Consider the following 72,089-nt stretch of genomic DNA (forward strand, 5'->3'; position numbering starts at 1 on the left):
TGTGCAGGTGCTAGACGTACCCCATTACAGTAGATGAAGCTAATCGTGGATGGATGGATGGAGACCTTTATTTGGTCCTGCAAGACTATGGGGGGGACCCATAGAAGGACTAATCCCACGTCGGGACCGGAAGACTGAGCTTCGAGGCCGCGTCGTGAGCTTGCTGGACTGCCCAAAGTTGTTCAACCAGATCCGGACTGCGAATGGCAGCCTCGAACCTGGCCAGGTCCTGAGTGTAATCGGCATTGGTAGTTCGGTCGCATGGCCAGAGCATATATTTGAGGTGAAGTGTTTTATTACAGTTCGCGCACTGTATACAGGGGAATCGTTCCGCCATGTAGTAGTGTAGGCGTTTGGGTGGAACCAGTCGAGAATTTTGTAGTTCTGTCTACGATATATATATATATATATATATATATTGCATAACTGAGTGCGCATCATTACAACGCTTATGTCTTTCGAATTCATCTTTTCCTTCAGTTTGAAGCCAGCTATCAACACCATGAGTTCTTCAGGTCATGAATTTCCCCATGCTGCCTCTTCTAATATGGCCGTGGGCTGTGTACGACCATGGCTGTGCTCTTTCGACATTGCTACGAGGCCCCAACAGACTTCTACTGACCTTTGTCATCACCACACGCTTATGCGCTAACGTCATTTTCAATGATTTTAATGACGCACGCCAAGGCGGGTTGGTTCGTTGAATGTTACTCTTTAACTTATTGCCCTTTACATTTTTTTTCTTTCCCTTTATTGTATGCTTGTTTCTTAAGGGCTGGCAGGTCGCGAGTTTGTAGCCAAGGAAATGAAACCCGTGAGCTAAATTTTATGCTTCTGCGTTCATTCTATTGTTTTTCGGGGGACATGTACGCACGCGCGTGCATGTGAGCCATATTTCTATCATTAGTCACTGCCGCGCGACAGCCGCGTCATCAAGACCGCAAATGCGACGAGCTGTGCAGGGCGGTGGGTGCGGTAGAGGTACATCGAACAATTTCTCGATGACCTCGTTTGAAAAGCACCACCAGCGCAGCACGCAGACGCAGAGAGTCGTTCTGCTTATTTTTATGCGCTAAACGTTTGGCTTTTGAATACGTTTTTTTTGCGAATTTAGCAAAATAGTTATGTTTAACACCAGTGTTCTTGCAGGAACCTAAGTGTAACGCCTAAATTATAAAACCGTTTACTATAAACCTGCCTTAAATTAACATGTCTGTGTGTTAAGGTGCTTAAGGGCAGACTGTGTTTACATAGGTAATAAGTTGTGGTTTATTTTTTTATTACAAGAAAAAAACATACGCTGATTTCCATTCACCTTGTGTTTCATCTAGCCGGTTTACTTGAGCGGCCCTCACGATGCACTGTCGGCCTCACGTAAAGAATTGAGCCCTGAAAAATGCTTTGCGCGTGCGTGACCGGGTCGAAAAAAAATTGAAGGGGTTGCAATTGGCAGATAGACTATCGCATTGTTTTCTGTCGTACACTCGCACTACCGCTTTTTTTTTTTTTTTTGTCAGCTGGCAAAGTTGATTGCACCTCACTGGAATACATTTGTCGGGGAGGGTGGCAAAGATATCCGATTTTACAGTACCATTTAGCTGTGTTCAAGCAACAGAAGTGTTTTCCACCAAAACGGACGACTTGGTAGTGCTTAGCCTAGCCCAAATACGTGACCAATACCTTGCGATAGTCGATCGATAGCCAATCAATAGCTAATCGATAGTCGATAAAAATCAATAACTTCTGGAAAATGCTGCGGATGACTTGGTAGTGCTTAGCCTAGCCCAAATACATGACCAATACCTTGCGATAGTCGATCTATAGCCAATCAACAGCTAATCGATAGCCGATAAAAATCAATAAATTCCGGAAAATTATGGGGATGACATGGTAGTGCTTAGCCTAGCCCAAATACGTGGCCAATACCTTGCGATAGCCAATCAATAGGTAATCGACAATCGACCAATAATCAATAAATTGCGGAAAAGCATAACCCGTGAGGCCAGGACCAGCTAGGTGCCGACCAGCTCCGCTGTTTCTTTGGCCTTGCACCACAAGTGCAAGCTGCGCAAATTTTTTTTAGTCGCCGCGCACCAATCAAACGCGTGTAGAGCCCGCTGGACTCCCACCACCACTGATGCAATATCTTCATTGACAAACGCTTCTATCGCTTCTGATGCATAAGCAAAATTGTGCTTCCCAGGAGGTACATCGGTGTGGCTTCGTCTTCCTTCGGGCTTGTGCACACAATTGACTCGAAAACAGACAGCTCAATCACGACGCGAGCGGAGAAAGGGGGAGGTGTGCGGGGACGTAGGTGGCGCTAGTAGTAAAATATCCCGCCCGGGCGGCCCTTCTGGCAGCGTTGTACGTAAGCAATGTGAACACTGTTGCATTTCGGCAGCAGCAGATCTTGCGTCGCTGTAGGCGCCCAAATGCTTGAGTGTGAACGTGACATGTGATGGCCTTCATACTGTAGTTTGGTATCATGACCTCCGGCGCTAAAAGCACTGTCCCAATGCATTGTCTGTGCAGACAGGATCAAACTAGCGTGGTAGGACTTTGAGCCTGGCTGCATGAACCATGTCACTTGGTGCTGGCGATAACGCGAGGGGACTGACTGGGAGTATTTCATACGTGAAACCAGTCATTTGTCGCACCACGTGGTACGGACCAGTATAACGTGACATCCTCTTCTCCGAAAACACCACGCTGCGGGAAGCGGATCTAAGGAGTACCAGAGAAATCCTAGAAAAGTGTACGTCCTGATGTCGGTATCATAATGACCTACGATTTTGATTCTCTTAGGACGCACACAGTCGAGCGCGGATGAGCTGCAGATCGTGGTCATCATGGACGATGTCATCGCCAGCGTATTCGCAGGTAGAAGGTGCCGTCGAGGTCATGAAGGGGCCCAACGATAGAATAGTAAATAGCCGGTGGTCAGCGGGATGAATTATGCATGAACATTGCATATTTAAAGAAAAACACAAGTGGTGGCGTTCTGCCACAAGATAATTCTAGTAGGTATCAGTGAGGTTCTGTTTGAGGCGTTCAGTGAGACCGGTGGTCTGTTGATAGTGTGAATTAGTGAACATCTGTTTGGTCGAGCAAGAACGCCGCATGGCATAGGTAGCCCTGAAGTAAAAATTACGACTGATCGCGCGGAGCGAAGGTATAGGCGTACAAATGTCCGTACATGACTTGATGTTTTCCTGACGTGCTAAAAAGAAAGTCCCGACGTTGCATGGGCAAACTCACATCGCAAAGACTGATGTCGTTCTGCAAGTCTTTTGATCGAAGGCTACTTTTGTCTCTCATATGGAGAATTGTTCGGGGTCTCCGTGGACCCCTCAGCCGCGTCACCCTTTTAAGTATTTGGTACTTGGACAACAATGCAGCGATATTGCGCCGCTGACGATTTCTGTTGGAGGATTGCTGGCGAAACTAGTTCCGCTGGAACAGCGATGATGGGTGATGAACGTCATCCATATCACGTGACCCCCGTATGGTTCAGTCCTTTCTCTATGAATGAACTCGAAGCTGCACTTGTGCAAGACTTCATCAACGCTAGCGCCCGACGGTGTAACCTAACTTGCCCTATGTAATCTCGGTGAAGAGGTTAGGAAACTGCTTCTGCTCATGCTTAACAATTCATATGGCAGGCAAACACGGTTTCCCCAGGAATGAAAGCTCAATCGCCTGTTTCACTGCTCAAGGCTGACATTGCACTATTCCTGTAGCACATTGAATTGCATTAGCACTCGTGCTGTTCTCTCGTTCGTGTCTGTGTCGTCTAGCGCTATGACAAACTCTGATTCATTATTCCGACCGTCTGTGCTTGCCAGCTGCGTCGGAAAACTAACGGAGAAGATGGTTATAGCACGATTGGAATGGTACCTCGAACATTACGAGGTATATGCAGGCGCAATAGCCAATTCAGGCGTGGCAGTTCTTTCATTGAACGCGTTGTCGACTTTGTCACGTACGTCGAGCAACGGAAGTCCTGCATACGATCATCTTCTGCCCTGTATCTGGATGCAAAGGAGTATATAATAACGTAACACAGGAAGCGATCTTCAGCGCGTTAGAGGCAGTAGGGCTTGGCGGCAAGATCTATTTCTGGATAAGTAGATACTTATCGAGGATGGCCCAACCTCCCAGCATTACATGAACGTGGTGTCCCTGGGTGGAGTACTGAGCCCAATGCTCTTCAATCTAACGCTCCTTGGCGTCTCCAACATCGTCCCATGCACCATAGAGTGCTCCATTTATGCCGCCGACATTAGTATTTGGATGTCGGGTGTGATGCGACTTCACCTTTGCACGCGGCATCAGAAGGCAGCCACTTTGACGTCAATCCATCTTCAGTAACGAGGATTTCAAATATCACATGAAAATAGTGCAGTTCTGGCGTTTACCAGCAAACCAATGTCTCCATACGTGATATGCAAGTCGCAGGTCTGAGGATTTAGGAGTCCGAATGAACGGCAAATATTGCAGTTGACATTGTCCTATTCAGCAACAATGGTGACAAATTACAACAAGTGATTGAGGACCTTTAACCGATAAAGAGTAACAAGGCTTGAAGATTATTATGAAGACAAAGATAATGTTCAATAGCCTGGCAAGTGAACAAGAATTCAGGATCGCCAGTCAGCATCGAGGGTCTGTGAAGGAGTACGTTTATCTACGTAATATTCTCGCATGTTGCTGTCGCATTCATTGTTTCCCCTTATGGCGAAACTATGACATCTTTATACAGGGAGAAGGAGCACAGCAGCAGAAATTGATGGAACTATGTTTTCTGGCTGTCAAATAACCAAACGCCAAACGCGACTTATGTACTCTGGCGTTTCACACGCGAAATAAAGCAAAATAGAGTGAAGAACCATTGCGGGTACTAAACAATAAAAACCGCCGCTCATCATCAGCCCTCCTCAAACGAGAGTTCTTAAACAAGACTTTTGTGTAAGTACCGGGTATGACAGGAAAACATCTTCCCGAGTTCGGATTCTCTCCGGTATGTGTCTAAAATGTCAAGTGAAGTCGCGATGCGTCCGTGTAGATGGTGCAACAGCTGCTCTGTTTTCTTGTATGTCCCCTGTTGTCCAGTAAGCCACGTCTCATGGTAAAAAGAAAACGTTGTGTGTTTGTGTGTGTGTGTGTGTGTGTGTGTGCGGGCGTGCGTTCCACTCCGGTGCATGCATGCGTGGTACGTGTTGTGCATTCCAGCCTCGCGATGTACGTAGGAAGACGCATACGAAAAGCCATATACAAGTATATTTACAAGCAAATACACCGCACTTGGCCAAGAGGAAACCGCCCGCACCAGCCTCTAATCTTCGTCGTCATCTTCACACTGCTCGTCTCTTCGTCAAGGCAAATACTGTTCCGTAGCAATATCATAAGAAGCCAACAAAAAAAATCAAGGACAGCATAGGGGAAATTACATGCGCCTAATAAAGGAATTAAAGAAATGATAAATTAATTGAAATAAAAGTGAATGAAAATACAACTGGACGCAGGTGGGGCACGAGCCCACGTCTTCAGCATTACGCATGCGATACTCTTACCAAGTGAGCTACCGCGGCACCCTTTCCCATCCAACCACACCTCACGACCTTGACGGCGGATCTGGAGCATCCTTTTTCTTGTCGCAGGCGTCACGTGTACGTGATCTTTCAGAGACCTCGAATCCGGCAGCATTGATGCCTTCAGGTATCGTGTGCGAATTTATTGACCAGTTACTTTCACCCAAAAAGATCACGTACATGTGACACCTGCGAAAAAAAGCGATGTTTCACATCCGCCGTCAAGGCCGTAAGGTGTGCCACTGGCTAACACTCCGAGGTTTACTTCCAGTAGGTAAATTAGTACCCCTAAAGTGAATTGGAAAACGGCGCTACGGTAGCTCGATTGGTAAGAGCATCGCAAGGGTAATGCGAAGACGTCGACGGGTGCCTCACCTGCGGCCAGTTGTTTTTCATCCACTTTCATTCGCATTAGTTTATCATTTCTTTATTTCAATTAATAAGTATATGTTTTTCCCCTGTGGTGCCCTTGGTGACCTTGTTGGCTTCTTATGACATGACTAATGCTCTACTAATGACACACAAGTCTAAAATGATCCCTGTGCTGCAGAGAAGGCTGCTATGTGAATTTGACAACATGCAATCTCACACAACTGCTACTCATTTCTGCACTGAGCTTCCATTGTCGAAAAATAAAAAGTGCCCACTGTTCTGCATGAAAAATTCTTAATCACAACTTCAAACAACAACCAAGCAGATGGCTCACACAGACGCATGCAAAATACTCTCCGCAGACGGAATGAAAAGTAGTAGCACATTTGGTTGAACCGTTAAGTATGCAAAATAGAATTCTTCTATTTTTCCGTTGAATAATGTTCAGTAAAACTACTGAACACAATGCATAATAATGTGCTGAAAGAAAGATCTACTTAGAGAACTAATTAGCATTAGACTGATGTCTGTGTAGGCCAAATGACGCTTATCACAAAATTTCTTTCCCAGCACACTAAAAAAGTTCGGTACGAAAAGATAAATTAAATTTTAATGGCTGCGATATGCGCGAGGTGCCCTCAGGGTTGCTGATTGCTACCTGAACAAAAGTGTGATCTGGCAAGTCACTGATAGTTCTCTCGGGCAAGTAGTATTTTATATTTAACTTTCGCCCAAGAGGTGTCCTATTCTACCATTAGTACCAGACTCAAAAATATTTAAATGTGTGCGTTGAACCAACGTGCCATTCGGAATATTTCGCAGTCAAGAAACAACATATGAAGAAACTACATTTTTGCCTGACGCCGAAGGTCGCAGAAAGAGAGCGTATTACAGCGATGACTGTGGCGGATGTAGGCTTCAGCCTCTGTTTAAGTTCAATTTACTGTGTGTAGGGTCCAGTAAAATCATATGCGTTCTACGAGACTTGTAAAATCCGGGAGTATCGTGCGCCCTGGTGTTTTCAGTTATCCAAATGAATACCATTAAAAACGTTTTCGCTTATGCTAGTGACGGGACTAGTGCATTGGCTTTGAACCTCTGTTTGGTAAGGCAAGGTGTACACGATCCCACAGGAACCAATTCCTCATCCACTTTAACAATCCAGGATTAGGCCATGGGTACAAAGCCTTCATACCAACCCTTCGATATGCACAGACGACTTAATTATACTGCACGCATTCTCGCCTAGTCATGAGAGCTTTAACCCCACCTACTGAACTAACAATTATTTACCAACTCGTCGACTCGTGGTTTATTAAAAGGCAAATTTACCTTCTTTAAGCTTTCCTAGTGTACCATCTCGATAATCAGTATGTAACATTAGGATAAAAGTGCATTATTTATTCTGGCCTGGAAATACGTGTGCTGCAATGCAGACCATGGCACGACATCGTACATTTGAACGTCACGGAAATCATGTGGCTCTTAAAAATATTCGATAAATGTCACCCTACAGAATGCTTCTGTTCTTGACGTCAATTTGAAGTCCGTGTTACAATAGTAACTGCTAGCTTCATGTTTCACAGTGCCATACGGGAAAAGAGCCTGAAGCTGGTATATAGCATACATAAGTTAGCGTATACGTATTTGTCCCCTGCTTCGTTCTTATGGTTGCCAGAGAAATTAGGAGATTCAGAGCGTCCACAATAAAGCACTATGCAAAAGCATTTTCTCGTTTTACGTACTTTATTAGGTGTAATAAAAGGAAGCTCTAGCTTGGCAGCTCTTATTAAAGTACATCAAAAGAGAAAAACTGCTTTTTTTGAGCAAGAAAGCACCCTTATTTTTCTAAATTGAGACATAAAGTTCAGAAATTGTGACTCTAGGCAGTGGAGTTGTATAAAGACCGTCATATAAAAAAGTACAATAATGTAGAACTTTGCAAAGCGCAATATCAAGGGACCGGAACAATACTTTTCGGTTAACCCCTTGATGCCCAGCTTTGCTGGGAGTACCCGCTGAAGAACCATTTTATGTGCTCGTCAAGGACAGTGAATTGTTACGCCTAAAACTAACTGATGAAAGGTCTGGGTATTCTCAATCTTGCAAATGAAACATGGAGCACACTATATCCTCATTATTCTGGAAGAACAATGAATGCACAGGCGTTTCGTCAGATTACCCGTTCTGTGAACACTAGTAAAGTAACAGTGCTATCATTTATATATCTTATTTATTAAAGTTTTGGACAACCAAGGGTCAAAAAGAGTTGAGGTTAGTGAAAAAGATGCAGACTCATAACGCTGTGAGGTGTGTTAAACAGAAATGTGCCAGCCAGACTATGCCATGCTTTAGGCATGGTCAAAGGCTACTAGATCTATTATATGCTTTACTTGATGTTCAGTTTCTGGAAAGTGCTGCTGACGTATAACAATTACAGTTACTGCTCGCGCCTGTAGCAGAAGAGCACGTGGTTAGGCATGTTGAGAGTGAAAATTATTCAACAGTGCATGGCAAGGCGTCCAAAAAGTTGGTTATCTCAATTTGGTTATCTATCGGGCAAAATGCTGTGCCACGAAGCTTTGCAAACTTCCAACGTGACGCTAGAAACGTACAGAAGAATAATGGGACTGACGAATACAGGACACAGATTCCTCGCAACCAAAAACGGCTTGAAATAGCAAACCGAAGCGCAGGTTCAAAATGTTTTTTCTAAACTTTCATCTGATAGGCCCTGGAAAGAAACCACGATAGATGTATTTTTTTTGCACGCGGTTTTATTCTGCGTTACTTATTCGCGAAATGTGAACAGCTTTTGGCTAACGTATTCACGTCGCACTAACAGGTTTTTTTTTTAAATGTCAGCTGTGACTAATATAATTTCTAAGCGAAACACTTTCACTCTAGCAGAGCTTATTGTAAACATAACTAAGAGAAGAAACTAGAAGACAGCGTGACGTTAATTCGAGATGTTTATCTCGCGTATGCGAATACCACATTTGACTCCTTCCACGGATGCCTTGGACGGTGACACAGCGCTTGTGGGGCTTCGTTCTTTGTTTAGAAATCCTTCAAGTCAATGCGCTGCCTACTATCATGGCTTAAATTAGCTTTTCACCAGAGGGACATATCAAGAACACTGTTGTCTTCACCCGACATCTGGGGTGATATTACAGCACCCTTTAGGAAGGGTGCCCTTCCAATTGGCTGTATTAGCCTGTTAGTCCACGTTAGCACCCAACAATATGGATGTTGGATAGATGTATAACCATTTTTCTCTAGTGTGTGTACGGAAGCAAGTGTCCCATTTACGCCCTGAATGACTAATATTTAGAGCATCGACACAAATATAGGCTGATAATGATGAAGATGAGAGCATCGACACGTGGCTCTCGTGTGAAGCCATCTGTAGATTCGAGGTCGGCTATCAAACACTGCGTCTGAAAGTCCAGCTTGCATCTTCATATGGGTACAAATTAGCCTTATTCCTCTTGATCGCAGTAAATATTATTGATTCTTGCCGTATATAGAGCGTAGAACCATGCAACAGATAAATACAGTCTTGCAAACTTTTAGAGCAGTAGTTATTAGGAATCTCATATGCGTATAACATGCAACACAAACAGGCAAGACGTATTGCGTAGCATTTTCAAAAGAAATGATTACATATTATGTATGTTCCAATAAACCTTGGACATACTAATTGAATTAAGGAAATGATAAATTAATGGAAATGAAAGTCGATGAAAAAACAACCGTCCGCAGGTGGGGAACGATTACGCGTGCGATGCTCTTACCATTGAGCTACCACGGAGCCATTTTCCGATTCCCTTTCTGGGGTATTTATGTTTACAACTAGAACAAACCCAGCGCCACCACTCAGAAACCATGGCGGCGGATGTGGAAGATCCTTTCCATCCATTGAGGACAGCGGCACTTGTTGTACCGCTGTCCTCAATTTGAAGCAGAAAGACAATCTATGATTAACGCATTCAGGAAACTAGATGATCGTGCCCTGAGTTAACAGATTATACTAGAACACCGTCCCCAGCGATCATCGGCTCAGAAGGCAGCGAAGGCACTTTTGTGCTTTCTGAGAGCACCTGGTTTGTACGAGCGCTTTTGACTCGGCAGTACGGTCCGTGCACGTCTCCATACCCCAGCCTATCGCTCTCCCTTCTTTCTCTTCCCCTTCTCCCTTCCCACAGTGTAGGGTAGCTAACCGAACTAACCGACTAGTTAACATCCCTGCCTTCCTTATATCCCTCTCTCTGCCAAAGGGGAAGTTTCCCTCTCACAGCTTCTATCAATAAAATGTGCCATTTGAAAGCATTGCCATCGGCGCTACGTAAAGACGTTAGTCAAAAGCTGCTCAGGTGTAGCGAATAAGCGGCGCGGCGGAGAAGCGCGCGCCTGGCGCGGGTCTGAATAAAGATTCAGACAAGATTGTTGGGATGCCTATGAGGCGGACTCGATTCCGCCGAGCAACATAGAAATTTTAAAATATTTATTTTTTCGTTAAAGGGCGGCAGTCACTCAAGTTTGCGTCAAAGTAGTTCATTGAACGGCTGCATATACCCAGTGGCACATTCAAAGAGACCCAAATTTCGTGCAAATGGCTCATTGAAGAACGGCACGTACCTTGTCGTTCATTCATATTGACACAAGTTGGCGAGAAAGAGGTTTATTGAAGAGCACCACATAACCTCTACCATATAACCAGTCATTGACGTTTACGCGACGGTTGCTTTCGAACCATATTTCCTCAGAACGGGGTAACCTGATCATCTACCCATTACAGCATAGACAACCCCGTGACCCAAGTTGCGGGGAAAATGGATAGATGCACTGATGCATAAGTGCGTAGCTAAACAGACACCAGAAAGGGCGTTAAGTGTCCTAAGAATGCTAATCGCAATAAAACATATTTCCGCGGGACTGGCGTACCTAGCGAAAGAGGCGGCTCGGAAAATTCACGCGGCCATCATGTTTTCATTTTCAGTTTTAAGCGTATAAGCGCTTATTTAGACGCCCAGCCGGAGTACGCCGATTACTACGTCAATATTACACCGTCGTAATGACACCATTGAATATCATGCGGTCTTATATCAAGAGGCATCTGTGCTTGAGAAATGCCCAAGAACAATGTAATCAAGGGAAGCTCCCTTTGCGGTACCTCCGTGGGTATCCTCACGATGGCTGCTGGCTCAATACTACTGCAGTCTTGTCGAATCGCTCACATATACTTCAAAGATACGTGCCCAATGCAGTGATCAAACCTCGGTCACCAAGCGCAGCAGCCCGACACTTGAATTATTAGGCCTCTATAGCGATATACTTATATCGTACCAACGCGAACATCACGGAGTCTTGATGATGATGGCGATTTCCACACTATATGGCACGTAGCCACAACGAGGCATTGACCAAGAATCAGGCGGTACATTGGACAAAATGCAGAAATACATTGCAATGTCACTGTTGTCACATTGCGTTACTCGGGTCGTGAGAGTACATGCGGGCGCGCCAGTTGCCCTTACGCCAACGACGCTGAAATGACATGGGCAAAATTAATACATTTCATTAACCGCTTCTGAAAAAAACTTTTCTTCACAAGATTCCAAAATCTGCGCTGGAACTGCATAATGTTGTATGCCTGTATTGTCTCGAGATTTATTATACGGGATTAGGAAGAGCAACCATTCACACACTGAAACTAATTTTGTGCTAAAAATGAGGTTTCTTGGAATCATAGTTGCGGCGCGCGCGTAGTTTGCCCGTGAAAATTTGTCACTATATATATATATATATATATATATATATATATATATATATATATATATATATATTGCATAAATGAGTGCGCATCATTACAACGCTTATCTCTAATTCATCTTTTCCTTATGTTTGAGTCCAGCTACCAACACCATGAGTTCTTCACGTCATGAATTTCCCCATGCTGCCTCTTCTAATATGGCTGTGGGCTGTGTATATCCCTGGCGGTGCTATTTTGACATTGCTATGAGGCCCCAACAGACTTATACTGACCTTTGTCATCACCACACGCGTATGCACTAATGTCATTTTTAATGACGCACGCCAAGGCGCGTTGGTTCGTTGAATGTTACTCTTTAACTTATTGCCCTTTACAATTTTTTTTCTTTCCTTTTATTGTATGCTTATTTCTTAAGGGCTGGCAGGTCGCGAGTTTGTAGCCAAGAAAATGAAACCCTTAAGCTAAATTTTATGCTTCTGCGTTCATTCTATTGTTTTTCGGGGGCCATGTACGCACGCGCGTGCATGTGCGCCAGATTTCTATCATTAGTCACTGCCGCGCGACAGCCGCGTCTTCAAGACCGCAAATGCGACGAGCTGTGCAGGACGGTGCGGTAGAGGTACATCGAACAATTTCTCGATGACCTCGTTTGAAAAGCACCACCAGCGCAGCACGCCGACGCAGAGAGGCGTTCTGCTTATTTTTATGCGCTAAACGTTTGCCTTTTGAATACGTTTTTTTGGCGAATTTAGCAAAATAGTTATGTTTAACAACAGTTTTCTTGCAGCAACCTAAGTGTAACGCCTAAATTATAAAACCGTTTACTATAAACCTGTCTTAAATTAACATGTCTGTGTGTTGAGGTACTTAAGGGCAGACTCTCTTTACATAGGTAATAAGTTGTGGTTTATTTTTTTATTACAAGGAAAAAACATACGCTGATTTTCATTCACCTTGTGTTTCATCTAGCCGGTTTACTTGAGCGGTCCTCACGATGCACTGTCAGCCTCACGTAAAGAATTGAGCCCTGAAAAATGCTTTGAGCGTGCGTGACCGGGTCGAAAAAAAATTCAAGGGGTTGCAATTGGCAGATAGACTATCGCATTGTTTTCTGTCGTACACTCGCACTACCGCTTTTTTTTTTTTTTGTCAGCTGGCAAAGTTGATTGCACCTCACTGGAATACATGTGTCGGGGAGGGTGGCAAAGATTTTCGATTCTACAGTAGCATTTAGCTGTGTTCAAGCAACAGAAGTGTTTTCCACCAAAACGGTGGAGTCATGAGCATTCATGGAAAAGGAGGTTGAATATACAATTTGCTTAGCTGTTCCGCATAAGCAGCTACAGATGAAGGGACCTAGTCATGAGTGCTAATATTGAAAAGGGGCTACTGTTTCCAATATGTACAAGTGCGTCTTTAATACCTTCGCCAGTTTTGCCTACCATGGTAAAACGCTTGCAACAACTACACGAGGCCGCTATAGGGTGCGACGTTCTATTGATTCGGCAAGCGATAGTAAATAGACAACGCGTACTAGCCACACTCGGCAACATGTGCAGACGCAACAAATAACACACGACCACAAGCAGTGTCTCATTATCCGACAATGTAGCAGGTTTTTCGACAAGACATGCTTAATAAATAAAAGAATGTGCAACTATACACTACATGTGTAAAACACGCGCAGTTGTATTTATCTTGCTTATAATTAGTGATGTTCACAGGAACATAAACTGCAACTACTGCGTCTGCATATTTCTCCATCTGCAGTGTCTAGCCCAAACTACACTAAAATTTGCATTGGTATAGCTGATCTTGCGATCCGTTCCGCTCATTACAATCAAAAATATGTTAGCAAACAAACCAATAGAACAGAGCCGCTTAGCGGGAACGCCCATGAGCTTGCGGACAACGCTAACGCCGGCCGCGGAACGTAGAACTCTGCTCTCGCTTCGCTACCGAGTAGATTCGGCGAGCATGACGGTGCTTACAGTAAGCTTCATCGTCGTTTCGTAACCAAGCTGTCCGCATGTTGGTCCCGCCTCTCCAACAATGGGCGTCTCCAACACCTGCAGCAATAACCTGAATGCAATCCAAGGTATCGAAACCGGCGCCCCCAGGATATTCCTTGGTCTAGCACGGACCGCGTCAACGACAGAAGTTATTGCAATCGCTCCAAATTACACTATCAGAATGTACATTCTGATAGTGATAGTGAGCTGCAGCCGGCGTCGGCAGCAGCTCTATACCGTCCCACTACCACATACCTCATTCCTGCTCTCCACCTAACACCCGCTATGCTGCGCGAAGCTATTGTTATACTCTGCTTTCACTCTCTCTCAGCTCTCTCTCCCCCAGCTCGGCGAAGCTATTGCACAGCTGGTATGGGCTCGTAGCAAGTGCTAGGTTTGGCACCCTTTCTTTTGGACCCCTAACGCCATCTGACGAATAGTTGCTCAAATGTGGTCGGATTGCTCACGGCGTCAGCAGGGCGCGCTGCGTGTTTGGCGCCCTGTCAAACGGTAGTAGTGGCGCGAAAGAGCAAGCCGATATTAATTTTAGCCGGGTTTCGGGAATTACATGACCTCGACAGCTTTTTTCGTAGAAAGACCTTGGACAAAGGAAGACGTCTGATTGAAGCGGGGCATGTCTACGACGTAAGGGAACTACTGGACTCGCACGGATCGGAGGTGACTGCTAGGTGTATTCCGCAGTATGCTTAACAGCAGAGCAAATAATGAAAAATCAGTTGCTTCAAACGCCTGAAAGGCGTTCTCATCATGCTCAAGAGATCTGAACCTCGCGAAGAAAGGCTCTCTCCACGCCAGCCCAGCGCTTTTGTCCGAAGAGCCCGGACTGCATGAGCTGTGCAAGCCTGTGCTGCACACTTCTTTGTGACTGATGTAGGATGACGCATTTCCATCGCACAACTCTGATATAAATGAGAAGTTCATGCTGAAAGTAGCATTGCCACCTTCCGTCATTGTTGAGGCCTGAAACCAGCATTTAAAACTAGCTTAGTACATCAGTCACATTAAATGCAACAAAAAAATCACAAAAAATTATGCGTTATAAACTTTAGTTTACATCGACACGATGTGTGTCTTCAGAAGCCTGTTGGCAGACGGAGGCACTTAAGTTGTCACTGTAAGGCGGGCTGTCTGAAATCTGTGGTTCGGGGCTTGTGACACACCCTATTTGTTGACTATCACAACTGGATATCTGTCGTTCCTCCTCCATCTTTCGCTCCTGGCGCTTTTTATTTCTGGCAAAATAAGCATTATAAAGACCACGTAGCTTAGCATTTGCAGTGGCAGTCACATCCAAACATTATTGGTTCACTGAAGCACCGCGACCGTGCAACGAAATCCACTCTCAACGCACAAAATGAATTGGCATTAGCCACACTACATCAAGCTGAGGGCAAATTTTAGAAAATACTTATACGCTCTACTTAGCATAAAGCCCGTTTCACATGGTGCGATTTTACAGTGCGTTTTTCGCAGCTGCGATTTCCGCAAATGCGACATTCGCAATCCCGTTTCACAAGGATCCACGGCACCTGCGTTTTTCGCATACTCGTAGCACAAGGTTTGCAAACTCGTATATTGTTCGGTGTATGTTTTACCAACTTTTTTGCTAAATTAACAACTCTGCAATGTTTCTAAACTGTATATTTAAATTCCTGAAAGTTCTATTTACGTAGTTAATGAAACAAAAAAAATTAACAAAGCGGGCCGCCTCCTATTGTTTCCACCGCATCTGCGTTTTCGCAGAGAAGTTCAGCACCCCGAACAACGAAAAATCGCACGCACGAAGGGTCCGGCGGCCTATTTCCCGCAGCTGCGAATTCAGAAGTGCGAACTCGCCGACAAAATCGCACCAGGTAAAACGCGTTTAACGGGCACTTGACACAGGCCCAGTAGATGCCTTCTATACGCAGCGGGAAATATTGAGGGGAAGTAAGCGGGGTGGCCTTCTTCATTAGATTTCGTGCAGCCGACGAAATGTTTGCTGCATATCCTGGTATGAATTGCAGGTGTCCAGTTGCTGCCATCATTGCTGGAAAAGCTACCGATTCAGCGTTAACTCACTTGGCATAACGCCAGAACATAAAACAGCTTACTTCTGCCGTCGGACGAGCGCGATCAAGCGTTGACGCCGTTCTATTTCATACGGTCGGCTCAGAATCCTGTAAAACTTCGTTCCTGGTGAGTTGCTGTACGTGCTGTTGCAGCCCACTACGCAACAATTTGTGTTGCACTTCGGCATTGTTCAGAAAAGGCTACAGCTACGCGCGAAACTCTTGCACAGAGAGGCTTTCCGAACGGAAGCGGACAGGTCGTATCCTGCCGGGTGCGCGGGAACTACGTTCGCAACCTGCCCATGGGGTGTGGTGTTTCGTGTTTACGCCACGAAATTTCATGACCAACGAGAGGCATACAGCTTCGCTGCAAAAATTACGCAAAACACACCTCACGATGACTGTCGACAATAACGCCAATAGCAATCGAGCAATTGATGACACATCGACAGTTTGTCTGGTCCTGTTTTCATGTGTGTCTATTTTTGCTCAACAAATCTTACCAAGCTGTCAGAAAAAGATCTTCTATTGATCGCAAGGTTCGAAACATCAATCAAAATACATTAGAAAATTTCCGCACTAGAATAATTAATATAGCTTGGGATATTGTATATACCTCAAAGACGTCTGACGAGGCATACGCGGCATTCCTATCGTTATTTAAGGAAGCCTATGATCAATCATTCCCTTTAGTTTCAATCAGAAAAGCAAACTGGTCACGAAAACCTTGGATAACAAACCACTGCCTCAAAATGATAAAAAAGAAAGATAATGTTTTCAAAAAGTTTTTGACCACTCGTAATCCGGTTGACTGGGAAAACTTTAAGCTCCACAGGAACAAAACTAACTCTCTGCTACGTAATGCAAAGCGCAATTATCTGTTCAATTTTTTCCACAATGATCATAATGTAAAAGGAGATGTTGTAACGAGGAAAATCAACGAACTTTTAAACCGGCCCTGTGCACTTCGAAAGACTACTGAAGTAATGTTAACTGACAAGCCTATTTATGGTTGCAACCTTGCAGAAGCCTTTAATGACTTTTTTGTAAATATTGTCCATAGCTCTTACCACCCTGATGCTACAAAAACGGTCCCCAGAAGCATAAACAGCTTGTATCTTAAACCAACTAATGAAGTAGATGTTCAGGCGATATTCGCTTCATTAAGCAATACCACGTCATGCCATATGGATGACATACAAATAAAACCTATTAAATACTCGCTTGACCTAATCTCAGCACCACTTACTCATATCTTAATTTGACTCTTTCAACGGGAGACTTTCCTAAAAAGATGCAAGTGTCCAAACTGATTGTGATTTTTAAAGGGGGGGGGGGGGGACAAACACACCTTATCGAACTACCGCCCAATTTCTATTCTGCTAGTATTTTGTAAGGGCTTGGAGAAGATAATGCATGACCGAATTTCCAACTTTGCTAGAAAATTCAATCTAATAAACACCGCTCAATATGGCTTTCGCAAGGGGAAGTCCACTGAACAAGCGCTCTTAGCTCAAAAAGAAATCATTCTAAGAGCCTTTGAGGAAAAGGAACTGATAGCTGGCTTGTAGATTGATTTTTCAAAAGCATTCGACCGTCTAAACCACAGAACATTGATAAATAAACTGGAACTTTATGGAATACGAGGCTTTCCTTTAACACTCATAACTTCCTATCTATCATACCGCATGCAAAGTGTTGCTATAGATGATACTTTATCTACACTTAAAGCGATAAACACTGGGGTTCCCCCAAGGGAGTATTCTTGGGCCATTGTTGTTCAATTTTTATGTCAATGATATCACTTGCATAAACCGGAAACCAACATACATCATGTATGCAGATGACACAACACTTTTATTTTGTCCTACTGATTGCAAATTGCTTCAACTTGACATAAATGAATGCCTTGAAAATTTGAGCACATGGAGCATTCGTAACTCATTGGAAATAAATGTTAACAAAACCAAAGTCGTTCTTTTCACTCCAAAACAATCGACCACCGCGCTAACAGGAAATCTTGTTCTTAACAATTCTGGTGTGGAGGTGGTTGACTCAATTAAAGCACTTGGAGTATACTTTCACAAAAACATGTCTTGGGATACCCACATCAATCATATAATTACTCGGATATCAAAAGTTGTCGGCATATTAGCAAAATTCCATTTCGTTCTACCGTCTAGTGTTAAACTGTTGATCTACTACGTGCTGTTTGCCTTTCACTTGAATTATTGCTTGCTTGTTTGGGGTGAAACGACCTTAACAAACATAAACCGCCTGCATACGCTTCAAAAGAAAGCCCTTTGACACATAGCTGGTGAGCCTTTCTACGCATATACAAAACCCCTTTTCAAGCGCTTTAACCTTATCTCCGTTCCAAGTCTTTACGCATATACGCTGGAAATAAATACAAACAAAATATTATCACCCCTGACAAGATGCTAGAGTCTATTGCTCAGTTAACATTGAGGGCACTCATTTACCCTACGCGTAATACAGATATATGGAGCGTGCCGTATTCTCGAACATCTTATGGTACGCAGATGCTTCGACACACTCTTCCTGTTCTCCTGAATTATCTGCATGAGAACAAGATTAACATAGAAAATGTAAATAAAAAACGTTTACGTGCTTTTTTAATATGCAACTGTAGGACTCCTTGGATTTATTTTGTCTATATTTTGTATAATTGTCTCAAATCACATTGACTTACATTATGTGCTTTACACTTTCTTTTGCATCCCGTTATATCACGGTAATAATATTATATTACAGTGATATATTACATTATACTACTGTGTTATTCTGTCTTGCATCTCATTAAATTCTTATTACACTTGTATAATTGCAACTAAAATTGTATAACTATATGCTTTTTTCCCAATGTGCATTTTTTTCTCTTTTTTCTTCTTCTGGTCAGGACTGCTGTCTGCCATGTAAACGGGGGCCTGAGCCTTTGTCAAGTGAACTAGTTTTCACTTTTTGCTCAGGCCTCCCTCCATTTCTTTATGGAAAAATAAACCTGATTTGATTTGATTTCATCCTTGTCTAAGTTTGCACTAAAACATTTTTGGTTAGCTCGCATCCTTGAGCCAATTGGGCGAGTTTTTCTGGCTACAGCCCTCCCATCACAGATTCTACATGCAGACGGTGGAGTAAAATATTTAGGTAGGAACAGTACAAAATTTTAGCGACATACCAAAGTATAATAATCGAAGCGAACTTGCCCACTCTTGCTCGGGCGTACACAGCCGAAACACCTCCCATTTGTCAAGCTTTTCACACGTTACTATACCTGTTGTTGCCAGTACAGATCATCGTCTTTACAAACTAAATAGGGAAAACAACATATTTTAACGGCGTAGGTTGCTGCTTAACGCTCGCGGAAGAATCAGGGGTTGACGATCATCTATTTCAGAATACCAGGCGCCACCCCAAGTTCACAGGGCTTCAAATAACTTCACTAACTTCTTTACACCGTTTTCATGATGATTTCATTGTTAAAGCCTATATCGTCCGTACAGGCCAGGTGTCCAACTTCTGAAGCACGCAGATCAAAGTTTTCTATTGTACAAATGTCTAATATTGCTACGGCAAGCACGAATAGTAATTTCTTAGCAAGATATATTTAGATTTCTCGCGTAAGCACCACCAAAATGGCATCAGAATTCCTGTAATTGTAACGAGCTCCTTTTCTTCGTTGTCTTTCCTGCAACAAGTGTGTAATGGTAGGTTCAAAGTGGAGAATCCAGGATGAAGAGCGACGCGGAATCCAATTAGGCGACAGCGAGATGCGCCAAAAATGCATTGTCCGCCCAGATTTGTTGCAGACCACTTTAACAGCGGAGCTGTTTAAGCCGGGCGTAATGTATCAACCGCGAACAAAAAAAAGTGGGCCGATTACGGCCCACTTTTTGTATCGATACTATATGTATCGTCTAAGCATGTTTGGGACTACTTAAGCTGAGTCATCGATAGCAAATCGATAGCCAATCAATAGCTAATCAATAATCGAACAATAATAAATAAATTCCGAAAATACTGCGGATGACTTGGTAGTGCTTAGCCTAGCCCAAATACGTGACCAATACCTTGCGATAGTTGATCGATAACCAATCAATAGCTAATCGATAGTCGATCAAAATCAATAACTTCTGGAAAATGCTGCGGATGACTTGGTAGTCCGTAGCCTAGCCCAAATACATGACCAATACCTTGCGATAGTCAATCGATAGCCAATCAACAGCTAATCAATAGCCGATCAAAAATCAATAAATTCCGGAAAATTATGAGGATGACATGATAGTGCTTAGCCTAGCCCAAATACGTGGCCAATACTTTGCGATAGCCAATCAATAGGTAATCGATAATCGACCAATAATCAATAAATTGCGGAAAAGCATAACCCGTGAGGCCAGGACCAGCTAGGTGCCGACCAGCTCCGCTGTTTCTTTGGCCTTGCACCACTAGTGCAAGCTGCGCAAATTTTTCTTAGTCGCCGCTGCCGCCAGAATCTTTCGCCGCGCACCAATCAAAACGCGTTTAGAGCCAGCTGGACTCCCACCACCACTTATGCAATCTCTTCATTGACAAACGCTTCTATGGCTTCTGATGTATAAGCAAAATTGTGCTTCCCAGGAGGTACATAGGTGTGGCTTCATCTTCCTTCGGGCTTGTGCACACAATTGACTCGAAAACAGACAGCTCAACCACGACGTGAGCGGAGAAAGGGGGAGGTGTGCCGTGACATAGGTGGCGCTAGTAGTAAAATATCCCGCCCCGGCCGCCCTTCTGGCAGCGTTGTACGTAAGCAATGTGAACACTGTGGCATTTCGGCAGCAGCAGATCTTGCGTCGCTGTAGGCGCCCAAATGCTTGAGTGTGAACGTGACCTGTGACGGCCTTCATACTGTAGTTTGGTATCATGACCTCCGGCGCTAAAAGCACTGTCCCAATGCTTTGTCTGTGCAGACAGGATGAAACTAGCGTGGTAGGACATTGAGCCTGGCTGCATGAACCACGTCACTTGGTGCTGGCGATAACGCAAGGGGACTGACTGGGAGTATTTCATACGTGAGACCAGTCATTTGTCGCACCACGTGGTACGGACCAGTATAACGTGACATCCCCTTCTCCGAAAACACCACGCTGCGGGAAGCGGATCTAAGGAGTACCAGAGAAACCCGAGAAAAGTGTACGTCCTGATGTCGGTATCATAATGACCTACGATTTTGATTCTCTTAGGACGCACACAGTCGAGCACGGATGAGCTGCAGATCGTGGTCATCATGGACGATGTCATCGCCAGCGTATTCGCAGGTAGAAGGTGCCGTCGAGGTCATGAAGGGGCCCAACGATAGAATAGTAAATAGCCGGTGGTCAGCGGGATGAATTATGCGTGAACATTGCATATTTAAAGAAAAACACAAGTGGTGGCGTTCTGCCACAACATAATTATAGTAGGTATCAGTGAGGTTCTGTTTGAGGCGTTCAATGAGACCGGTAGTCTGTTGATAGTGTGAAGTAGTGAACATCTGTTTGGTCGAGCAAGAACGCCGGATGGCATAGATAGCCCTGAAGTAAAAATTACAACTGAGCGCGCGGAGCGAAGGTATAGGCGTACAAAGTCCGTACATGACTTGATGTTTTCCTGACATGCTAAAAAGAAAGTCCCACGTCGCATGGGCAAACTCACATCGCAAAAACTGATGTCGTTCTGCAAGTCTTTTGATCGAAGGCTACTTTTGTCTCACATATGGAGAATTGTTCGGGGTCTCCGTGGAACCCCTCAGCCGCGTCACCCTTTTAAGTATTTGGTACTTGGACAACAATGCAGCGATATTGCGCCGCTGACGATTTCTGTTGGAGGATTGCTGGCGAAACTAGTTCCGCTGGAACAGCGATGATGGGTGATGAACGTCATCCATATCACGTGACCCCCGTATGGTTAGTCCTTTCTCTATTAATGACCTCGAAGCTGCACTTGTGCAAGACTTCATCAACGCTAGCGCCCGACGGTGTAACCTAACTTGCCCGATGTAATCTCGGGAAAGAGGTTCGGAAAGTGCTTCTGCTCTTGCTTAAAAACTCATGGCAGGCAAACACGGTTTCCCAGGAATGAAAGCCCAATCGCCTGTTTCACTGCTCAAGGCTGACATTGCACTATTGCTGTAGACTTTGAATTGCATTAGCACTCGTGCTGTTCTCTCGTTCTTGTCCGTGTCGTCTAGCGCTATGACCAACTCTGATGCATTATTCCCACCGTCTGTGCTTGCCAGCTGCGTCGGAAAACTAACGGAGAAGAAGGTTATAGCACGATTGGAATGGTACCTCGAACATTACGAGGTATATGCAGGCGCAATAGCCAATTCAGGCGTGGCAGTTCTTTCATTGAACGCGTTGTCGACTTTGTCACGTATACTTCGAGCAACGGAAGTCCTCCATACGATCATCTTCTGCCCTGTATCTGGATGCAAAGGAGTATATAATAACGTAACACAGCAAGTGATCTTCAGCGCGTTAGAGGCAGTAGGGCTTGGCGGCAAGATCTATTTCTGGATAAGTAGATACTTATCGAGGATGGCCCAACCTCCCAGCATTACATGAACGTGGGGTCCCTGGGTGGAGTACTGAGCCCAATGCTCTTCAATCTAACGCTCCTTGGCGTCTCCAACATCGGCCCATGCACCATAGAGTTCTCTATTTATGCCGCCGAAATTTGTATTTGGATGTCAGGTGTGATGCGACTTCACCTTTGCACGCGGCATCAGAAGGCAGCCACTTTGACGTCAATCTATCTTCAGTAACGAGGATTTCAAATATCACATGAAACTAGTGCAGTTGTGGCGTTTACCAGCAAACCAATGTCTCCATACGTGATATGCAAGTCGCAGGTCTGAGGGCTTAGGAGTCCGAATGAACGGCAAATATTGCAGATAACATTGTCCTATTCAGCAAAAATGGTGACAAATTACAAGTGATTGGGGACCTTAACCGATAAAGAGTAACAAGGGTTGAAGATTATTATGAAGACAAAGATAATGTTCAATAGCCTGGCAAGTGAACAAGAATTCAGGATTGCCAGTCAGCATCGAGGGTCTGTGAAGGAGTACGTTTATCTACGTAATATTCTCGCATGTTGCTGTCGCATTCATTGTTTCCCCTTATGGCGAAACTATGACATCTTTATACAGGGAGAAGGAGCACAGCAGCAGAAATTGATGGAACTATGTTTTCTGGCTGTCAAATAACCAAACGCCAAACGCGACTTATGTACTCTGGCGTTTCACACGCGAAATAAAGCAAAATAGAGTGAAGAACCATTGCGGGTACTAAACAATAAAAACCGCCGCTCATCATCAGCCCTCCTCAAACGAGAGTTCTTAAACAAGACTTTTGTGTAAGTACCGGGTATGACAGGAAAACATCTTCCCGAGTTCGGATTCTCTCCGGTATGTGTCTAAAATGTCAAGTGAAGTCGCGATGCGTCCGTGTAGATGGTGCAACAGCTGCTCTGTTTTCTTGTATGTCCCCTGTTGTCCAGTAAGCCACGTCTCGTGGTAAAGAGAAAACGTTGTGTGTTTGTGTATGTGTGTGTGTGTGTGTGTGTGTGTGTGGGCGTGCGTTCCATTCCTGTGCATGCATGCGTGGGACGTGTTGTGCATTCCAGCCTCGCGATGTACGTAGGAAGACGCATACGAAAAGCCATATACAAGTATATTTACAAGCAAATACACCGCACTTGGCCAAGAGGAAACCGCCCGCACCAGCCTCTAATCTTCGTCGTCGTCTTCACACTGCTCGTCTCTTCGTCAAGGCAAATACTGTTCCGTAGCAATATCATAAGAAGCCAACAAAAAAATTAAGGACAGCATAGGGGAAATTACATGCGCTTAACAAAGGAATTAAAGAAATGATAAATTAATTGAAATAAAAGTGAATGAAAATACAACTGGACGCAGTTGGGGCACGAGCCCACGTCTTCACATTACGCATGCGATACTCTTACCAAGTGAGCTACCGCGGCACCCTTTCCCATCCAACCACACCTCACGACCTTGACGGCGGATCTGGAGCATCCTTTTTCTTGTCGCAGGCGTCACGTGTACGTGATCTTTCAGAGACCTCGAATCCGGCAGCATTGATGCCTTCAGGTATCATGTGAGAATTTATTGACCAGTTGCTTTCACCCAAAAAGATCGCGTACATGTGACACCTGCGAAAAAAAAACCATGTTTCACATCCGCCGTCAAGGCCGTGAGGTGTGCCACTGGCTAACACTCCGAGGTTTACTTCCAGTAGGTATACATTACTACCCCCAAAGTGAATTGGAAAACGGCGCTACGGTAGCTCGATTGGTAAGAGCATCGCACGGGTAATGCGAAGACGTGGACGGGTGCCTCACCTGCGGCCAGTTGTTTTTCATCCACTTTTATTCGCATTAGTTTATCATTTCTTTATTTCAATTAATAAGTATATGTTTTCCCCTGTGGTGCCCTTGGTGTCCTTGTTGGCTTCTTATGATATGACTAATGCTCTACTAATGACACACAAGTCTAAAATGACCTCCTGTGCTGCAGAGAAGGCTGCTATGTGAATTTGACAACATCCCATCTCAGACAACTGCTACTCACTTCTGCACTAAGCTTCCATTGTCGAAAAAGAAAAAGTGCCCAATGTTCTGCATAAAAATTCTTAATCACAACTTGAAACAACAACCAAGCAGATGGCTCACACAGAAGCATACAAAATACTCTCCGCAGACGGAATAAAAATGACGAAATTATGCAGTACCTTTACTAGCACATTTGGTTGAACCGTTAAGTATGCAAAATAGAATTCTTCTTTTTTCCGTTGAATAATATTCGGTAAAACTACTGAACACAATGCATAATAATGTGCTGAAAGAAAGATCTACTTAGAGAACTAATTAGCATTAGACTGATGTCTGTGTAGGCCAAATGACGGTTATCACATAATTTTTTGCCAGCACACTAAAAAAGTTCGGTACGAAAAGATAAATTAAATTTTAATGGCTGCGATATGCGCGAGGTGCCCTCAGGGTTGCTCATTGCTACCTGAACAAAGGTTGTGAGATCTGGCAAGTCACTGATAGTTCTCTCGGGCAAGTGTTATTTTATATTTAACTATCGCCCAAGAGGTGCCCTATTGTGCGTTGAACCAATGTGCCATTCGGAATATTTCGCAGTAAAGAAACAACATATGAAGAAACTACATTTTTGCCTGACGCCGAAGGTCGCAGAAAGAGAGCGTATTACAGCGATGACTGTGGCGGATGTAGGCTTCAGCCTCTGTTTCAGTTCAATTTACTGGGTGTAGGATCGAGTAAAATCCTATGCGTTCTACGAGACTTGTAAAATCCGGGAGTATCGTGCGCCCTGGTGTTTTCAGTTATCCAAATGAATACCATTCAAAACGTTTTCGCTTATGCTAGTAACGGGACTAGTGCCTTGGCTTTGAACCTCTGTTTGGTAAGGCAAGGTGTACACGATCCCGCAGGAACCAATTCCTCATCCACTGTAACAATCCAGCATTAGGCCATGGGTACAAAGCCTTCATACCAACCCTTCGATATGCACAGACGACTTAATTATACTGCACGCGTTCTCGCCTAGTCATGGAAGCTTTAACCCCACCTACTGAACTAACAATTATTACCAACTCGTCTACTCGTGGTTTATTAAAAGGCAAATTTACCTTCTTTAAGATTTCCTAGTGTACCATCTCGATAATCAGTATGTAACATTAGGATAAAAGTGCATTATTTATTCTGGCCTGGAAATACGTGTGCTGCAATGCAGACCATGGCACGACATCGTACATTTGAACGTCACGAAAATCATGTGGCTCTTAAAAATATTCGATAAATGTCACCCTACAGAATGCTTCTGTTCTTGACGTCAATTTGAAGTCCGTGTTACAATAGTAAGCTGCTAGCTTCATGTTTCACAGTGCCATACGGGAAAAGAGCCTGAAGCTGGTATATAGCATACATAAGTTAGCGCATACGTATTTGTCCCCTGCTTCGTTCTTATGGTTGCCAGAGAAATTAGGAGATTCAGAGCGTCTACAATAAAGCACTATGCAAAAGCATTTTCTCGTTTTCCGTACTTTATTAAGTGTAATAAAATAAAGCTCTAGCTTGGCAGCTCTTATTAAAGTACATCAAAAGAGAAGAACTGCTTTTTTGAACAAGAAAGCACCCATATTTTTCTAAATTGAGACATAAAGTTCAGAAATTGTGACTCTAGGCCGTGAAGTTGTATAAAGACCGTCATATAAAAAAGTACAATACTGTAGAACTTTGCAAAGCGCAATATCAAGGGACCGGAACAATACTTTTCCGTTAAGCCTTTGATACCCAGCTTTGCTGGGAGTACCCGCTCAAGAACCATTTTATGTGCTCGTCAAGGACAGTGAATTGTTACACCTAAAACTAACTGATGAAAGGTCTGGGTATTCTCAATCTTGCAAATGAAACATGGAGCACACTATATCCTCATTATTCTGGAAGAACATTGAATGCACAGCCATTTCGTCAGATTACCCGTTCTGTGAACACTAGTAAAGTAACAGTGTTATCATTTATTTATCTTATTTATTAAAGTTTTGGACAACCAAGGGTCAAAAAGAGTTGAGGTTAGTGAAAAAGATGCAGACTCATAACTTTGTGAGGTGTGTTAAACAGAAATGTGCCAGCCAGACTATGCCATGCTTTAGGCTTGGTCAAAGGCTACTAGATCGATTATATGCTTTACTTGATTTGCACTTTCTGGAAAGTGCTGCTGACGTATAACAATTACAGTTACTGCTCGCGCCTGTAGCAGAAGAGCACGTGGTTAGGCATGTTGAGAGTGAAAATTATTCAACAGTGTATGGCAAGGCGTCCAAAAAGCTGGTTATCTCAATTTGGTTATCTATCGGGCAAAATGCTGTGCCACGAAGCTTTCCAAACTTCCTACGTGACGCTAGAAACGTACAGAAGAGTAATGGGACTGACGAATACAGGACACAGTTTCCTTGCAACCAAAAACGGCTTGAAATAGCAAACCGAAACGCAGGTTCAAAATGTTTTTCTAAACTTTCATCTGATAGGCCCTGGAAAGAAACCACGATAGATGTATTTTTTTGCACGCGGTTCTATTCTGCGTTACTCATTCGCGAAATGTGAACAGCTTTTGGCTAACGTATTCTCGTGGCACTAACAGATTTTTTTAAAATGTCAGCTGTGACTAATATAACTTCTAAGCGAAACACTTGCACTCTAGCAGAGCTTATTATAAACATAACCAAGAGAAGAAACTAGAAGACAGCGTGACGTCAATTCGAGATGTTTATCTCGCGTATGCTAATACCACATTTGACTCCTTCCACGGACGCCTTGGACGGTGACACAGCGCTTGTGGGGCTTCGTTCTTAGTTTAGAAACCCTTCAAGTCAATGCGCTGCCTACTATCACGGCTTAAATTAGCTTTTCACCAGACGGACATATCAAGAACACTGTTGTCTTCACCCTACATCTGGGGTGCTATTACAGCACCGTTTAGGAAGGGTGCCCTTCCAAATGGATGTATTAGCCTGTTAGTCCACGTTAGCACCCAACAATATGGATGTTGGATAGATGTATAACCATTTTTCTCTAGTGTGTGTACGGAAGGAAGCGTCACATTTACGCCCTGAATTACTAATATTTAGAGCATCGACACAAATATAGGCTGATAATGATGAAGATGAGAGCACCGACACGTGGCTCTCGTGTGAAGCCATCTATAGATTCGAGGTCGGCTATCAAACACTGCGTCTGAAAGTCCAGCTTGCATCTTCATATGGGTACAAATTAGCCTTATGCCTCTTGATCGCAGTAAATATTATTGATTCTTGCCGTATATACACCGTAGAACCATGCAACAGATAAATACAGTCTTGCAAATTTTTAGAGCAGTAGTTATTAGGAATCTCATATGCGTATAACATGCAACACAAACAGGCAAGACGTATTGCGTAGCATTTTCAAAAGAAATGATTACATATTATGTATGTTCCAATAAACCTTGTACATACTAATTGAATTAAGGAAATGATAAATTAATGGAAATGAAAATAGATGAAAAAACAACCGTCCGCAGGTGGGGAACGATTGCGCGTGCGATGCTCTTACCATTGAGCTACCGCGGAGCCGTTTTCCGATTCCCTTTCTGGGGTATTTATGTTTTACAACTAGAACAAACCCAGCACCACCACTCAGAAACCATGGCGGTGGATGTGGAACATCCTTTCCATCCATTGAGGACAGCGGCACTTCTTGTACCTCTGTCCTCAATTTGAAGCAGAAAGACAATCTATGATTAACGCATTCAGGAAACTAGATGATCGTGCCCTGAGTTAACAGAATATACTAGAACACCGTCCCCAGCGATCATCGGCTCAGAAGGCAGCGAAGGCACATTTGTGCTTTTTGAGAGCAAGTGGTACGCTCCGTGCACGTCTCCATACCCCAGCCTATCGCTCTCTCTTCTTTCTCTTCACCTTCTCCCTTCCCACAGTGTAGGGTAGCTAACCGGACTCTTGACTAGTTAACATCCCTGCCTTCCTTATATCCTTCTCTCTGCCAAAGTGGAAGTTTCCCGCTCACCAGCTTCAATCAATAAAATCTGCCATTTGAAAGCATTGCCATGGGCGCTACGTAAAGAGGTTAGTCAAAAGCTGCTCACGTGTAGCGAATACCTAACGCGAAATGAAAGCATGCGAAAAAAATGCGTGTGTCCTGATTCCTTTCCCTAACACAAGAGTTGAACAATCTGAACAAATAATTTGAATATAGCTTTCCATGTATTGCTTCAAGACGTTTTATGTTGTAATTAATGTGTCACTTGTGTTAGTCATTCCCAATATATTTTGTGTATATTTCGAGCAGAAAGTAGTTTTTTATGGCCCCGTACTCAACGCACTCTCAGAGAGAGAATTGCACTGTAAAATTTGATGTGGTATTTTGGAAATAAATGTTGGTCTTTCGATTTGTGCGAACATGTGCTTCCGCTTATGCTTACTCGATATTTGATAGAAAAACAACGGAGGCAGTTTCAGCAGCAATTTTAAGTTTCATATTTTCTGAGGAATACATTTGCATTTTAGAGGCATTTTATCAATAACCTAGGAGAAGCTAGAACAACTCTGACGTCAAACGGACATGTGCTTCCACAAATGCGTACTACATCTTTTATAGAAAACCAGCGGACGCAGTTTGAGCGGTAAATATCAGTTTAATATTTTCCGAGGAACACATTCTTATTTTAGAGGCGTTTCATCAACAACCAAGGAGAGGCTAGAAGAAAGTTAACGTCAAACGAACATGTGCTTCCACATATGCGTACTCCACCTTTGATAGAAAAACAACACAGGCAGTTTGAGCAGCAATTCTAAGTTAAATATATTCCGAAGAATACATTTGCATTTTAGAGGTGTTTCATTCACAACATAGGAGAAGCTAGAAGAACACTAACGTCAAAAGGACATGTGCTTTCACATATGCGTACTCCATCACTGCATTCCAGTCAAGGAGTTTTGTGATTGTGGTAAACAGGCAAAATTTCACGCTGGTGAAACACGAAAAAGAAAAGCTTTCGAAAGGCCACACCCTTGCATGCTCCTGATAGCCCAAGATATGCTCTACCTAAAGATGTCAACAGACGCCTTGGAGGGCAAGAAGAAAGAAATGATGACCGACACAGCCCAGAAACATATGCTCAAAAATAAAAAAATTGTAAGATTCCACGCACTATGAGGATACATATTATGCGAAGCATGTTGCAGGTACCAGGAGGTCAAACATTGTTTGTGGTCTCGCAAAGCGTTACCAGGTGAACCAACATGTTTGTACAAAGTAAGCAGTTGTAAATTAGGCAGGGGTTTCGGGAGCGTAGGTGTGTGAGACAATCGTATAGCATCAAAGACATGATCGACACTCGGGCCAATTCACAAGATCTTACGACATGACCGTTGTTTGGTTATGACTGGGTAGGGGACAAGCGAGAGCGATACGCTTGCGCTTGTCCACTTGCCCCAGTAATGACGTAATCGGCACCTACGTCTTAGATATTCGTACGTACCTATGACTATGTCATGTGATGTATAGTAAAACGACCATGTCATATATACTGCAGCGAAGAACTGTTAAAAAACCAATTAGGAAGATCATGAGGTTGGTACAACGTTGCAGCGTTTCCACATGACGTAAACTGCTACGAGGAATGCTTAGAATAAAGTGGACCTGTCCAGGAGATAGTGCCGTCTAACACGGCGCCTCGAAACACGTACTGTCACAAGGAAATAAAGCAAGAAAGTGCCCAATGGCGCACGCGCCGTGTGTTTTATAGAACTGGCTGCCTGTGGAACGAGATAAGCAGGTGCGCGTTAATAGCCAATGCGTGAGACTATCGGTCAGCTGTGTTAGACGGCAGATCTTCCGTTCAACCATCGGTCACATTTATTTTTTTAATGACACATTTCTTTTTTTTTCACATTTTTAATGAAAGCTATGTGAGAGAGGATCTGTGGCATTTCGGTCGCTGAAGGAACGCCCCACGACTACCGAAAGGCATCGGGAATGTGGCATGTTTGGCCCAATTTTTTAGCAAAATTGGTATTTTCCTTATTTCTACAATCCACTAAGTCGGCTCTTCAGGTGGTACAAGAGAAGGCTTTTATTCCACCATTACAAAATCTTTCAAGAAAGCCTTCAAAGCAACGGTTTTCATTTAATATTTCTTTTGTAGCATCGGACGAACCTATTCACATGTTTCATATATATTTTCCTTCTGCAAGCGTGGTTTTTTAGCTCAGTGGGTAAGGAACTCGTCTGCTCTCCGTGGGGTCCTGGGTTTGAAACTCACCACCACCAGCGCCTTTTCCTTGCGAATTTATTCGATTTATCATACAGTATTTCTATATCGAGATTCATGTTACGTGAAAGAGGGGTGGACGGAAGGATTTCCTCGTTGGGATGCATGCAAATGCTTACGGATTTAATAATACACGAATGTTGGGTATTCATAAGAGGGCCATGTGAATGATTCTTACAAATCATTCGTACTGTCATCGCGCGCTCCCGGTTTTCCCCTCCACGAAGCTCTGGCGGGTACGTCACTCCAAGGATTGTTTAATACGCGATGGATGGTAGGCTCTCGCAGATTCCTGTGTGTCTGCTAGGCAACGGAAGCGGAAGATGTGTCTTTTCGAAGTCACCACGTGCGTCGATTCTCGGCACGGTTGCTCCGACAACTGTTGGCCTCCCTAAAGATGACTTTCAATCGCGCCGACACTTGTTCCCTGCTTCCATTGTAAGCCCCGGCTGCCTTTGCTGACGTGGTTTCTTTTTCTTGAGTGTCCGTGCGAGACAGTGCTTCCAAGCTCGAGCACGTCTAGTTCGACACTGTAGACGTCTTCGCACGGATGCAGTAGGCAAACGCAATCCCTTCATTGGAGTCGTTCTTGCATAGAAGGTTGGCCATCGTATCTAGGCGGTTATAGAATTTTAAATGAGTAGGCCGTACCAGTAAAGGGTACGGGGCTCGCAAATATATATATTGAAAGACGTGCAGTCTCACCTACAAACGCCAGAAGAACCATTTAATTTTGTTCCCCTGCCGAAACGTTCAAATTGAATGTTTTTGTTTTATTGCGTGTGCCTGCACTGCGGATCTGAAGCAGCGCGTACAAAGTAAGCACTATTTCCTTGATATATTCAAAGGCATAAATATAAGTACATACATAACATGGCGTGCTGGCAACGTTTTGCGCTTCACTGGATTCACTGTTCATTGCATTCTCTGCTTCCCGGTTCACACGCAACGTCGACGGAGCCGTGCACATCAACGCTGCAGCACACTCCTAGTAGCCGAAGGCGGGAAGCTACAGGGATCAGTGATTTGCTGCTCATCGCATAGCCTATACGTCCCATGCGTAGAGCCTCCTGTATTTTTAGTTATATCGCGAGAGAACAGTATAATATGTTCGTACGTCGTCCTGAAGGGACGAAGGGACGACGTAGGGCCATATTATAATGTTAGGCGCGTCTTGTACGCCTCATGAGACGTTGAACTTACCGAAATTGCGCCTTTTGGCATTGTATTAATATTAGACGCCTCTTGTACGCCTCATTAGACGTTGAACTTACTTACCGAAATTGCGACTTTTGGCGTTATAGTAAAACTGCCGTGGCCAATGTGGGTTCCCATCTCAATATTCTTACAAGCCATAATTATAAAATATAGTAGGATAATAACGTAGAACCAACGAGTATATTTTTCATAAAGAGGATAAGGAGTGACGCTTCACGAAGGAAAACAACGCTAATAGACACTATTAACAACGAACATTCCTAATATTGCCAGGAAGAAATTAAGTTCGGCGGGCTGCGTAATGCAATGAGCAGGTAAACACTGTACTATAGGACTAATATAACGGGCGTGAAAGAGGAAAAGCGAATGAATGACTGCGGATGATAACGTATGTTAGAATCAGAAAGGGTACGAAATTTGCAATTATGGAGAGCGCTGTGTAAGTGTTTCTTCACTGTCATTGTGCGATAAAGAAGTGCGATATTTAGACAGACGATCTTTAAGTCGTTTATTGGAAGTAAAGTTTGGCACACCTGCCACCCACCTGCGCTGACTTGCAACTCAGTTTAGTCCGTGCAATAATTCTACATGCGTACCCTGGCTTACTGCAATGAGCATGCTCAGAACAATAAAAATAAAAATATACAACGATTGTTACGAAAGATGTTTACACGGTGAAACGAGATCCAGGATGAAGCCGCAGGGATGGTCCAGCCGGCGCGGAGTACAGCCGAGCTCATGCGCACCCCTCTACTTCTTCCTGCGGCTCCGTCGCGCAGTGCTGTCGGATTTTCTCCGGGAGCAGGCAAAGGTGGCTGGGTGAGGCTAAAGGGACCTGTGATAGTAAAGCTTTAGTCTGGCTACGTGAACAACTTGCGACGCTCGTGAACGCCGTTTACTTGCCGTTAGTTTGGGGACCGCATAGTGCACACTACTCAAGCGAGTGGGTATAAAGAATTGTCTAGAATAATTGGGAAGAGACTTGCGGTAGCGGCACGATCCCTCTTTGCGAACAGTTGTCCAGAATCAAACATAGCCACCGGGAATACGGGGATATGCCGGGCACCATAGCGAGCCTTACTGTGGCCTTGAGAAATGCGCAAGTCGACGTGTTTTTTTCAGCACTAGGTAGAGTTGACAATAATTAAAACGGACACCGACCACGAAAGTTGAAAAAATATAATAAGACGTTTAGGCTCCCGCACGGGAGCATTGTTCACAATGAAGTTGAAAGCGGAAATGGTATGGTTATGTAGGCTTTAAGACTTGACGTAAGCAATGTGTGTACACGTGGGGAAAGTTGCCGTCGTTGCGATTAAGTGTGTGTTCGGTGGTCTGAATTGTCAGGGATTCAAGCAAAAGCCGAGAAGTCCAGTCCTTTTCTTTTTCTATTATCTTTGCGTTGTCCCAGTCTATTTCATGACGAGTCGCTTCTGCGTGTTCGTCAAGAGAATCTGTAGTTACGTGCTTCTTTCTTACATCATACATGTGTTGCTTGAGTCTTTGCGGAAAATTGCCTGTCTCGCCGACGTAACTTCGATCGCAGTCTGCGCATGGGATGCTGTAGACAACACCTGGGAATTTTTCTTTTGGTAGCTTGTCTTTTATGTTTACAAGGGAGTGTCTCAACTTTTTTGTAGGAACATGCGCTACTTGTATACTGTTGTACACTGTTTCGTGGTCGGTGTCCGTTTTAATTATTGTCATGCATATTCCCGACCAGACGGGTTTCCGTCCAACTCTTGACTAGGTAGAGTTAAGGCGATTGAAGAATCTTTTTGGCACGATAAAGGCACAATAGTCTCAAAAAAGCTCTGGCGAGGGCATGCGGACACCATAAAGAACGGCGCATATCCTGTAACTTCATGCTTGGCAGCGTTGTACGCGTGCGTAACAAAAATTGGTGCGTAGCAGCAATTTCGCCTGAAAGTGAAGCATCAATTGCGATAGCAAATTAGTAGACAGCTATACAAAGGAAGGATAGTTTTATCGGCCGTGTAAACGCGGAAATATTTCATAACTAACTAAATTAACAAGCATGGTGTCAGCGCGCACAAGCAAACATGAATACGTAACACTCGATGGCCGCGGACACTCTCTGTCGGAACGCTGGCGGAGAATTATTTTCATTACGTAGATCAACAAATCGAGTTCGAGATAGGCTGCTTTAGCAAGATATCTAACTACCCCGTTTTTTTTAGGGGAATGCGTTTCATATTTTTAAAGGTGAAGACGATAATTATTTCTTTTCTCTGCATTGAATACTGCAATGCTTATGATGGGCGTATGCACATAGCAGTCTTGTAACACAAAAATACAAGCTTGAGCAAAACGAGAACAAGATGAAAGCAGGTGCCAACGTTTCGACAACTGGACTTGTCTTTTACAAGGCGTCAAATGCTTTCCTCAGCACTGTATATATAGGTAAGTTTTTGCGTCGGAGGAGGAGTGTGGTAGCACCGCGTGTGAGCCGGCTGATGTGTCACCGTAGGTTCCTCTTTTCGCGGAAAAGGTCTGAACGACGGGGGAGGGATTATCTTCTTTGCTGGTCATCTGGGAACTTTTGTCTCTCTCAAAATGAGATTAAAAGTAGCGCCAGAAAATGGCTGTCGTGGTAAAAACGAATAATGAAATTAAAGAAAACGAAGGAAAGGAATGCATGAGAGGAAAGAGAGGTGGGGGGAGGTTGGAATGGCATTGACAACCCAGTAACAAAACACTGAGGAACACAGTAGCAGACAACTAAGTGCTGCTGCCTATAGTCTTATATTTATTATGGCGGCGATATTCTACAGCTCCCTTTGAAACGTTTATGGCTATCGGCTTTGATGTACTATGGCTGAGGTATGATTTTCTGTATTTTCTGTCTCGTTCAGAAGGAAAATTTCCCTGTACGAAGTAGAGTTTAAGTTCATCAAAGTTATGACTTGGTTCGTTGAAATGCTCCACGACCACTTTGGGAAGCTTTTTAGCTGTATCCGCGAGATGTTAATTTCACCTGACGTCGCTTGATTCTTCCGTTTCACCGATATATTGTTTCTTACAGAAACAGCATTCAAGCAAATACAACCCTGCAACTGCAATGCTTTTCAAAATCTGTATTTACAGCAATAGGTATTACAATGTTGAGGTGGGTATAACATGCAACACACAGACAAGGTATATTACGCAGCATTTTCAAAAAGAAATAAAGACATATAATACATGTAGTAATAGAGCTATGAATATATACATTATCCACACAAGCTAAACATTTACTATAGACCAAAAAAGTTCATGGACCACGGGATGTCAGAAAACGGTAAATATTCGACCAGCTTTTAAAAGTAGCCAGTAAAACCGTAAAACACTATGTCGTTCGCATATACAAGTGGAGGCTGGAAATGATAATACCAGGCTGCGTTTTGAGGCTGCGGAGATATTCAGCTTTTTTGTCAGATCCCTTGGTCCGTAAACTTTTTGGGTCGATAGTATATTATGTACATTTTAATGTTGTAATGTGCTGAAATTGTTTTTATTGGTCTAACACTAGAAATTGTGTAATGCGTTCTTTGTTTGTGCATAACCGCAATTTACGCCTTTTATTTATATGTTATTATGCAACTAAGAACAAGAGGTCCCACTGCAGTTTCTGACTGCGGGATCTGTTTCTGTATAGCCCCTACTGCATATATGTGTCACTAACGAAACAATAAATTTGAATCTGAATCTGAATGAGCAGTCACTATAGAGTATTTTAAGTACAAGCAAATTCACATTTCCTAATGAGTCCATTCAATAAGAAATATAAAGGAAGCCAATTACCCCTTAATAATAAAGCAAAATTATGGCAGCACGGACACAACCTGGTAAGTGCTTAATGTGCTTCGTGGCACCTAAAGCAATCATTTTAAAGTATTTTGCTGTTGTAGAAAGCACAATCGTTCACGTTTTCATGGAATTCAAAAAGAATAGACGTAAAACACATCCATAGTATTTCACATGGACCGAACTTCATATCTCGGAAGAATATATATATACGTCATGAACGAAAGCGAGTACGACGTACGTTGGATTGGCACAGTATATTTTGCGAACGTCACGGATGGTGGACCAGCCAAAACTTCAGCAAAATATACTGTGGAAATATTACGTACGTCGCACCCTCTCTTCTTCCTTATGCTACCGGGGCCAGCGTGATTTCCTTAGCCATATATATAATATATGGTGTTCCTGTGTGACGCGAGCTGGGAGTTGTAGTGGTCATCAGTCTTTGGGACCTTCACGGTATACCTGTTTCTGCGTGCCCCGTAGAGAGCCCTGCATTACATAGAGGAAATTAAAAAGGCGAAAACAAAATTAAAAATTTAAGATAGGTATACCATATATTAGTCACCCAAGGCAGCACTAAGCAAGTGAAAATTACACTTTCTACGGTGAGGTAATGTATTTTCAGTCAACAGTACCTGGTTTCGGATGTAAGTAGTACCGTGGCACCCATCATTCTTGAGTTGGCGAGCATTACTGTCGCACTCCAGATTAGTTCTGCAAGCCCCTTAATCCATGAATACTCTTTTAAGCATGTATCGAGTTGTTCAATGGAGTCAAGTTCGAGTGCAACGATGCAGCCTTGAAGCACATGGAATTTGCAAGATCTATGCACGATACCCTTTAGAAAAAGTTCTATTTGCATTCTCTTTACAATTGATGCTGAAACTTATTCTTGCAGTGCTTTGCTAACGTTTCCATTATAAAGGCTTCCAGATCAGAGTAGTAAAGGTATGCAACATCCTGAAAAGATTATCAGAAAAAGTATGTTATGTTTTCGCTGCAGCTCGAAAGAAAGGTCGCGAACGCTTGTTTTTCTTACTAGGGCTGCGTTTTGCGCATGTCACCATGGAGTCAAATAAGGTAGTAAAGGAGTCAAATAAGGTAGTACGCATACGCTAGAAAACATGTTGAATTGACATCACGCTGTCATCTAGCTTGTTCTCGTAGCTATTTTTATCAAAACTCTGCTAGAATGCAAATGTTTCGCTTACAAATTGCATCAACCAAAGCTGATGAAAGGATTGCCATGGATGCTACGTGAGGACGGTAGACCAAATGTTTTCACTTGTAGTTAATATGAAAGCACAATATGAAACCACGTGCAAAAAATACGGCTGTCATGATTCGTTTGCGTAACCTATAAGATGAAGAATTGGGATAACGAATTGGAATATAGCTTTCTACCTACAAGTTCAAGCTGTTTTTTGGTGTTTTTTTTAGTGTATGTCTTGTATACGTGATTTGCAAAAGCTTTGTTTCTATTTCTAGCAACAAGTTGTTTTTTCATAAACCCGGACTCATCGACATTAACATAAACTGTAGAAGATTTGCTCTGTAAAATACGATGTGGCATTCTGGAAGGAAATGCTGGTCTCGGACTTTTCAGGTGACCTACCTTCGTACTAACACCACTTTATGAGAACCGCATTGATTCGCCAAGAAGAACCTCACTATTATTTTTATTACGTAGACGTACAAATTGAGTTCCTAGTAGACTTCTTTGGCAAGATATAAAACTGCAATGGGTTATTTAGGGAGTATGTTCCAAATTTTAAAGGTAAATGCGATAATTATGTTTTCCACTTCATTGAATATATCACAGATTTTACCCAATAGAGCCATGGGAATGCTGACAACAAAGAGAGAGAGAAAAAACATTTATTTAGACCATCGAGTTGATATTGAGGACGAGTGGGTGGTGTCCTCATTCCAGGACTCCACTGGCCATGGCTGCTCGACGTACTTGCTGGACGAGAGCTTCTTGTCCCGCCAGGGTATCGCCGGTCAACTGTACCTCCCACCGCTCAAATGACGTGTTAGGCGTATTTAAATGTTCAGGTTTGCCCCCGCACCCCCACGAGATGTGAAAGAGCGTAGGGCGTGTGTCGCCGCACCAGGGGCAGATGCCGCGATATGTTTGTGGGTATATTTTGCTGTATCTGTGTAGGTTTGGGAATGTGTTTGTTTGGATAAGTCTGAGGGCTATTGCCTCTTCAGTGCTGAGCTTTTTGTGAGGAGGAGGATAAATCCTGCGGTTGAGTCGCTGGATCTCGAGTCGGTCGCAGTAATTTGATGGCAAGGGCACAAAGGTAAAGGGTGGGGATTGATCAGACGATTGGTTTTGCCCCGCTCGGTTAATTAGCGCTCGAGCTAAGGCGTTCGCCCTTTCGTTCCCCTCCAGTCCCGCGTGACCCGGCGTCCACGTGATTTTATGGGATTCTTGCAGCCTCGGGCCTAGAATCTTAGCCGCCAGCACCGGTGTTCGTCCGTTGGTAAACAAAAGACTTGCAGGGTACTCACTTATTAGCTCATAAATATTTCCGGAAAAGGAAATGATTGACACTGATAACTTCGATAACATCAAGCACGCATGAAGCTATTTAGATGGCAACATGAAAAGGACTCTTGCTAGATGTGCGCCAAACGTTGAGGCATAAGTTCCGCACATTCTGTTGATATTTTTTACGCTGTACAAGAACAGCGCTGATTATTTGTTTTAAGGAATAGTTATTCTGGAAATAAATGGAAGGCTTCAAATATTCCATTGCATTCAATTGTACGTGTGTCCTGGATAAAAGTATGCTTATATTGTACGCATTTATGCGGACTTCATCTTTCTACAAAATCGTCATCAATCCATGGCTCGTGTTCTTTTGCGTCGGCGCCATCTTTCCTTCTTGAACTAAAGCGTCATTTGGACCATGGTATTTCAAGTGCTGGAAGGGCTTTAGGATCCCTTCGACCTCAATGCACTTCAATATCTCCCCTGGAGCTACGTTCGGCACGCCGCTTACGCCAAGAAGCCGCCATGTCGCATGACCAGCCGGCAACGCCCACCAGCTCGGTTCAAGTGCCAGCCACCCCCACGCCCAGCGCTTCCAACAACCGGTATCGCAATCCTGAAATCTTCCCTGGCTTGCCTGGTGAGGACGTTCAAGACTGGCTCGACAGCTACGATCGTGTCAGCGAGTACAACAAATGGAACGAGGCATCGAAGTTAACAAATGTACCATTTTACGTTTCTCAAGTAGCCAAGACATGGTCCAGAATCACGAGAGAGCCTTCCGTGATTTGACTACTTTCAAGGAGCAGCTACGGCGGATGTTTTGCACACACACTGTTTGTTCGGAAGTTGCGAAAAAGAGGCTGTCTGAGTACATCCAGCATTATGGCGAGTCGGATACCTCGTACATTGAGGACATCCTCGCGCTTTGCCACCGTGTCGACAGTGCCATGCCAGAAACAGACCGCGTGCGACACCTTCTTAAGGGTATACGATCTACTGCTTTCAACACACTCGCTGCTCAAGATCCTTCCCCTGGCAAACAGTATTCAGCTCTGGTCTATCATTCGAACCATAATTCGTGAGGAATTGCAACATGAATGAAATGTAATATTAGCAGTTCTTTACATTTTAGCTTTTTTTTTTTGCTTTACTGGTTTTCTGTTTTTTCTCCTTCTCAACTTGTGAATCGGCAAGGACGTGATAACAGGTCGGTATAAAGTGAGATATTTATTGGAAGAAAAATCAAGCGTGCTTTGGTTCTCTCCCTACGGCACGGTATCGTTGACACGGCAACAAAAGGAAACCGCCGAGTTTAAGACACTTGGACGCAACAGAGTCCGACAAAAACACTCATTTGAGCTGTAGTGACGTCCAAAAAGACATGGTTGAGGCGTCCAAAAACACATTGGCCGCCGTCGTCGCTACAGCCACCTTACTCCGCTCGCAGTTTCGAACATTGGTAAGGCAGACGTATGATTCTTTTCCGTGAAATGCACAGTCAAAGATTGTATTTATGGGAACGTGGCATCGTTCAAAGGCGCAGCATTTGTAATAAAACGACCAAACGATTGACATTCGGCTATGGCACTCACCATATTTTGTGGAAAATGCCTCGAAGTACTAAGTTTAATATTCATGATATATTGACGGCTCTTTAGTTCTCGCATGCGAAGAATTTCCATTTGGTACAATTTCGTGTAATATATTCTATTCTCACTACTGCTCCGTCAGTAATGATGGGCGGGGGAGGGGGGCGGGGAGAGGGTCTATCGAGTTTTCATTCACTGCCACGTTTTCTGTTGAGCCTGCGGCATCATGTAATGTGTTACTTGTGTGAATAAAGTTCATGGTTCAGCGATATTGGATATTTTATTTCACACTGAATTTTGTTTCATCATGCCAGACCGGACGTCATCGAGAATATTGTGACGTCAAGGCAACTGGAGAAGTTTTCATTGTGTAGTAATCACACTCATAGCAAAAAAAATGTATTGTTTGCTTTTATATTTTTTCCTGCGTTCGCACGCAGTCACCGCAGTTTAATAACCAAGTGCACAGTCGTCGTACAAAGCTGTAAAGTCCACCTCCTGGATACCGAAAATGTAACAGGTACGTAAAAATCAGTATTCTAGTAAATTACTTTGCGGTGGTACTGACCCTCGCCGTTATTTTTCTACCCTATATATCGCCTGAATTTTTGAATATCTAGATAAAATATAACACGACAATGTAATTGGAATGTCCCTTTAAAATACGCCGTGTGTAACTACACAAACCACTGAAAATATGACGTAATTATCGGAATAATTTGTTTGATAACCAAAACAAGTAAACCCCGTCTCTTTGTTGAAGGTATTTTTACTTTCACAGGGCGAATGTAGCAATAATTATTTGAACATCGTTGGTTACAGCAGAGACAAATAGCAAAAAAAAAACTAATATACATTTCGCGAAGATCAATGACACTGGTGATGCTGACACTGCTTTGGGTAAACATGTGCCCAATGACTCTGCATTTGCACTCCTGGGCGGTTTTCCTGTGGTGAATTCCGACCAACGAGCACTTTCTATAAGTGTGGATATTACTGAATCAGTGTGCCAACCCTTTTGGCCGCGTAAAAATATTCGTTGAATGTCGGCAGAAAAAATAATAACCCCAATGCGCAGGTATTGGCGTTAGCAAATGTTTAGATATATACTTGCATCTGGTTCCCCGCGCTACAGCTTCTTGTCCTCTTAAGCATTCGTGACGGAAAGGTGAGCAGTCTCTTTCCGAGCAGAGGAAAAGATAGCATCGGCCGCGCAGATACTTGTTCCATTACGACATAAGTACCACTTCCGTTAACTTGCTGTTTCTGCGCTTGAAGTGAAAACGGATGTTGCTAAGACGCAGAAGGAGCTTGATGTGGGCGAGTTGGTGCAACATACTTGAAGAAAAAGCAGCGCAAAAGAGACGAGGACGAAAAGAAACAGGTACAACAGACAGGCGCTTTTCGTCCTCGTTACTTTTGCGCTCTTTTAAATGCGAAGCATTTCTTGCCGGCGGCTCTGTCCGTCCCTCCCGCGTCCCACACCCCCACAGCGCATGCGCGTCCCCTCCCCCTCTCTCCTTTCCTACGCTCCCCCTTTCCCTCCTCTAGGAATCCTGTACGGAGCGGCGCCCGCGTGCCACACCCCCACAGCGCATGTGCGTCCTCTCCCCCTCCCTCTCTTCTCCTACGCTCCCCCTTCTCTCCTCTAGGAATCCTCTACGGAGCGGCGCCTGAGTGCCACACCCCCACAGCGCATGCGCGTCCCCTCTCCTTTTCTACGCCCCCCCCCCTTTCTCTCCTCTAGGAATCCGGTGCTGCGCGCACGACAGGTGGTGCGACAGCTGCATACTCCGCTGAGGGGCGCCACGGTAGTCCCGCGTTATGAAAATGACGGAGCGCCGCGACGCCGCGATGAGCGCTCGGGCCGCTGCCGCGAAACCATCTCCCGCTCAAGCTAACCATCTCCCCGCTGCTTCGCATCCACACATGGTTCCCTTTAGCGGGAGATGGAGTAATTTTTTTCTTCAAGTTACTAAGACAGTATCACTGATTTCCCAAGATTGCCGTTCAGCTAACCAGGAAGCTTCTTAAGCGCTTGTCTAGTGTCTTGATCCGCAGGCGTGTGCAACAGGGGTAGAACATCTCCTCGGCGTGCAAATCTGGTGTAGGCCGGCATGCTCATTGCCACTCCCTAAACAGCGCAAGTATTAACCTGTAGCGGATCATTGTCAAGGTCATCACCCGTTAGCAGAAACTGTCACAGCTTTCCGGCCAGCTGATTGGCCTCCTCTGTGTCGTGACGTCACTGTCGCTTGGCACAGGTGTGCGCCTCCTGATTGGCTCGCGTCCATGACGTCACTGTCGTCAAGTGCGGGTATCGGGGTGGTTCGGCGCCGCGCGGGTCTGTCATTTCTTCGTCGTTCCTACAGTTGCTATAGCAACGGCGCCTGCTTGGCTATCCGTTTTGTCGTCTGCTCCAATCATGCCCTGATCGCCTGTAGGGCGCATAGCTGGCACAGCCCCGCCATGAAAGACGCGTCTCCTCCTGATCCACAAGCGGCGCTGCAACAGTTCCAGACCGCCACAAACTACTTTACCAGACACTTTAACAGGCAATGGTGTCAGGCTTCCGTCGTTTCACACTTTAGTCTCGAAAAAGTGTATTCCGGTTTTTTGTCCTGCCTGGATCTCTAGCATTGGGGCCCGCGTTAATGCTATTGAAAGATTAGGTCGCCGCAACTGCTGAGGATATTTGGTAGCCGTCAGCCAACAAGAAAAACATTTAATTTCTCTAGCTTGTTAGAAAAAAAAAAAACATTCGGCGCCCTAGAGAAAACATAACGGTAAATGGTAATGGATAAATGGTAATTTTAGAAAAACAACTCGTGGTTGCCAGTATACGGAGTGATCTTTATTAATTAAGCTTTACAGAATTTTAGAAAATAGCCTGTTGGGTAAAAGATAATTTTCGTCCTTGAGCTGGCATATTTCAAGAGGCGGATATTACTTGCACAAGAAATGCAAACACATATTCAACTAATTTACAACAATTCCATAAATAGCTACTTGAATAATTGCTTTGCTGCGCATATTGGAATTCACGAATTGTAGACGGTGAGTTTAAAAACCGTATCCAATTGGAAATAGTCCTCACAAAGACACCAGTTTAGAGACACCAGCAAACTGGTGTCTGGCAAGCTCTTCAGCTAGAATTCAGAGATTGTGCCACTGATGCTGATGCGGTTCAGAGCGTCAGCTGCACTGTTGAGGTTACCTTCGACATAGCGTGTGACAGTCGCGAATTCGGTGAGGAAAGCAAAATGACAGGACTCTCGAGGAGTGTGGTTGGTGATGAACGAACGAATTAAAAAATTAAATTATGGATTTTTACGTGCCAAAACCAGATCTGATTATGAGCCACGCCGTAGTGGGGGACTTCGGAAATTTGGACCACCTGGAGTTCTTTAACGTGCACCTAAATCTAAGTACACGGGTGTTTTCGCATTTCTTCCCCATCGAAATGCGGCCGCCGTGGCCGGGATTCGATCCCGCGACCTCGTGCTCAGCAGCCCTGAAGGAACGAATTGAGGAAGCGGACGGCTTGTGATCATCATCATCATCATCATCAGCCTATATTTATGCCCACTGCAGGACGAAGGCCTCTCCCTGCGATCTCCAATTACCCCTGTCTTGCGCTAGCGTATTCCAACTTGCGCCTGCGAATTTCCTAACCTCATCATCCCACCTGACTTTCTGCCGTCCTCGACTGCGCTTCCCCTCTCTTGGTATCCATTCTGTAACCCTAATGGTCCACCGGTTATCCATCCTACGCATTACATGGCCTGCCCAGCTCGATTTCTTCCGCTTAATGTCAACTAGAATATCGTCTACCCCCGTTTGTTCTCTGATCCACACCGCTCTCTTCCTGTCTCTTGTGATCATAAAGGTGACAAACTCTCGACCGTTGGGGAAGTGCCTGAAGTGCTCACAGCAAGGTGGGCGACGAGCAGTTCCCGTGTTGTTATGAGGGTCGCAGTTTCGAAATATCTCAAAAATGGAACCAACTTAGCATTATTCGCTTTCCTCTTTAGCAATGGAAAGTATTTTTTTGCTACAAGCTTAGGCAAATATTGAACAAGTATTTTTCATATCTTAGGGCACTGGCTCAAACACAATATCTTCGATGTAGAACATGCAGAGCTTATTGAGAAATATCTAAATAATTTATTCCTATGGTGATATCTGCTGTGGTATTAATTTTTCGAGCCTGCAAAAAAAGCGCGCGAGATTAAAATGAGTATCCACGTAAATATGCGCCCCTTGCGTTTAAATCAAAAGTTTAACGTGTTTGAAGTTAAATAAGACATCTTGGGTCTATATCCACCTTTAGTAGTTAGTTAACTGCGTGTTGTTAATTACTCAAGATCATAGTAAAAACTACTTTCAGTTGCTCAAAAGGGCCACCAGATGCGTAGAAGACCAGAGGCGTCGAAGTGGGGGGTCGGATGCTTGTGTCGCAGCGAGCAAATCAAAGGAGAAGTCAGCGAGATTGTGGCACTGATGCGGTTCAGAGCGCCAGCTGCACTGTTGAGGTTACCTTAGACATAGCGTGTGCCAGTCGCGAATTCGGCGAGGAAAGCAAAATGACAGGACTCTCGAGGAGTGTGGTGGGTGGTGAAGGAACGAATTAAGGAAGCGGATGGCTTGTGATCTTAAGGGTGTAACATTCTGGACGGTTGGGGAAGTACCTGAAGTGCTTCGCTGCAAGGTAGGCGACGAGCAGTTCCCGTGTTGTTGTGAGTGTCGCAGTTCCGAAAGGTCAGAAGAATGCAACCAACTTAACATTATTCGCCTTCCTCTTGGGAAGTTGAAAGTATTTTTTAGTATAAGCTTAGAAAAATATTCAACAACAATTCTTTTTCACGTCTTACGGCATTGGCTACTCAATATCTTCAATGTAGAACTTGTAGAGCCTATAGAGAATTATATTAGTAATTTCTTTCTATGGTGATATCTGCTGTGTTACAATTTTGCGAGGCTGCAAGAAAAGCGCGCAAGATTAAAACGAGTGTCTATGCACTCCTTGCGTTTATATCAAAGGTTTAACATGTTTGAAGTTGAATATGAGATTTTGCGTTTATATGAATCCGTTAATAGTTATTTATTTAGTTTTGTAAATAATTTAAGCTCATAGTAAAAAGTACTGTTCAGTTCGTCAAAAGGGCCACGACCAATAATACGTTATTGTTTTTTTGCATTCTCGTTCTTCGTGCAAGTTCTCAATGTTTCACCTGACTTAGCTGAAACAGCCTGTATTTAAATACATGTCCTAAAAATTCTATTCAGTAGCTCTATAGTAATTTACGTTTAAATAGTATACTGTAATTCTAAAGGATTGACACTTGCTGTTGTAGATTTAGTGTCTTATGGCTTATATTTCTTGTTGAATTACCTTGGCATAAACCTTTAAATTTAATTTACCCTTATGAAGAACGAGAGAAGCATTTTTTTGAATTTAGTTAAATCCGTCTATTTCATGTTTGCCTTCGTTGTTTATTACCATGCGATAATTTTCTTGGCTAAGGGCACTTTGTTTACACCAAAGAAATATGGGTATTAGTGCAGAGTCATTGTATTTGTATATTCAATGGCCCTTCGGGGAACTAGCGTTCGGCAGGAAGCACTACTGTATCGACGCTTGCTTTAAAGGGTTTTTGAGCCACCCCTTGGGCTTGGTGAAAAACGTAGTCCGCGGATAACATACGCTGTTGTGAACATCTCAGCAGAGTTTTACAGTCGCGCGCGGCGCGTGAAACTCGCAAGCGGAGTGCTATCTCACCTTTCTCTCAAATGCTCTCTTTTCAACAGTACCCTGTTATTCACTCTTTTCTGGACGGTTTATTTCGTAATAAAGCGGATTCCCATACGTGGCTCCTATTGGCAAATAGCTGACGTCAATCAAGAAAAGTTCGAGGATCAATGCGCTTCTTCCAACTGTCACTATCTATATTTATCGACGCAGTTTAAATTACGTACTTACGGAAGAAGCAGTCTATCGTGTGCTCACACTTGGCCGCGGACGCGCCTGGGAGTTAACGTTTGGCCACCCTGTTTATCGGTGTCGTAGCCGCTGGGTATAGATAATTTGGGCTAGATTTGAAATATTAACTAGCGTCGAACCACGCGATAAGGTCAGACCACAAGCAAGCTTGCCAGCGCGCGCTCCCTCCCGACTGCTCCTGATGGAAGCCTTGGCAGACTTATTGATAGCGCTTCAGGAACGCTCAAGTTGAATGTGGCCACTATCCGGCCCTCAAGGTGCTGAAGGACAAAGCCGGTCCACACCTCGCAGCACGGCCAGACTGGTGCATATGAGCGCGAGCCCGCACTCAAGCCCTGTCATGCCCAAAGTGAACGCTGCGCATACGTACTACAGTTGCATGTAGCTGTTGTTTGCTACGTAGCGTAGATACTGTGGCAGCCGCGGGGTCCACTGGCTAAACGCACTGCGGCTCGCTGAGGACATTGGCGTTTGGAATATGTGACTTAGAGATTGGTCGCTCAGGAGCGAGCCTGATCTTTTGAGCCGTTAGTTTATTGCGATAGCTAATATAGACACTCCAAGCGCATTTCTGCCGTCGTCGTCGCCGTGGGGTTCTGTATAAAGTCCAACGGTGATAGAATCGTCGCCGCGCCCCGTACGCTGTGTGTGCGAATAAAAGCGTACGAGGGAAGCCGGCAATCGGGCTTAATGCAGCGAACGCGAGGAAGGAAGGCAGGCCGGAAGCCCGCGGTCGTTTTTCGCGCCCGCAAGACACGGGGGCGAGGCGACGGAGAGGGGGGGTGAAAGTGCGTTTTGCTCCATCGGCTGCTGCTCACAGCGCGGCCACGCCGTATCTTGAAAGCGATCTGCGATGCGGGCGAAGTGCGCGCCCGCGCGGGCCTCATCTTCAAGTGGATCAGCGACGCGGACAAAGTGCATGCGCCGAGTACCGGTAGCTCTATATCCACTCTGCTTTTGACGTTTAGTTCGCGTTGAAGCGAGACGAGAGACAACGAGACTGTAAATTTTCCCGCTGCTCCTGGCGCGCTTTCTCACTCCGGCGTTTTCACAGCGACTTTCCGCGTTCATCCAGCGAGATGTGTTCATGTTTACCTGTGCGCGCTTGACCCCGTGATTGTCTATTTAGTTAGGAAGCGATTGTTTACAACTTCATACAGCCAATTAAACTACTATCTTTGCCTCGTATAGCACTCTGCTAATTTGCTGTCGCAATCGGTGCTTCGCCTTTCGGGCGAAACTGCGACTTTTTTAAAGGACAAGGGAGCCATGTTTCAGTAAAAGTGAGCGGCGGTTCTTTTGGAGAGAGGAAGCCTGTTCTTTCTTGTTTAGTGAGCCGTGCCGAACAGCTCCTTCATAATCAGATTTTCTGCTGGGCGCGACTTCCCCGCCATCTATTTGCGGTGGGAGAAAGCAACTGCTCTCCCGCCCTTCCTCGCAAGAGTCGCAACTAACGGCTGTCTCTTGAACCGCTCTTTTTAAAGAACGAGTGAGCCGTAGTTCACTAAGTAAAAGTGAGCGGCGGTGCTTTTGGAGAGAGGAAGCCGGTTCACTCTCGTTCATTGATCCGTGCCGAACCGGGAAGTGTAAGCCGGATCGGGCCGGCTCTTCTGGGATTTTGTGGTTTCGTTTTCTGGGGGCCAACGAGTGGTGGAGGGCGTAGGCTGACTCGCGCTACTCATACTCGATAGCTGTGCGCGGTGCGCGCGGCAATCCCCGTGATTTTCTTTGCGTCCTATAGCGTGGCCCGTGACGCCACCGAAGGAAGAAGTAAAGAAGCCTTAAATGGGATAGGATGGCGCCGTTCATTGCCTGCTGCAGTTCGAACGATGTCTCACGACCCTCACCGATCGCGCATCGTGCGCTGGGGCAACAAATTCAATGTCGCTGCGTGCGATTCCGAAAACTGTAGCATCCACTCGCTGCGAAATATTACGTCTCTGCTGTTGGCACTTAAATTCCATAATGTCAATCGCCCACGTGACGAATTTTGGTGTCCCGGTCATCGCCGTCATCGTGGACCACCGTCAAGTCCCTTCTCCACGTACGCACCAAGGGAAGGTTTCGCGGCAGTTTCGTGCCAGCCACCGTCAGACCATCCGCCTTTCAACCCACTCAGTGCCTCGCGAAAGACAGATGGCTGGCGTGCTCAAAATCACTGCCCTCTCGGCTATCACTGCGCAGAACCTGACCGGCGATGCCCCTACCAGGGGGCGGTAACTCCCTATACCTCCCTTGGGACACTCGTTCCCATGCCGATACGCGATGGCAGCACCACTGCCACTGCTGATGGTTGCTGGATTTCCAACTGGAAATAATTCCATGAGGTCTTGAAGGTAGAGGGAGAGGGCGCACATCCGGGAGGTGCAGGGATGCCACGGATTCCCTCCTTTCCCCCTTGGCACAAGCGCGTTGTGTTCGTGCTCTTTGCAGCTCTGCTAGCCGCGCGGCGACATGGACAAATCGCGGAGCAGAACCCGCAGAAGTGTGCCGTGTTTAGCAAGCACTTTCTTTCCGCTGCGTTTACCTTGCAAGCTTCTATTAATTTTATGTAACTGGGGCATCGCTCTTACACACCAGCGCCAAGCAATTATAATAAGAAATATCATTAACATCATCAGCCTATATTTATATCTACTGCAGGACGAAGGTCTGTACGCTTCTGAATGTAGTAAAAATAGATTGAAACACGCTTGCACCCTCACCCAATTGTCTCAGTCAGAACACCCTTACAGGGGGTGTAAGGCTGCTGGGGCATCTATAACTATCCTATGTTTCACAAAATGACATGGTTATTGGATAACACGGAGAAAACGGCCGAAGAAAATTCAAGACGATGAGCAACATGAGAACAAGGTGAGAGCAGGAGTTAACGTTTCAACAAGTGGACTTGTCCACATGTCGAAACGTTGACTCCTGCTTTACCTTGTTTTCGTGATGCTTATGATTATGGGATGTTTCTCGAATGAAAACACCCTTGAAGGGTGTTGTGATTCGCAATTCGCACCATAAAGGGTGTAAAGTATTTTACTGTGCAAGTCTGAGTTGCATGCCGTAAGCCTAAAGGCGTCGCAGACTGTCAAACAATATTTCTCACCTTGCCATGCACCAATAGTGCAGTGGTGCCTTGTCGAAGTGCAGAAGGACCGCAAGAATGCGCGGAGAGAGACCAAGAAAGCAGGCTACAAAAAAAAAAAAACTACATAAACGGGTTGTTGAACAGGCGAGAGCTAACATGCTCAGCCTTTCTCGCTCGCTTCGGTGGCGCATCTGGTGCGTGATGCATGCATCTGGCGCTTCATTGGCATGTCGCTAGGTAACGCACATAAAATAAGTCGCGAAGTACAAGCTAATTTACACGCCGAACGTTTTACTTTTAGCGGCACAGAATTAAAAAAATAAAACAATATCTGTTAACTTCCCTTAATTTTTTTTCCGATGCTAGCGGCAGCTTACGGACGGCATTAGTACTAGCGTGACTTGTTTCCTGTTGATAGGTTTTGCCGAATGTCCCATCTTGTTAAATTTCTTGCTTTATGAGCGCGATGCGATGCGATTGACCATTCTCGCACTCATGTCTACGCGGCAACTGAAAACGCAATAAGGCTTCGTTCACGCGACGCCGGCAGGCACGAACTACATAATATATATGCGCAATTTTACTTTAGTGTTCAGCAAATACAAGACTATATCGTTATTTTAAATAAATAAATAAATAATACTAATGTGATATGTACTGACGACTTCATCACAGTGGCTACTATTCACTACCTTTGAAACATATGCATTCATTATCCTTACAACAAAGCACCCGCCGCAGTGGCTTAGCGGATATATAGTGTTGCGCTGCTTAAGGACAAGGTCGAGGGATCCCAGCCACCACGGCCGCATTTCCATGAGGGCTAAATGCAAAGAGGCCCGTGTCCCGTGCATTGGGGTCGCGTTAAAGATCCCCTGGTGGTAAAAATAATTCGGAGTCTCCCAATACGGCAACCTCATAATCACATCGTGATTTTTTTTTTGTTTTTTTATACCCAAGACCACAGAATTCAATTCATATTCCAAATTGCAGACTTCGGGTAAAAATAAAGTTTAACCGTTTACAAGAGAAAAAAAATCATTCCCGGGTGCAAAATTCTAAATGTCGAGATTTACACGAAAACGAAGGACGCAAGTATAAAGCAGCTCAAAAAGGATCGTTTTATCTGTCCGTTAGGCGACACTGATGACATTATCAGTGCTAACATGCTTGTTGTATGAAACAAGTGTGAGAATAATGTTTCAAAAATCAACGGAACGTAACAGCATTCTTGTATACGTGAAAAACGTTTTTGCATAGCGGTACAGAGGTCATATAAGAAAGAATATCTTAAGCGCATTATTTGGTGGTTTAGCGTCTTGTACGTATTATCTCGCACATTCCGTGTGGTGTTATATCTTTCACAAGTACCTTATCAGCAAAACATGTTCAGCGTTATGTAAAATGCCACTTTATTCTGTATTTCAGTGTTCGGGATGCGATCATGATGAAACTTCCTCTCAGTGCCCCTCGCACGGAAAGAAACCAGAGCTTCCTTGCCCTCCCTATGGACACGGACGGCAGTTGCAAATAAAGCCATGCAACCCTGGAGAAAGGACCTGCCACTGTCCCTCTGAGAAACGTAGGCGATATGACAGGTTCTGCGTGGATCTTGAGAACTGTGTTAAGCAAGAGCCGAAACCTGAAAGGAAAGGGAGTGGATAGTGCGTCATGTTAGACTTTGTTTTTCTGCAAACATTTTCGGGGCTATTAATATATCTTACCGAACCAGGTGTATGTCCTAGCACTCTAATTGGATAGTAATGATGACTAAGTTCAACGAAACGCATACAAGAAAATAAACAGTTCAGCTTGGCTTACAGCGTGTATGGTGTGTTTCCAGAATCATCAACGGAAGCTTCACATCTAAGGAAGAGACTACTTATAATATTAGCACAAGTGTCCACGAAGCCTATTCATTAACCTCGCGAGGTTATTGCGTCTTGCTGTTTTTCTTCATAGTTTTTTTTTCTGTTTGAGGCTGCTACCTGTCTAATGCGGGCAGCTCTTTGATGTCTGAGCTACAAGCATTTGCCTCTTTCTTTGACTTTTGTGGTTCTGTTGATGCTCCGGCTATGCTCTTCTTGCACGCCACGTTTGGCGGTGGTTCAGAGCGTATATATACATGGCAGGAGCGTGACGGGGAGGAAAGTCGACGCGAGAAACCCGTTTGGAACTTATCATCGTGTGGTATGTGCACAACGCACTCTGGAGCTCCCTGGGTGTCGCCACATAAGCCTCCTGACAGCTGTAAATATCTGTGACCCCCTCAAAATCATTGCAGAAACATCGGCGCTTGCATTTCTATTAACGTGCAAGTCCATGGGGGACGTGGATAGAACTATATAGAGGAGGTGGGAGAGGAGGCAGAGATTTGGTAGAACCGACGCAGTCGCGAAACTAGTAAACAACCGCCTTGCCAGTGTTGCAGTTTCAGTACAAGGGGAGAGGGAAAATATGACGTGGGAAGGAAAGAAATAGCGATTTCGGACAAACTGAAGGAACGGTATGGTACGCTTCTGCTATTTCTGAAAAAATAACCATCATGCAAGTATGTCAAGCGTACAACTGATTCAGAGGAGGTAGACGCAAATCCGCATTATAGCACCGTAATATCTAGGTGCCACTACGGAAACGGTCGCAACTCAAATCAATACTTCTATGCCCGCCGCGGTAGCTTGACGTCTATGGCATTGCTCGAGGTCGCGGGTTCAATCCCAACCGTGGCAGCTGCGTTTAGAAGTGAGCGAAACGCGAAAATACTAATGCACTTAGATTTAGATGCTGGGTAATGGAAACTAGGGTGTCAAAATTAATCCCGAGTCCGCTACTATGGCGTTCCTCATAATACGATCGTTGTTTTGGCACGCGGAGCTGCATAATTCAATTCAAGTTTACCGCTTCTGCCACGATACGATGTGCCATGGGAGGTAATGAACGCCAACCCTTTCATAGACTAGAAACAATGGCGTACAACATCTCAAGCAAACACATCTGTCTCCCTGGGTTTTCGGTGTACCACGCCGACAAACAACAGTAGCGTATGCAAGGTACCGTTTAACAAACTCACCAGTCTAGTATTAGACTAAACCCTGAAGAAATTGCATATTCACCGTCAACATCGCCGATAATTATCGTCCACCAAAGCTAACAGCACATCAAGCCCAAGTCCTCACTCCTCTCCTGCTAACAGGGTCGATATTTCTGTCGAATGTGCTTCTACATTTGCGCTTGTGGACACTGGCGCCGGCCTTTGTGTTCAAGCCGCCAAACTCTGCCGTTCTCGGCGAAACGTGACCACGCCGCTCTCTGGTCTTTCGCTTCACACGGCAAGCGTACAGCACGTTACACCTCTCGCAGCCTGTACTGCCTGTGCGCTTGTACATGGCATTAGGTACATTGTCGAGTGTATTAATCTTTCTGCTTGCTCACATGACGTCATCCTGGGGTGGGGCTTCCAATCCCGTCATAATGCTATCATCGACTGCGCACGCTAGAAGTAGAATTTTCGCCGATATACGACGCACCATCCCACGTAGCTGATGATGAGCCATGCACCTAAACTGGTCGTGCGCGAGGACACCGACATTGCGCCTGGCTCTTTTGCCCTTCTCCCTGTCTTCTGCGGCGCGGTCACCGCGGCGCGGCTGCGGTCTTCTTCACACCGTCTGACAACTTCATGAGTCGTAAAGCCGTTCCACTGTCTTTTGCAACGCTTGACATCATCGCCGTCCACAGCAATACTTTTTGGTACAATCCCCTTTATGGGTCTGTTACGTTGCTTATCGGTGAATGTCTCGGCCGCGTGGTACACCTTGACTCTTCGTTCTTTGTTAATCTGCCAGACAAATATTGTTCTATTGACTTCTTCAGCTTAAACCACTTAAGCTTCTTCAGCTTCTAAACCACTTTAGAAATTCGTTCGATGTTTCTCAGGCGCTTCTTGGACGAAGATCAGAAGCGCAGCACTACTTTAACACACGTTTACACCAGCCGTTGCGTCAACGACCATGCCGCGTCTCTGCCGAAGAGCGTCGCGTCATTAACGACCAAGCCGAAGATGTGCTACGCTGTGGCGTTATTCAAGCATCCCACGGTCCCTGGGCATCTCCTGTCGTTGTCGTTCGTAAGAAGGACGGGCATATTCGCTTTTGCGTTGACTACCGTCGATTAAATAAGGTAATGCGCAAAGACATCTATCCTTTGCCGCGCATCGATGACGTCCTTCGCAACATTCAAGGAGCAGAATTCTTACCATCCCTAGACTTGCGTTCAGGCTACTGGCAGGTTCCGATGGCTGAAGCTGATGACAAGAAAACTGTATTTATTACCACTGACGACCTATACAATTTCAAGGTGATGACATTAGGATTTCACAACGCGCCTGCCACGTTTGAACGACTCATGGACAATACGCTGCGTGGCCTCAAGTGGTCTATGTGACTATGTTACCTCGAAGATGGCGTAGTTTTCTCGCCTGATTTTCCTACCCACCTACTTCTCCTTTGAAATGTTTTGACGTGCCTCTCCAAGGCTGGCCTGCAACTCAACGTCAAAAAGTGCCGCTTCGCCGTGCGGGCGCTGACCATCTTAGGTCAGACCGCGTCCAAGCATGGCATTCTAACCAACCCTACGAAACTTCGTGCAATCGCTAAATTCCCGAAGCATGATAACATCAAAGAACTTCGGAGTTTCGTGGGCCTATGCTCATATTTCCGACGCTTTGTTCGAAATTTCGCATCGATCACGTCGCCCTTGACCCAGCTCCTACGCGGTAGCATGACCTCTCCTCCAGGCTGGATAGAAGACCGTTCACCTTGAGCAAGATCTTGGGACCATAGCCTCCAATATGGCCTCGAAAAAGGCCACACAAGCGCTGCTGCGATTTTTGAAAACTACAGGACTGAGTGACCGTCTATGATCCGGACTGATTGATCGTCAGTGATAGAGCAGAGATCTATTCTTGTTTCTATTCTCTTAATCTCTCTCTCTCCTTTTCTCTTACCCCAGTGTAGGGTAGCCAACCGGGCTCAGTCCTAGTTAAACTCCCTTTCTTTCATTAGATCATTTTCTCTCTCTCTCTCCTCTAGGCCCTCTGCATGTGACGTTGCGTTTGCGACGCGGCGTTGTATTCCAACTTCTCCACCTATTCTTCGACACTTCGACCCGAGTGCTGCAACCGAAGTGCATACAGGAGCAAGCGAGGTTGGTCTTGGCGCCTTCATCGCGCAGCGCAATCCCGGCTACTCCGAATACGTCGTCGTCTATGCGAGTCGCACGCTGACAAAAGCGGGAGAGAATTATAGGGTGGCTGTAATAGAGTGGTTGGCTCTAGTATGGGCGCTTGGCAAGTTCCGCCCATACTTACACGCCTGCCCATTCGATCTTGTAACGGACCGCTGCGGACGCTAACACTCTGATGCAGACGCCCTTTCCCGTGGTCAAGGGGTTCCGATGGCAGACGCCATCGTTGCACTCACTCACTGTCATCTCTCGACCTTGACTGAATTGGCACCGACTAACGCCGCAATGGTTGGAATTGGAATTGGCACTGACTAACGCCAGCAGAGGCAGAAAACCTGGCGTCAAATCTGAAGGTAGGCTTCTAATCGGAAAGTACAGTACATTTTCAGGCATGGAGTGGCGCCTGACACCTGCTGAGAGCTAGTGGGGTTATACTAGTCAAAGTGCAACCAAGTTAGGAAGGCCCACTAAGCTTCAACAAAGTAACTCCCTCACCAGAACAGAAATTCGCCTCCCTGGTGCAGTATTCGGCCGCTACCTCCGTAACGACTCCTACAATTTACCAATGGCCCTCAGTCCCCAGCGGCTGCGGAGCACATGATGAAGGCGGTGGTCAGACCTGCTACGCGGCCGAGGGTGCTAAGAATCTCTGCATCCGCAGAGGCCGCCACTGCAACCTGAACCTGGCAACGTTCAACACGCGAACCCTCTCGAGTGAGGCTAGCTTATCAGGACTATTTGAGGAAGTATCAGCAGTGCCTGGGATAATATTGGCCTTAGTGAGGTCAGAAGTGTAGCGGCAGCAGCATCGGCGTCGCATGATAATTACGCAAACGCTCGCATCTGCACGAGACACGAGCGGCGGGCACCCACCGGCACAGGCTAGCGTTCTGAGAGATTAAAAATGCTAGGCTAAGAGATTGGGTGTCTTTTTTTCCTCTCCCGCGAGAGCCCTGAGACTTTAACGGTCTACGTGGTCGCTCGTCGTCACAGTTTGGTGACCTCGGACATTATACTGCCATACGATCCTGCGGTAGAGACGACCACGGACCTGACCAACGCTACGAGAGCTCAAGGCCAGAACCCTTCCGACGAACGCGGTGAGCCCTCCTGTTTGGCCATCGCCGTCCGCCTCCCACAGTACTGGGACCAGCATCCTTCGGTGTGGTTTCTTCAGGCCGAATCGCAACTTCAAGTCGCTGGTATCCGCTCTCAAGCCTCAAAGTTTTATTACGCTTTTGCAGCGCTCTCGCCCGCCGCCATTGACGAAGTAGCAAAAGAAGAAGTAGTTTAATGATTTGAAAATGTAGACAGGACGGCCGGAAAATGGAACGTCTGGCCTGCTACTCTACGTAAGGGAAGGGGAAGAGGGGAAGAAAGAAAAATTGGTAAACGCCCCATTGTCTACCGCCGCCTATGACGATCTCAAGGCAGCCCTGCTACAGCGCACAGTAGCTTCACAGCGTTCTCGCATCCAGCAGCTTCTGTCCACTGAAGTACTTGGTGACCGACGCCCTAGTCAACTTCTTCGCCGAATCAGGCAGCTGCTCGGAGACAACGCGGGTTCCATCGACGACGCGCTGTGGCGCGAACTGTTTTTGCAACGACTCCCGGCTAACGTGCAGATGGTCCTGGCGACAGCCTCTACCATGGATCTTAACGGACTTGCCGTTTTGGCTGACACAGTCATGGAAGAAGCCACCTCAACCATCGCAGCCACGACATCGTCTCAGGGTGGCGTTACAACCGCCCTGCAAACTCTTCCCTGTTCTTCGGCAGCGCAATCTCCTCTCGACTCTTTGTGTCAGTGGCTCGCACGCATCATCTGTGCAGCAGAACATCACCGCGCGTCAACTCGTCGCCCACGCAGCCGTAGTTCTAGCAAATCAAGACGCACGGGCAGCCGCGATGAAACTTCAACTACAACGTCTGGCGTTTGCTACTACCACCGCCGTTTTGGAAACGACGCTCGTCACTGTCGGCGTCCCTGCGCTTGGCAGGGAAACAGGACCGGCCGACCTCTAACTGCGACGAGTGGTCCGGCCCTAACACTCAAGTCGCCTTTTCTACGTGACGGAGAGAATTACGGGACAACGGTTCCTAGTCGACACAGGAGCTGACGTTAGTGTTCTCCCCGCCCACCACTCCGACAGAAAAGGGACACCTGTTTCGTTTTTGCAAGCCGTCAACGGCACGAGGATTCCAGTTTTGTCGTAACGCTCCTCATGCTAAACCTTGGCCTTCGATGAGCGTTCCGCTGGATTTTCCTGGTTGCAGACGTCCGTCGTGCACTCACTGGAGCAGACTTCTTGCACAACTACGGACTCCTTGTCGACGTTCAACGACGCCGTCTCATCGACTCCGTGACCTAGCTATCCGTTCCTGGCGTCACATCATCAGGCACATTGCCGATCGCGTCTATTTCTGCTATCTTGGACGAACCTTTCTCAGCGCTTTTACGCGAGTTTCCCACCTTGACTCGCCTGCCGGAAAGGACGCAACCGATGCAACATGACGTGTGCCATCACATCGTCACCTCCGGCCCACCAGTCTACTTCCGACCCCGGCGTTTGTCCGTGGAGAAACTCAAGATCGCTCGCGCAGAGTTCGAACACATGCTGCAACTTGGCATCATCCGCCCTTCCTCTAGTAATTGGGCCTCACCACTTCACATGGTGCCTAAGAAGACGGGAGACTGGCGTCCATGCGGTGATTACTGGGCACTAAACAACGTTACAGTTCCTGATCGCTACCCTCTCCCGAACATTCAGGACTTCATGGTAGCGTTGCACTGTGCGACGATATTTTCTAAGATCGATCTCGTTCGCGCCTATCATCAACTACCGATCGCTGAAGAAGACATTGCCAAGACCGACATCACCACACCCTTCGGTCTTTTTGAATTTATCCACATGCCTTTCGGCTTACAGAACGCGTGCCAGTCCTTTCAGCATTTCATTGATTTCGTCACCCGAGGCCTAGCTGCCTTTCATTTTTGCATACATTGACGACCTTCTCGTCACAAGTTCTTCCGCAGAACATCTTCACCACTTGCGGTTGTTGTTTTAACGCCTTGCCAATAACGGAATTGCCATCAACGCCGCCAAGAGCGAATTCGTTCAACCCGAACTCGAGTTCCTCGGTCATATCGTCGAAGATACGGGCATTCAACCACTGCCGTCCTAGATTCGCGTCATCGAAGACCTTCCCCGATCGACCACTCTTACCAAGCATCGCCAATTTCTCGGATTCGTCAATTTCTACCGCCGATTCATCCCCGATTGCGCACGACTTATGGCTCCGCTCGACGCTCTCCTGGTGACCAAACGTAAACAAGTGTTTCAGTGGACTGCAGAGGCCACCGACGCTTTCCCAAGAGTCAAGTCTGCCCTCGACAACGCCATGCTGCTTAGACACCCAAAGCCAGACGCGCCCACTGCCATCATGACCGACGCTTCAAGCACCGCCGTTGGTGCCGTTCTGCAGCAATTCATCGACAATGCGTGGCATCCACTCGCCATTTTCACCAAGAAACTGAAGCCTGCGCAGCCCCGCTATAGCCTGTTCGGCTGTGAATTACTCGCAGTTTACCTGGCTATCAAATATTTCGCCATTTCTTCTAAGGCAATGCGTTTACTATCTTGACAGACCACAAGCCCCTTGTGCACGCAATGGATCGTTCGGCGTCCTGTTACTCGCCCCGCGAGAGTCGACACCTTTCCTACATCCCCGAGTTCACAACAACGTTCCGACCCATCAAGGGTAGCGACAACGTTCCAGCCGACGTTCTGAGTCGTGTCAATACCGTTTCCACGTTGACGTCGGAGCCTTTGATCGTCGATGTCGACTTACTCGTCAGTCAACAGCGTGACGACACCGAACTTCGAACACTCCGGAATTCGGCAACGCCCCTGCAATTGGAGGACGTCGTTGTGACTCCAGACGGTACGTCCGTCATCTGCGACACTTCTACCGACATGCCTAGACCATACATTCCGGCATCCCTTCGCATACGTCTATTCGAAACCGTGCACAACCTGTCGCATCCTGGCATACGCGCGACACGGAAGCTTTATTCTAGTTGTTTCGTTTGGCCTCGGCTAAACGCGCAAGTTCGCGATTGGCTTCGCTGCTGTTTGTCGTGTCAACACTCCAAGATCCAGCGTCACCCCATTCCGCGTGCGAAGGTTTTTCTTTCACCAGATGCTCGTTTTGACACCGTACACCTGGACCTCGTCGGCCCCATCGCACCTTCGAAAGGTTACTGCTACCTGCTGACATGCATCGAACGCTATACACGGTGGCCAGAAGCTACACCTATATCTCACATCTCAGCACCCACTGTTGCCGCAGCTTTCGTGTCTACATGGATTGCAAGGTTCGGTTGCCCATCCACAATAGTCACTGATCGCGGTCGGCAGTTTAACTCTTCACTCTGCATTGAGCTACTCAAACTACTCGGGACGACCCGTTTTCGCGCGACTGCTTACCACCCGCAGTTTAATGGGCTTGTTGAACGTTTTTACAGGCATCTCAAGGCATCCCTTATGGCGCATGAATCACCGGATAAGTGGGTTCTACATTTGCCTCTCGTTTTACTTGGCATCAGAGCCGCACTCAAGAGCGACCAAGGTTACTCCTGTGCTGAGCTAGTCTACGGCACTCACCTACGCCTTCCATGCGATTTCTTTGTCACCACCAGCAAAAAAGCTATGCCCTCACATGCCGACTAAGTTGCCAAACTGCAATCTTTCTTCAGCCGGATACGCCCCGTGCCTACACGTTCGCAAGAAGCAAGGTCTTCGTACGTTTCTCCCGCATTCACCTCTGCTACCCACGCTTTCGAGCTTAACTGTGCCGTGCGGAAGCCTTCGCAGCCGCACTACTCCCGGCCATATTGTGTTCTCGAGCGTCGTCCGACAACTTTTGTCGTGAATGTCAAATGCCGATCAGACACAATTGCCCTGGAACGTCTCAAACCCGCCTACATTGAAGCGCCCGCGTCATTGGCCAAACCAACGTGCTATGCAACCCTTCTGCATCCATAGACGCCGCCTCCGTCCGTGCCACCTAAGACCAACGCCAAGACACGCCGCGTCACGTGGACTTTTAATCGTTCGTCGAACTTTCCTCCTCTCCAGGGGGGGGGGGAGCCCTCTGTAGCGGCAGCAGCATCGGCGTCGCATGATAATTACGTAGACGCTCGCGTCTGCAGGAGGCACGATCAGCTGGCATGCACCGGTACAGGCTAGCGTTCTGAGACGCTACGCTAAGAGATCAGGTGTCAATTTTTTCCTGAAACTTTACCGCTCTAAGTGGTCGCTCGTCACCACAGAAGAACTGGTGAAGATTATACTTTACTCACTAACGGCCACGTCTCTGCTACAGAGATCTTCCAGATAAGAGAGAATTCGGCGTAGGATTTCTAATCCATAAGGACACAGTGGGCAACATTCATGAATTCTACAGCATTAATGAGAGGGTAGCAGTCTTCGTAATAAAGCTGAATAGAAGGTATAAAATGAAGGTAGTACAAGCCTACGCCCCAACCTCCACGTCACGATGATGAAGAAATAGAACAGTTTAATGAAGATGTTGAATTAGCATTTAGGAAGGTGCAAACTCAATATACTGTAGTCATGGGTGGCTTCAATGCAAAAGTGGGGGAAAAGCAGGCTGGTAAGCAAGCAATTGGCAACTACGGCATCGATTCTAGGAACGCTAGAGGCGAGATGTTGGTAGAATTCGCGGAAAGGAATAGGCTCCGAATAATGACTACCTTCATAAGGAAACGCTGCAACAGGAAGTGGACCTGGAAAAGCCCTAATGGAGAAACAAGGATGAAATAGATTTCATACTCTCTGCCGATCCCATCATAGTGCAGAATGTAGAAGTGGTAGGTAAGGTAAAGTGCAGTGACAATAGTTTAGTGAGGTCTAGAATTTCACTCAGTTTGAAAAGCGCAATGGTAAAATTATTGAAGTAGAAAGAGGCCAACCTAGACGCAGTAAGGGTAAAAGCAGACCAATCCAGGGTGGTGCTCGCAACCAAATATGCAGCTTTAGAACAGGAAGATGAAGACACCATAGAGGTAATGAATGAAACCGTAACTAGGTTGATCTCAGAAGCAGCAATTGAAGTGGGAGGTAAGGCACCAAGGCAACCAGTAGGTAAGCTCTCCCAAGTAACAAAGGACCTAATAAAGAAACGACAAAACATGAAAGTGGCAAACGCGGAGAATCAGAATTCAGCTGAACTGTCAAAACTGATCGACCAGAATAAAGTAAGGGATATTCGAAATAATAACGTGGAAATACTGAGGAAGCAGTGAAATATGGACGCAGCATGAAATCAATGAGAAGAATACTTTGCATAGGACAAGGCAAGATGTATGCACCGAAAGATAAGCGGCGTAATATCATCAGCAATTTCGATGACACAGTAAAACCAGCGGAAAGAATTCTATACTGCCTTGTACAGTGCGAGAACTCAAGACAACGGGACAAATTGAAATGTTTCTTTATTCCTCAGGTTTCTCAGATGAATAATACACATCAGAAAATAGAGACAGTGCTGAAATTTCTAAAACATGTCGGGAAACGTATTTTTTAAGCCTGTGATGCGGCAGACGGCATAGCGATCAAAAACGAAACTAGCGAGAGCATTCGGCTCTTAGGCCAAACCGTGAGTAAGGAACTTAATGCTTTATTGGAAGACGCGGTTCCAAGAACGTGTTTCAGGCAAACTAAAACAATACCGGTGGGCACAGACAGCGTTTTTTAACATTTATTCTGCTGTGAAAGCACGTCGGCAATTTATCCATGAGGCGTTGAAGATTTCAGTGTTTTCGCTGGCGTTTGCACGCCTTCGAGAATGTAGATCCGCGAGCAAACCTATACGGACCACGAGAGCACGTGCGAAACTGTATCAACGCGCCACTTTTCAGGGGTGATGCCGGCTGCCAAGAGTAGCGCTCGAGCTCCAGTGCGTATCCCATCTTATCTGGAAACCTGTCATGTTGCTTTCCATGTCAACTTACGCTGCTTGTCGCATAAACATTCAACGAGCAACCGCCTGTGCCACTTCCTCTGCTCGATCATATCTGCGCTGCTCTCCCTCCCTGAGTTGATGGGGCCGTGCTTGTTCCCGCTACCTTTATGCCTTGCATTTATTCGGTTCAAACGCGTGGCCTACCGACTTCTCTGACCTCTTTTGATGACTCCAACAGAATTCTTGTTTCCTACTGCAGCGTGGTGCTACAGGCAGCTGGTGCTGCGGCATGTCCACGTTTATACAGCTGATAAAACTACTATCCTTACTCCGTATATCTCTCTACTAATTTGCTATCGCAATTGGTGCTTCGCCTTTCGGGTCAAACTGCGACATTTTTGAAGCATCGCATTAATTCACAATATTACCTGTGTCTAAGTGAAACCTGTTATTTTCATCACTATAGAGGGTAGCTTGCTAGAACAGCAAGTAACGTTAAATGTATATTGTTAAATTATATAACGCGTGTTCACGTGCCGAATGCTCTTCAACGCTGCCGTCTTCCACCCAGCACGGAATTGCCTCCGCGCGCGCATTCCTTGTCGTCTGCTTCTTGTTTGTCTCTATCAACCGCACCGATGTCACGGCACTCCACACATCACAAAAGCTCCTTTTTGGAAAAAAAGGTTTTCCGAGGGAAAACCTGTCGCTAGTGCGCAACAAGTTCACACAACTGTCATTTAATGTTCACTGTGGGTTCACATGGCATGCAACGCACAACACTCATGAGTTCCGATAGCACAGGCTCAAACGATAGAGAAATACACTTAAAAGGTTCTATTCGGTCCAGGGTCAATGATCTCGGGATGGCAACCAGCTGTTCATCAGTTTCTCAGGCTATTCCATCCCAGATGAGACGTACAACGTGTCTCTTGGGCGTTTGAGATGACAGCACTGGAGCCGCTTTACTGCTACTTAGGAAATGTATACGTGTGGGCTCCTGATTGATTTGACCAAGGTGCTGAACTGATTCGCTACTCTCGCCCTGAACATCAATGACTCTGGATTCACCACACTGTAACCGCATGCATTGAGACCCAAATGCCTTATGGAAACGTTCGGGTACGTTAGGTAGTCGTTCTGACCTATCGGCAGAACGCATACCCAGCATCTCAGCGGAAATGCTTTCTGCTTCAGCTGACGCTAATGAGGAGGGATCGTTTTCCTCATTGTTCATTGCAAAATTTGGAGTAGATGTATGGTCCATTTCTCTCAGGTGAGTTTCTGACATTTACGCAACGCATTTTCTAGCGTAAACCAACCATGATGTGTGGAATGCTTTCGAGGCATGCAACCCTGCAACCTTTTCCTGAGCACGTTATCAGTAGGTGCTGAAACGCCATGCGACATTTCTCTTATGTGTCTTGTTTATTTGCACCTATTCTGTTTTTACCACCGAGTGCCTCGGTACTTGTGTTCATTGTAATTTGACCTATCGGGTCTTCAGGGACGCGGGCAGGCAAGCTCACCTTCTCTTGAGGTGAGTCATCTCGGTAGTCCTCACACCTAAGGAGGCCACTTATCACCCCCACAAGTGGTACACCGGAAGAGTGGGTGAATCTCATCACTCGCCTCGCACTCTTCGAAGTCATTGGCTACGCGAACCCAGCCCAATCCGTCGGGCTTTCTAGAGGCATCTGAACCGCTTTATGCGATGTGCTTTTAACTGCACCGGTTTGCAACCGTACCTCCTTGCTGGTATCGCCCTCTTCCAGGTCACTGCTCATGTGCACCGTTGCCCTGTCCGTCGGACATTCTGAAGGCATCTGAGCCTCCTTTTCCAAAGTGCTTTTACTAGCACACATGCGCATGCGTGCCTCGATTTTAGTGGCAGTTGCCTGTTCCTGGCCCACCGATCTGTCCTCAACATCCCTGAGGTTCATGTCAAGACCTCTGCTATGTGTGTCAAGACCTCTGCTATGTGCTATGTGTGTCAAGCGCATGTGTGTCCGTACGTCTCCTTCTTTGTCCTCGTCCTTACTAAGCGCTGAAATACAGCCTTCATGATGAACCAACAAGCCCATCTTGCCACTCTGGTCTGCTATTCCGTTTCCTGCCTACTTCTATGTTGCCTTCTTGTAGCATGTCTAATTTTAACAAAAGACCGCAACGACATTCGGTGCAATATTGGGTACCCCACAATACGCCAAGTCCGCTAGGGTTCAAGATACGGCGATTCTTCCTAAACTCGACGAGGTGGCTCAACTTCACCGTGAAGCACAATTTACCCGCCTCAAGTTCTCTGCACAAGGACACGCCCTGCTTAGTGAGTTGGGCTACAATATACCTCCACCGCCCGCATTCGAAGCAACCTGGCCCCCATGGGCGACGCTCTACCAGATCGCCGTCGAACCTGTACCACGGCACATGGACTAAGACAGACAGCCAGGACGACGCCAAGCACGAGCCCCACATCACCACGAAAACACAGAAGAGTTGATCTTGTACACGGACGCATCTCCTTCTCAGAACTCCGCGGGCTACCGGGCAAGGATAGCTTCCGAAGGCGTACCACTGTCCTGGGGCTTCCATTACAACATTAGCACGCAACGCCTGGTGGAAATCACGGCCGTTGTGGAGGCTTACCATGCCCAACCCGCATGCCCGTAATATACTGATACGCACAGATAGTCAAGCAGCCTGTCGAGCCCTCGCGACAGCTGACATTCCAGACGCGCATTACAACGCATTAGCTAACCACTTTGATGCCCACCATTCCATACGTGTGCGGATACAGTGGATACCTGGTCACTCGGGAATTAGAGGGAATGAAGTAGCACATGCCACGTCCCGCGCAAGTCTCCTGGGCCCTCCCTTGTGGTGGCCGGATTCACTGAACCGTACCGAATTACTTGCTCTGGCGCGTTCCGACCGGCGCGAAAGATTAGACGAAATGCGTAGCAACTGTAGAGTTTATCCAAATCCACCCCAGTCCATGACGCGACGCGAAGCGGCCCTAGTTGCGGCGTGCGCAAACACATTCTCTACTGACCACCCACATACAGCACTACATACAAGGCAAGGACCGGCCTCCCACCTGTGTGGCATGCGGTGGTTTCCCGGATAACGCCCACGTTCTGTGGGATTGTCCGGGTGCCCATGCAGCCATGCGCGTGAGCCTCAGTCAAATACCTACTACACAAAGACCTGCGACCCTGAAGGAGTGGCTGGCGAACTCCTCCCCAGATATTATGAAAGCACTGCTCGTACACCTTAAACTTCTGGGCCGGTCTGAAGATTAGGCCTCGCTCTTTTTGGTGGACCCGGACTGGGGTCTATTTTCAAATAAAGTTCTTCTGTCTCTCTCACTACACAGAGATTTCGAACCACTGAGTCTGGAGCCCGCGTCAAGCGCTTGTTTCTGTGGGCGTGCCCTTTCCGCCTCCGCGACCTTGAGACGCAACTGCAACAGACGTGCCTCGCGTTAAAGCGGATCTTTGTTGCTTTTCGATCTGCAGCCCGTTCTTCTCACGCCCGTGCCTCGTGCTCGTCTAACCACGCCTTTAACTCCGCCCCTTCCAGCCCCATGCGCTCCGCTAAAGGTAACTACCCTCGCGGGCTAACCATGGTTTCTAACAGTTAGAATCAGCAATAAAATCCAAACAAATGGCTTTGTCCTGTCGCTGCGGACGCCAATCTGTGATGACAGGTTCTTTTGTTTAATTGGTTTTGAGGGTTCTCTGAGGCGAAGCCTCGAAGACCCCAAATGAGGACAAACCCGTTTTTTTTAGATCGCACACAAACTTTTAAGAAAACGAAAAGCAACCCACAAAAACATACACCCAAAGAAATATCACGGCAAAAAACACTCTCAAAGCTCGCATGGAATCAATAGCACACAAGTTCAGGCTGAGTACGTGTGTGAGGGCGCGTAATAGTTCGCAGTGGATGGGAGGCGGCGAAACGACAAAAAGACGTGGCATTTGTCTCACCACAATATCGATGGGATCGGCGGATGAACGGGCGGCCAGAGTGCGGAAGCTCCGGTTTGAAGAGGGAAAGTAGGCGGGTTGGCGGCACGGGCAAATGGCGGCGGCGTTCTGGACAGGCAGCTGGGCGTAGAACTCGGGCTCGTAGCCCGATTGCTCTAGTTCTGCCCACGGGCGCAGAAGCTCGCCGGCCTCGGGCAGCAGTTCACGATCGGGGAGAGTTCCAGGAAGCGACGCCAGGAGAAGGTCGGCCACCGCACCGGGAGTTGAAAACGGAAGTCGGGTTCCGGACCTGAGCCACCAGCACTTCACCCGACCGGGGCCTCCTGCAAACCCGTTCCTGGGCGTCGCCACTCTACCCTGATCATGAGAAGGAAATTTACGGAAAAATAAAATTGGGGTGGAGTGCACACGGCAGGCATTGCCAAATTCTGACTGGGAGCATACCGCTGTCATTGAAAAGAAAAGTGTATTATCATTGCATTCTACCGGTGATAACGTGTGGGGCGGAAACTTGGAGGTTAACAAAGAAGCGAGAACAAGTTAAGGAGCTCACAAAGAGCGATGGAACGAAAAATGTTAGCCCTAATGCTAAAGGACAGGAAGAAAGCGGTGTGGATCAGAGAGGAAACGGCGACAGCCGATATTCTAATAGACATAAAAATGGAGTTCAGCGGGCCATGCAACGCGTACAATGAATAACCGGTGGACTATTAGGGTTACAGAATCGATACCAAGAGAAAGGAAGCGCAGTCGAGGACGGCAGAACGCTAGGTGGGGCGTTCAAGTTAGGAAATTAGCAGGTACAAGTTGGAATCAGCTAGCGCAAGACATGGGTAATTGGAGATCGCAGGGAGAGGTCTTCGTCCTGTAGTGGACATAAGCGTATGTTAATGATGATGATGACACCACACAAAGCTAGTTAAATCAAAAACTCGTCGCCGCAATATGTTTTTTATGGAAATGAAAGAGTTTAATTGGAATGAATTGAACGACCAAATGTAAATTGAAATGAAAAAATCTCATATCACGTAATTCTTTTTTAATTTCTGGGGTTTAAAGTGTTAAAACCACCGTGTGATTTTGAGGTACGCCACAGAGGGGAACTCGAGGATAATTTTGGCCACCTGGGGTTCTACAACGGGAACCCAATGCACAGTAAACTGGCGCTTTTGCGTTTCACCCCTATCGAGATGTAGCCACCGTGGCCGGGATTTAAACCCGCAACCTCGGCCGTAGCAGCGCAACGCCCTAGACGCTATGCAATCACGGCGAGTCCTCCTCGGGTGTTCATTTGATTGTCCACAGAATAAAGTGCCATTGTTATTGTATACAAATGTTGTTCTCCTCAGTGCATCAGCAAATGAATACGCTGAGTCAAGGTCAGCCAGTCCTCATTTCCCAAAACCAACGCCGTCGCACAAAGTATACTCCATGCGATTAGCGCTCTACACATAACAAAAATTTGTACTATTAAACGGCCCCTCATTCGCTACGTACTTGCATTTTTAACAGACTTCGTTTTATACAAACTAAAAGCAATGCTACGGGTTTTATAGATTGTTAGCAGGAAGCCGTAGGCCCAGTCACGTCGGGTCGAGCGCAGAGCAGCTGAGCCGACCCAGCTAAACGCAAGCTGCAACGCCGAGGCGTCAATCCTCTTCCTCTTCAGCGGACAAGCAGCAAGAGCGATGTTCGAGCTCTGGTTCATTAAAATGGTCCGGGAGACAAAAGGAGCCATCTTGGTGACTTATTGTGAAAAACGATAACGGTATCGTAGTAGGGTTTGAGACGGCTGACCTGCTTGGTGTCGCGACCGCGACGGCACATGTCGTCAAACGGCGTGAGACGCTCGATCATGCACTTCACTGGAGACGTACGGTCTAAGATGCGGTAGGGCCAGAAGCTTCGATGAAAGACGCGTGACGTTGGGGGGAATCACAGGCAAACGAGAGAGCCAGTATGGAATGTTGTGGCGGTTAAGCCATTGCCATGTATATTCTGTTGGTCTGCTTGATCTTCCGTTAGGAAAATGCGAGCAAGTTGCCCAGATCCTTCAGCGTGCTTGGAAAGTTCTGAAAAGGGGCGGCAATGCAAGACAAAATATATATTGTGTACCAGATTAAATCAAGCTGGGTAGTTATCTATAAATTATAATCATCATCCTCATTAGCATCGTATCCTGCCACTTATCTTGCGATGTGAGATGCACGCCGCGTAGCGTCTATACGTGCAGCATTTGCATTGCAGTAGCAAATTGTTGCACCAGGTGGCACGCCATTGCCAGGATTTTTGAATTTTCGAAGCTTGATATGAGGGCCCGACTGTGCTGAGTAAGAGACAGTGGAAATTTATAAAATTAAGTCGTAATCAATGTGATAAAACAAAATAGCGTCAGCGCTGAAATCAAGGCGCTCCAGCATGAGTACAGTGACCTTAGGAAATGCAGAAAATGTGAACTGAAGTGAACAAAAACATAGCTTGACGCGGAATAATGGAATACATTGCACAATACAGCCCATTGAAATATCTGGAGATAAACGGCGTCATAATTTCAGACCATCCAACATATCAGTCTAAAACAAAAAAGAAAACATTATTACTCATTTGATTAACCAGGCAGCACTATAGCCTAAAATTGACAAATGTCACCGGGTATCACGCAGTGGGGGTGACAAAAAGAAATATGCGATTTGGGTACCAGGTTAGCAGATATGCTTTCCTATGGAAACGTTGAAGACAATCTCGCCAATGAAAAGTTTGGATCCTTATTACGGCAGCAGCATATACGTCAATGAGCATCGCGTGCGTCCAAGAAAAACTTGGTAGGCGCGACGACTGCGCAGAAGGAAGAGACGTCATGTGAAAGTCTTTCGACTAACAAAAGCTAAATTGTTGCACATAAAAATGAGCATGCTAGCGCCTTCACATAAGGGCCCTGGCGGCTCTGAGTATGATGGTTATATATATGTAACTGTAATTCGACTTCAATTGTACGCCACTTATATTTCCTATGCTGGTGGTTTTGCGTTTGACCACAATCGAGATCTGGCCTCCGTGGCCGGGATTTGAACCCGCAACCTCGGCCTTGGCAGAGCAATGCCCTAGCCGCTATACAACCACGACGGGTCTCCTTAGGCGTTCATTTGATTGTCCAGAGCATAAAGCGTCATTGTGATTGTATACAAATGCTGTTATCCTCAGTGCACCAGCAAATGAAGGCGGTGAGTCAAGGTCAGCCAGTCCTCACTTCCTAAAACCAACGCCGTCGCACACAGTAGACTCCATGCGATTAGCGTTCCACCAAAAATTTGTACTATTAAACGGCCCCTCCTTCACTACGAAGTTACATTTTTAACAAACTTCATTTTATACAAACTAAAACAAGACTACGGGTTTTAATGATTGATAGCAGGAAGCCGTAGGCCCAGTCACGTCGGGTCGAGCGCAGAGCCGCTGAGCCGACCCAGCTAAACGCAAGCTGCAACGCCGAGGCGTCTGTCCTCTTCCTCTTCAGCGCACAAGCGGCAAGAACGATGTTCGAGCTCTTCTTCAGTACAATGGCGCCGGGAGTAAAAAGGAGCCATCTTGGGGACTTACGGTGAAATACGATAACGGGATCGTAGTAGAGTTTGAGACGGCTGACGTGCTCGGTGTCGCGGCCGCGACGGCGCATGTCGTCACAATGCGTGAGAGGCTTGATTATGCAGTTCACTGGAGATGTACGGTCTACGCTGTGGTAGGGCCAGAAGCTTCGATGAAAGACGCGGGACGGTGGGTGGAGTCAACAGGCAAACGAGGGAGCCAGTACGGAATGTTCTGGCGGTTAAGCTACTGTCATGTCTATTCTGTTCATCTGCTTGATCTTCCGTTGTCAAAATGCGAGGAAATTTCCTGCGTTCTTCTGCGTGCTTGGCGAGTTCCAAAATGGGCCGGCATTCGGAGGCGTCGGTTTGGTATGGTAGTACAGTGTCCAACATGCAAGATGATTACAACAGAAAGAAAGGTGAGAAGCCAGTAGCCGCTTGCTTTGCGGTGTTATAAGCGTACGTTAGAAAAGGGACGACCATGTCCCAGTTCGCCAATAGTGCGGTTGAAGCGCTTTGTTAACCCGTTAGTTCGTGTGTGGTACGCCGATGACATGTGGTTGATTACGTGACACTCGGTAAGGAGGGTTTCGAAGACTTCGGATAGGAACACACGCCCACTGTCACTGAGAAGTTAACGAGCACACCGTGTCGAAGCACGATATTGCGCAGACCAAAGAAAGCAACCTCACGCGCTCTAGTGGCAGACCGGTACAGCCCTGGTACTGCTGCTTTACATAATGTGATGGAAGGTACATTTGGCGCGGCACCAACACACCTTCGTCCTTTGCGGTGGTGTCGGTAAGTGTCGAATCGAGAGAAACGCGAAGAGGGTGTTGAGGTTGGGGTAGACGAACTGCGGCTAGGACGTGAGGAGGAGTCGCGTACCGTGCGGTCAACGTGAGGAAGAGGGCAATCAGACCAGCCGACAGCGCTGGGGCCATATTGTCCACTACTTATTGATAACTATATTTTTTCTTAGTTTACCTACGCCATCTTGTGGTCATCTATATAGGTTAATGATGACTTCGTTACTCTTAATTTCATAGCACTGTAAAATTTACAGTTCCCTTCTCCAAGTTCGTTTTAGGTGTTCTGTGGTAATACGTTTTGAGAACAAACAGTGACTGCGAAAAGCAGCAAAGCACTGTAGGACGGGAACAGAACAACCAGCACAGACCTGCACATTCCTAAAGCACTGCAGAATTTTGAATGTGATATCCTCTTTCACCATATGCTAAAACTTAGCTTTCACCACACGCGCGCGCATCTTACTGCGGTAGACAAGCTGGGGTCTGGCTGAACGCAATTTGTGGGCAGCTGTGGATTGAAAAGCATGACATGACCCCATGTCATGGCCAGCTAAATCTCCGGGCCTGACGCCCCTCGATTTATTTTTGCGGGGATAATTATACGTAGCAAAAGCAACCACAGTTCATGACGCGCTGTAGGAGAAAAGAAGGCAGGCGTGCGGTGAAAGACCTGCATGAGTAATAAGGAGCGCGACCGCAGATATTTGCAGCAACTGTTTCATTGCTGCAGGAAGGAGCATCTGCGGCATGCACTTTCTTACAGCGTGCGTCATTCAAGACGTGATGCGTTTCAGGGCTGTTGACACCGTCATTCAGACGGTGTCAACAGCCCTGAAACGCATCACGTGTTGGGCATGTATGAAGCCAGGCTCCTCTCTCGCCCTTCGCTCTGACAGATGCGACATAAGCGGCGCGGCGGCGAAGCGCGCGCCTGGCGTGGGTCTGAATAAAGATTCAGACAAGATTGTTGGGATGCCTATGAGGCGGGCTCGATTCCGCCGAGCAACATAGAAATTTTAAAATATTTATTTTGTCGTTAAAGGGCGGCACTCACTCAAGTTGGCGTCAAAGTAGTTCATTGAACGGCCGTATAAATCTAGTGGCGCATTCAAAGTGACCCAAGTTTCATGCAAATGGCTCACTGAAGAACGGCACGTAACCTGTCGTTCATTCATATTGACACAAGTTGGCGAGAAAGAGGTTTATTGAAGCGCACCACATAACCTCTACCATATGACCAGTCATTCACGTTCACGTGACGGTTGCTCTCGAACCATAATTCCTCGGAACGGTATACCTAATGCTCTACACATTACACCATAGACAACCCCGTGACCCAAGTTGCGGGCAAAGTGGCTAGAGACACTGATAGATAAGTGTGTAGCTAGACAGACACCAGAAAGGGCGTTCAGTATCCTAAGAATGCTAATCGCAATACAACATTTTTCCGCTGGACTTCCATACCTAGCGAAAGAGGCGGCTCGGAAAATTGACGGGGGCCATCTTGTTTTCATTTTCAGTTTTAAGCGTATGAGTGCTTATTTAGACAACCTGCCGGATTTTGCCGAGTACTACGTCAATATTAAACTGTCGTAATCACACCATTGAATATAATGCGGTCTTATATCAAGAGGCATCTGTGCTTCAGAAGTACCCAAGACCAATCTAATCAAGCAAAGCTCCGTTTGCGGCCTCTCCCTGGCTATCCTCACGATGGCTGCTGGCTCAATACTACTGCAGTCTTGTCGAATAGCTCATACTTCAAAAATTACGTGCTCCATGCAGTGATCAAACCTCGGTCACCAAGCGCAGCATCCCGACACTCCAATTATTAGACCTCTATAGCGATATACTTATATCGTGCCAACGCGAACATCACGGCGTGTTGATGATGATGGCGATTTCCACACTATGGCACGTAGGCACAACGAGGCATTGGCCAAGAATCAGGCGGTACACTTAAAGTAAATTACTCGGGTCGTGTGAGTACATGCGGGCGCGCCAGTTGCCTTTACGCCAATGACGCTGAAATGACATGGGCAAACTTAATACAGTTCATTAACCGCTTTAGAAGAAAACTGTTTTGTTCACAAGATTCCAAAATCTGCGCTGGACCTGCATGATATTGTGTACGTGCATTGTGTCGAGATTTATTACGCGATTACGAAGAACAACCATTCACACACGGAAACTAATTTTGTGCTAAGAATACCATGCTACAAAATGAGGTTTCTTGGAATCATAGTTGCGGTGCGCGCGTTCTTTACCCGTGAAAATTTGTCACTCTTCATTCAGCCATGTGAACTTCGTGGGTTGAAAGTGGGCAGGACACGTCCTTAGCTCGCGTAGAGAAGGCAGCCAGTAAAAGGCTGGGCTCGATAGAGTAGAAACAAAACGCCCATGGTTGAATTGGTGTCTCAATAATATATGTCATCTTGTTCCACCATCTGATTCTATGCCAGCAAGGAGAGGTGGTCGCATCTCAATGGACGCAATGAGTTCAGAGAAACACACACAC

The 72,089-nt window shown here is 46.0% G+C and overlaps 1 protein-coding gene across 1 annotated transcript; it reads left to right on the forward strand.

Annotated features, from left to right (window-relative positions):
- The first annotated feature begins 38,799 nt into the window (after window positions 1–38,799).
- On the forward strand, window positions 38,800–56,565 carry LOC119458993 (uncharacterized). The gene is made up of 5 exons (XM_049671534.1): window positions 38,800–38,952; window positions 53,483–53,543; window positions 55,321–55,463; window positions 55,570–55,996; window positions 56,471–56,565. The coding sequence occupies exons 1-5, from the start codon at window positions 38,800–38,802 to the stop codon at window positions 56,563–56,565; spliced, it is 879 nt and encodes a 292-aa protein (XP_049527491.1).
- Window positions 56,566–72,089: the final 15,524 nt, after the last annotated feature.

Source organism: Dermacentor silvarum, chromosome 7 (genome assembly GCF_013339745.2).
Source record: "Dermacentor silvarum isolate Dsil-2018 chromosome 7, BIME_Dsil_1.4, whole genome shotgun sequence".
Lineage (NCBI taxonomy): Eukaryota > Metazoa > Arthropoda > Arachnida > Ixodida > Ixodidae > Dermacentor > Dermacentor silvarum.

Excerpts from the sequence above, each read along its gene's own strand:
- LOC119458993 (XM_049671534.1), top strand. The coding sequence starts at position 38,800 with ATGTCGCATGACCAGCCGGCAACGCCCACCAGCTCGGTTCAAGTGCCA. Across the intron at positions 53,544-55,320 it reads GCGGGCGCTGACCATCTTAG|TCCGCCTCCCACAGTACTGG; the intron begins GTCAGACCGCGT and ends TGGCCATCGCCG. Across the intron at positions 55,464-55,569 it reads CGCCCGCCGCCATTGACGAA|AAAGAAAAATTGGTAAACGC; the intron begins GTAGCAAAAGAA and ends GAAGAGGGGAAG.